We start from the raw sequence: 70,998 nt of genomic DNA, 5'->3' as shown, positions 1-70,998 counted from the left end.
CGAGCTCCATCCTCTTTGGAACCCCCATTCAGATAGTTGAAGGCTGCTATCAAATCCCCCCTCACTCTTCTGCAGACTAAATAAGCCCAGCTCCCTCAGACTCTCCTCATAAGTCATGTGCCCCAGCCCCCGATCATTTTCGTTGCCCTCCACTGGAGTCTCTTCAATTTGTCCACATCCTTTCTGTAGTGGGAGGCCTAAAACTGAATGCAATACTCCAGGTGTGGTTTCATCAGTGTTGAATAGAGGGGAATAATCACATCCCTCAACCTGCTGGCAATGCTCCTATTAATACTGCCCAATATGCCATTATACTTCTTGGCAACAAGGGCACACTGCTGACTCATATCCCGCTTCCCATCCACCGTAATCCCCAAGTCCTTTTCTGCAGAACTGCTGCCTAGCCATTCGGTCCCTAGTCTGTAGCGGTGCATGGGATTCTTCCATCCTAAGTGCAGGACTCTGCACTTGTCCTTTTTGGACCTCATCAGATTTCTTTTGGCTCACATCCTCCAATCTAGGTCACTCTGGACCCTATCCCTACCCTCCAGGGTATCTACCTCTCCCCCCAGCTTAGGGGCATCTGCGAACTTGCTGAGGGTGCAATCCATCCCATCCTCCAGATCATTGATGAAGATGTTGAACCTTGGGGCACTCCGCTTGATTCTGGCTGCCAACTAGACATTGAGCCGTTGATCTCTAGACATTGAGCCCGCTGATCTAGCCAGCTTTCTATCCATTCACCCAATCCATACTTTTTTAACTTGCTGGCAAGAATACTGTGGGAGACTGTCTCAAAAGCTTTTGCTAAAGTCAAGATATAGGAGACTCTTCTTAAAGGAATTGCCCATTCCTGACCACTCCTCTACCCCACTGTCCTTCTCAGTCTAGCCTGGGTGTTAGTAACACAGTGGAAGGCTGAGGTGGGGGAGTTCACCTGCACATTAGTCCCAGGAGTGCGAGGTCATTGGGGATGTCTCACGCGTTCTCTTGCAGCTGTTCTCCTTGCACTACTCCTTTGCTATAGCCCACAGCAGGGTAAACCCACAGCAGAGCTTTGCTCTCACCTGGTCAGGCTTGCTGCACAGAAATGCTGTCTTGTTCACAACTGTGGAAGCAGCAATGAATGGCCAGAGGCAGGTCGGACGTCCCTCGCTGGTCAGCCAGACACTGCACTGACATTCACACTTTCCCCTTGTGAACAGGCTGCTGTTTCAAACTTTTTAATACACGTACCCCAAGATGCTTCAGATACTAATGTGTCTCTCCTGCTGCAGGTCATCTAGCGTTTCCTTGCCCTTGGCTGTTCCTGCAATTAAACAGGACCCCTCGCTATAAAAGCACACCCCTCTCTCCTGCCCAAAGCTTCCTGCCTCTTGCCCTAGGAGTCCCTTGCATTTATAGGGCCTGCCACCAACCACCAGTTTCTTCATTCTGCTGTTTGGAAAATGGAGAGTGGGACAACGCCGGTCTCCTGAAGAGAAACTGGTTTCTCTGGGTTTCAGCCAAGCCATTGCCCCCAAGTGCTTCCACCTGACAGCAGGATCATTAACGACCCAGCAACATACAGCTACAGCCCTGGGCCTCTACAGTGCCACAATTTCATATTCAGAATTCCATCCGGAGTTAAATGGTACAGAGAGGTTAAGGCCAGAAGGGGCCTCCAGCTCATCCCTAGCTTCTCAATGCATGAATAGAACATTCATGTTCCAGGCCAAGCACTCCAAAAAACAGTTAGGAGCTGCCAGAATTAAAGGCTGCTCACGTCAGTGCCCAGCCCAGCCTCACCAGCTCCTCATGCCAGCGATTTTCAGACAGCAACAGGCAAATTTCAAGGCCCTGCTCCACAGTGTGGTGTCACTCAAACCTCTCAACTAAATGGTGCTGAGAATTGTTTTAACACGAACAAGAGCCTACTTGTCTTCCGGCTTCATGTGAACAAACACCTGGACTGTTTCTGCGAAGTTTTCCCAAGACCTTCAACCTGAGGAAGACACCCACATGGACACACTTTTGACAGGTCACAGTAATACACATGGGGAACCCACCATAAAATTCACAGGGTTCCAAAACACAGCAGGGAGGAATGAGACCCAGCAACCCGCCCCACGAAAGACATTGCCCAGCTATCAGATGCTAATACACTGTAGTCTATCAGACCAGGCCCTATGTGAGCTGGAAGCTCATGCCTCCATATCGCATTCCTGGGGCTCTGAGATGCAGAGGGGTCTTCTGCGGGAATGAAGTGTTTGATGAACTTGGGGAGAAAAAAATAAATCTCTTGTCCTGCACATTCTCACTCAATCCAGCTGCTGCATACCTCCCTTTGGACCCAGCATGGACCTGGCTCAGCTAGAGCTGTAAACCCATAACTGCTTTTGGGATCAAAGCACCTGCAGCCAAGCAGAACAGATGAGCCTCAAAAAAAAAGCTGAGGGGGAACTGAACATTTTACAGCACTGACCGGCTGAAGTCCTCTTTGCGATGTAAACAGGGATTGTGCTGGGATTTAAAAACAACTTGTTGACAAGTAGATTAAGGCAGCAGATCTGGCATTGATTAGCGCAAGGGCAAGTGTGCCAGCTTCCTTTGGGAGCACTCAGGTGCGAGTCATCAAATTCTTACAGGCTGACATTGACCAATAACCCTGGAGAGACTCATACTTAAACACACAGCGGAGTAAATCTCCATGAGCATGCTCAGCTGCTACAGTGTAAGGTGGGGAGAAGCAATCAGGGAGGGGAAAGGCAGGTGCTGGGTGAGGTGAAAGGGACGCCTAGCTGGATTAGACCTTGAGATTAATAGCCTCTGGGGGGTCTGTTACTGATCTGACCCCAAGCCCACAAGGAGAGCAGATCGAAAGGATACCCAGCAACTTCTGATTTGTACAAAAGGTCATAGAATCATAGAATATCAGGGTTGGAAGGGACCCCAGAAGGTCATCTAGTCCAACCCCCTGCTCGAAGCAGGACCAATTCCCAGTTAAATCATCCCAGCCAGGGCTTTGTCAAGCCTGACCTTAAAAACCTCTAAGGAAGGAGATTCTACCACCTCCCTAGGTAACGCATTCCAGTGTTTCACCACCCTCCTAGTGAAAAAGTTTTTCCTAATATCCAATCTAAACCTCCCCCACTGCAACTTGAGACCATTACTCCTCGTTCTGTCATCTGCTACCATTGAGAACAGTCTAGAGCCATCCTCTTTGGAACCCCCTTTCAGGTAGTTGAAAGCAGCTATCAAATCCCCCCTCATTCTTCTCTTCTGCAGGCTAAACAATCCCAGCTCTCTCAGCCTCTCCTCATAAGTCAGCTGCTAGGTTCCTTACACTTTAGTGAGTTTCCTAAGCCTGCTCTTCACAAAGCAGCCAAGCAGGATCGCATTAGAGGCTGAATGCAGAGCGTGTACGTGCACACAAGCATAAACACAGTATACACGGAGAATCCGTGTGCACGCCTGCCTAGGGCATACGGACTGCGTGCACATGCGCACACATCTATTCATATCCCCACACATGGCAGATGTTGGGTAGATATGCACACACCCTCTAACGCACAGTATACACTAACCAGCTATGCTCACACAAAGGGCATGCATCCACATACTCTGTGTGTACGCGCACACCACCAGATCCTCAGCTGGTGTAACTGCGTGCTGCTCCATTGAAGGCCGTTTATACCAGCTGAGGATCTGGACAGAAATTCTATACAGAGCAAACCTGTACAAACAGTACGCACAGAACTGGTATTCTCAGCCGCCCTCACACTTAATACCAAATAGCATAACTTCCCTTCCTCAGTATCAAACATTATTACAACCCCTATAACCCTGACTCAGCCGTATTGTGAGATTACTGTGCTCCAGGGCAGCCAACCTGTGCAAATGAAGCTGGAAGAGGAAATGGTCCTACAGCTGTTTCTGATAACAACCTGCAGTATCAACCTCCCCCCACGCCCCAGCTCCATGTTCTTAAAAAAAAAACAAAAAAAAACAGACACCTGGCTTAAAAGGCGATTGAATTTGGGATTCTTTTCACTAAAGGTTTGAGCCTTTAGGGTGCATTTGGGTCAATCTTTGCTCTGCAATTTTTTATTTTTTTTTTAAACTGAAAGCTGAGCATCTCATCTAATCACGTATCAGAGCGGGAGCCATGTTAGTCTGGAGCTGTAAAAGTGGCAAAGAGTCCTGTGGCACCTTATAAACTAACAGACATATCGGAGCATAAGCTTTCACCCACGAAAGCTTATGCTCCAATACGTCTGTTAGTCTTTAAGGTGCCACAGGACTCTTTGCCGCTCATATCATAGAATCATAGAATATCAGGGTTGGAAGGGACCCCAGAAGGTCATCTAGTCCAACCCCCTGCTCAAAGCAGGACCAATTCCCAGTTAAATCATCCCAGCCAGGGCTTTGTCAAGCTTGACCTTAAAAACCTCTAAGGAAGGAGATTCTACCACCTCCCTAGGTAACGCATTCCAGTGTTTCACCACCCTCCTAGTGAAAAAGTTTTTCCTAATATCCAACCTAAACCTCCCCCACTGCAACTCGAGACCATTACTCCTTGTCCTGTCATCTGCTACCATTGAGAACAGTCTAGAGCCATCCTCTTTGGAACCCCCTTTCAGGTAGTTGAAAGCAGCTATCAAATCCCCCCTCATTCTTCTCTTCTGCAGGCTAAACAATCCCAGCTCCCTCAGCCTCTCCTCATAACTCATGTGTTCCAGTCCCCTAATCATTTTTGTTGCCCTTCGCTGGACTCTCTCCAATTTATCCACATCCTTCTTGAAGTGTGGGGCCCAAAACTGGACACAGTACTCCAGATGAGGCCTCACCAATGTCGAATAGAGGGGAACGATCACGTCCCTCGATCTGCTCGCTATGCCCCTACTTATACATCCCAAAATGCCATTGGCCTTCTTGGCAACAAGGGCACACTGCTGACTCATATCCAGCTTCTCGTCCACTGTCACCCCTAGGTCCTTTTCCGCAGAACTGCTGCCTAGCCATTCGGTCCCTAGTCTGTAGCTGTGCATTGGGTTCTTCCGTCCTAAGTGCAGGACCCTGCACTTATCCTTATTGAACCTCATCAGATTCCTTTTGGCCCAATCTTCCAATTGGTCTAGGTCCTTCTGTATCCTATCCCTCCCCTCCAGCGTATCTACCACTCCTCCCAGTTTAGTATCACAGGACTCCAGGAACTGGGGCTTTAAGGCAGACACCAAAGAGCATGACACTCTGACTGGCTGGTGACGCTGCAGCTCAAAGGAGGAAGGGGCAGTCCCCTCGACACTGGCAGATCGTATTGGGACTATGAAGGCATCACAGGCATGTCCTGGCACTGGATCGGGTGTGACAGCAGCCGGAGGGCTTCATGAGCAGAGAACGTGGTGGTAGCAGGCATTAAACAACAAGCAGGTCTTGCAGTCTGCAGCCTCTGCTAGCCGCAGGCATGACCCAGGCTTACTGCAGGGCCTACAGGGCATCTACAGCATTTCACAGTTGTCAGTCGGCTCAACAGGCCTCTTTTGCCATAAAATGTTGGCATGTCCGCAACGTGGCTCAGCAGGGAAAGACAAGAGGCCTGGCTCGCTACTGCCTTTGCACCTTGTGGATTCATTTACACGTGTGCAAATGGAGAGCAAAGCTTGTTATAATGCTACTGGGTCAGAATGGCAGTGTGCTACACCCACTCTGCATTTGTGTGCATGATGACTCCAAAAAGCGGGGGGTGGGGGTGGGGAGGGGGAGAAGCAAGCTTTTGAAAAACCAAAACCACTGCAGGTTTTGTCCAAAAATTTGTAGAGTTTAGCTCCTTTTCCAAAAGGTAACCTGCCCCGACACTGAGGAACTCTCTCTCTTTAGTGGCTAGACCCTTTATGAATGACCTCAAAGCTTTACACTAGCACTGGGCTAATTGACACGGGGCCTCCACTCAGGCAATAGAGGTTGCTGCTGTTAATCCAGCGGCCGAGGTTCATCCACAGAAAACAAACCAGCCAATGGTGTCATTGCACAGAGCTTAGTGTAACACCAACAGAGCTGGCGAGTGGGATTGAACCTGGGACCTCCGGAGCTAAATGCATGAGCCTCTACAGCATGAGCCAAAAGCCACGTGGCTGTTAGCTAAGGCTGTAGCAGACGCATTAATCTCTCTCTCCAAGTGATCTCAGTGCCACTAGATGGGACAGAACACCACACCCAGGAGGTATGTGGGTTACATTAGCTGAACACATTCTTAGCCTATTTGGTTTGCATGTCTCGTTGCTTTCTTCTTTGAGGAAACCCTCTTGTTCCATCACAGGATACAAGTACTTCAGCTGTGGCATAGGAGTGATTTAGTTGGGGATTGGTCCTGCTTTGAGCAGGGAGTTGGACTCGATGACCTCCTGAGGTCCCTTCCGACCCTGAGATTCTATGATTCTTATGGGCTTCAAGCACGAGAACTGGGCCCAGGTTTCAGCAGGGCTGGAAAGAGCGTAAGACGAGATGACACCAGGAACATTTACATTAGGGGAGAGAAGCAGGGCAGTGAAGTCCCTTGCTCAGTATCACACAGCAGGGGAAACAGCAAAGCCAGGACTAGAACCCATGTTACTAATGCCACAGCAGTGCTCCAACCAACCACACCTAAACGGCACCTGGTCATCTGATACTTGCTTTGTGGGAAGGGTCAGGCCAGTTTGCCTTTTCCTAGCAACGATTCCCCAACTCAAAAGTTATGAAGATGCAACCTCCTGCAGGCCTGGGGTGGCCAGCAGCCAGAGGGCTAAAGACAAAGCCAAGATGAACAGACTAGTTGTTTACATTACTCAAAGTGATGACTCCATGATGCGATAAACCTGCATGGGTGTGGCTATGTACCTAAAACTCGTCCAGCACAAGCTCTTGGATAGAATGCCAACATTCCTTCTGGGGTGAGCCATCATGAGAAAATGAGTCCAGAGAGCACTCAGATGCCTGCTATACAGCAGAGACAAGGCTGCAAAGTGAGTCAGAACCCCACCTTCCTCTATCTGAGCAGGAGGCAAACATGCTCATGAGAAAAAGGGAGGGCGACACACACACACACACGGCCAGATTCTCAGCTGCCGTACATCAGCATAGCTCCACAGACTTCTGTGAGGATGCACCAGTTTACATCAATTAAAGCTCTGGGACAAGGAGCTCACCATATGTGTAACTGGGCAAATACATCAATTTCATTGGCGTGGAAATTGATAGGCCAATGGGGGTGTGGTTAGGGGACAGTCAGTTTCCTACAATGATGCTAACCAGTGGCACCCCAGGAATGTAACAATCTTTGTATGGCAGAGTTTTGGAGCAGTGGGAAGGAGAAACGTTCTCCAATGTTGCAGCAGGGATTTGTGCATCAGATTCCTAGACACACCTATCCTGAGTTTCAGCCAGCGCTTTCTAGTTTGCAAGAAGTTTCAGCATTTCAAAATTTGGCTTCATTCTGATTCAGAGTGAAACCAAATTTTCAGTTTCTCATGCACCAGAAATTCTGAAAGTATTATGTTTTGGAAACATCAACACATGGTGTTTTCAAGAGGAAATTTTCTCTCTGGGATCAGACCAGTGATCTTGACGTTCGTGTCAGTTTCACCTCTGCGATTGCTGTGTTTTGTCAGAACATAAGAACGGCCAGACTTGATCAGACTAATGGCCCATCTAGCCCAGTATCCTGTCTGCCGACAGTGGCCAGTGCCAGGTGCCCCAGAGGGAATGAACAGGACAGGCCATCATCAAGTGATCCATCCCCTGTCGCCCATTCCCATTCCGAAGAGTTCTGACCATCTCCATGTACAACAGTACTTAACAGTGTTAAGCTCGCTCTCACCTCATGCTTTGCTGCCCTAGGCCTCCTACTGCTGAGTGCATCATCATGGCAGTTGAACAGGAAACAGCACAAGTCGGTTGTGCTACCAGGAGCAAAGCCCCTCTGGAAAGTAACAGCTGCAAATCTCCCAGAACTTTACGCACGTGGGAGATCATTTCCACCTTTGTTTAATGGGGGTGGAGGGGAGGCACCAAGAGGCGGCCAATACTATTCAGCAAGCTGGGAATGACACCCAAAGTCTGACTCCCAGTCTAGGGCCCCCATCTATGCCTTCACTGGGGTGCTGCATTTTTACAGATCCCACTGCACAATAAGCAATTACAGTTCTGGTCTGGTGCCCATTGAACTTAATGGAAATCCTGTCACTGCTTTCAATAGGTCAGTCTTTTTGAGTGCCGGGGTTCAAACAGGGGCATTCCACTCTGTGCAAGACAGACACGTGCCAACACCCCCTGCAACGGTGGGAGCTGGGGGATGCTGCACTGTTGGGGATGCCATCACTCAGTGTTAGGCAAGACATTAAGCCCAGGGACTGACCATCATTCTCTGTCTGATTGAGCACGTTCGGAAGCAGTAGATGAGCTGTTGCTGAATGCATATATCAATGTATTCGATCGGGAAAGCTACCAACAGGCTCCCATCCCAGGCCCTGCTATGCGGCCCATTTGCCTTCTCATACAAATGTTCAATTGACTCTGCTCGTATTCAGTTCACGGCAGAAGAATATTTTCACCCAGATAAAACTCAACCTTTCTGAAGCCATTAGTTCTCTCCTACCATTCAGAATGAAAACGGTGCATCCCTGGCTGAGAACCAGTTGCACAGGAAAATTTCCCTAATCCAGAGGCTTCTCTGCTGGGAGGGATGGGGTTGTCCCAGAGCCTGCACGTTCCAGCTCCAGGAGCTCAGCAGGGTCCCTCTAAAGCAGGAAGTGAGGCTACGCTATTTTTAACTGCGAGTTTCAGCTCCCTGGCCCTTGTTTTATTGCTTTGATTCGGGTTATGCTCCTAATGAGTTGGAACTCGCAGCGCAGCTTGGTGCTGAGACTGGCTCTCCACGTTCTTCAGCTAAAGGGAGGAAAACGCCCTGCCCAGAAGAGCAAAGGGCTGGATGTAAACACATTGGCTGTTACAAGGCGAAGTGCGATCCATTGCTTCATCCCGTCAGCTCCCTGCGTGAAACTTCCCATATAGGGTCAGATTTTCAGAAAAAGCCCAGCTCCTGTTTAGACACACGCTGGATTTTTAGAATAGCTCAGCCCCCACCATAAAAATTTTAAAAAATATGGCCACGTCACAGTGGGAGCCGCTGGGTGCTGGGCATTTGGCAATCTGGCCCATGATGTCAGAGGCCACAATTTTCAAACACAGCTATCTAAAGTCAAGCTCCTGAAACCATGTTTCGGCACCTAAATAAAAATACAGCACAGCAACAACTCCCACTGACTTCAGGGGGAGCTCAGACGTCTGAAAAATCAGGCCATTGGTTTAAGTGCTTAACTTTTAGGCTGCTGGGCCAAGTGAGTCGTTGTTTTGGGTGCTTCAGTGCCCAACATGAGACGCCGTAAAGGGACCCCTTTGTCAGAAAATGCTGGAGCACCCCACCCACTGGGAATCAGAGTCTTTCAAAGCAACTCACATTGAGTCCCCAAAGTCCACACTGACTTTTGAAAATCTTGGCCTTAGGTTTAAAATGTTTCCTAGACTATTATAAAGAGGATGCTCCCAGAGCCCCAGAGAACTCCGTGTTTCCTATACACTCCTCATCCTAGAGACGTGAGGGACAGGGCTCTGAGCTGCCGCCAAACTGAAAGGAGATCAGAGGGGTTTTTACTGCCGCCAATGGAGTCAGCCGGTTTCGGATCACACCTGCCACAAACCGCCTTTTACCCATCATGCAATTTAATGTGCTCCTGAAGAGCGTAACAATGGTTGTCAGTCCCACGCATTTGCAGAGCCCAGACTAGACCTGGATTTTCAGTTGCCACTATCACCTGAGCAAAATGAACACATTTTCAGCGGATACAGCTGGCTGGTCCCTAACGCCCATGGGAGTTAAGCACAGCTGAAAATCCCACTAGGCAACTCTCTGCATCTTTAAGCACCTAACTACCTTTAAAAAAAAAAAATCTGGCCCCTGATGTGCTAGTCCGTAAAATGAGGGTAATGTTTTACTATACCACACAGGGGGGCTACGAGCGTAAATCAAGACGTGTTTGTGAGGTGCTCATGTACTCCAGTGCCAGGAACAGACTTGTCACAGGTTCATACATACAGGTGCTGGGGCCCAGAGGCGTTACTGCAATACGAATAAATATGATGTGAATACCTAGATAGTTTATTGTGTAAGCTCTTTGGTGTAGGGCCTCCAGGGACTCCTATGGGAGTAAGATGCCTTAATACCTTTGAGGATCTCAGCCCGTGTCTATGAAGTGCCGAGCATATATATTAATAAAACCCAGCCCTCCAATTATGCACACAGGGAACAAACTTCTGCCACGGGACATCTCTGGGACCTGATTTTCCTTTGATAACCTCACCCTTGTACATGTGAGGAAAGACCAATGGAATTCTAAAGAGGCCTTTTCCCGCAGCTCAGTGGAATCCTGACATCCGAGTAGAACAAGTTGGGGACCAAAGAACTGGGTGAAGCCAGCTTGGGAAGATCTGATGGTCCTGTAACACGGTAGTGTTACCAATTCTTGTACTTTTATTGAAAGTCCTGGGGTATTTGGTGTTTCTCTTTTAAAAAGTGTGAGCACCTGGAGTCATGTGATTAGAAAAATAGCCAAGATTCTGAATATAAAGTACATTTCTATCCCTCCTGGCTGCAGAGAGAAGCTTAAAATGTGAAGTTCAAAAGTTAAGAAGGCAGCAGGCAAATAAAAATATCCCCCAATTTATCATTTTTAAAAATCTGATGTTTTTTGGAGGACTTGACAACACTGCATTGTGAATAGGCAGACTCCAAAAGCTGGGCCCATAACCTGGTTCATTTTGCCCCTAGGATGACCAGGCCTGGCTGTTACTAGGGTTACCTTGAGCTATGGGTGAGGAGGTGGGCTGGAAACAGTACCATGATCACAGAAACCCGTGTGAGCAATGGAGATTACTTCATGGGACTTCTCATCCCTGGGACAGGACTGATCATGGGGGTGTCACCGTAAAAAGCTGCTACAAAGGCCCAGGAAAGAGTGCTCCTTGACCCAGTGTTGATTCTGTTAACAGCTCTGTCATGTCTGTCCATGGATAACACAGCCCCCTCCAAGGGCTGAGAGAAACACTGGATCCTGCTGGATCCACCACTCTACACAGGGTGGATTGGCTCTTCAAGCCAATAGGACCATGATTCTGAAGTGAGTGGCTTCCAGAACCATCTGTGTATGCACACACATGAATGCACTAGAAAAACCTCCAGATCACAGCATCCTCCTCAAAATCTGGAGAGCAGAGAGCCCCAAGTGTTTAAATGTGAGCACCTTGGGGACAGATTCAAGTGCACAAGAGGCAGTGAGGAAACCGGTTCCCACTGGAGGAAAAAATGGGTGTTAGACACTTCTCCCATTTGTACTTGGATGGGTTGTGGGGGGGGGACCACACCCTGCAGACATACAAGAGTGAGTACAACCCACTGCTCTCTGTCTTGTGTTCCTGTCAGCCCGATCCACGGAGAATAGGCGTCTCCAAGCAATCCATGCCAAAAAAAGTCTTTTAGTTTAACCTGCATAGGCTCAGGCTTTATATCTAGAAGTGGCAGCCGCCAGTTCAATCCCCAGTGGCAACCAAGATGGCGGTTGTTGCCTGAGCAACAAGCATCTTCCTCTCAAAATGAATGGCTAAGCAAAGTTATATTCCTAGTAACTCAATAATGTTGACTAGAAATATCTGTAATCCTACAGATCAACAGCTGAAATGCCTTCAAGCAGGTTGCAATGGCTCAGAGCAAGATCTCAAGTGTTTCCTAGCTATACAGCAACTGATCTAGATAAGGAAATTTTAACAAGTAAATTACACAGTGATGGGCCCACTAAAAATGCATGATAGATAAATAGCCAGTCCTTTCCGTCTCACCATTGGTCTGATGAATGTCTCACTAAAAGTGATATTTTTGGATTTTTCTTAGAAGCTTTAGACACGTCAGACACCCAAGAACCATCCCTTCCCTACAATGGCGAACAGCATGTCATATATAACTTTTCAAGTAACAGGCTATTTAATTTCACACATACCTGAGAGCTGCTAGATTCTCACTGTTGAACCTGAGAATCTGACCCCTAGGACTCAATTCTCTGATTCACTCCAGGGTAAATCAAAAGAGTCACTGCATTAAAGTAAACGACCTTGATTCTTATTTATGCTAAGGCCCCTTTACAGTGCTCCATCAGGGTAAATGGAAGTCACAGTGGTGACAAATCACATGAGCATTCATTTTAAGTCCCCTTTACTCTGCCACAGTGGTGCTTAGTGTAAATGAGGTCCAGGCCTAATGAATTTACAGTAGACCAGTGGTGTAAGTGTGAATATAATTGGGCACATTTATGTTTTGTTTAGCTTACAGAGCATCCCAAAATCAAGTCTGGCCCATAATACCCTGTGCTATAGGGAACTATCTAGAATGAGTTAATGATCCTTCACATTCCCAGTGCACCTTCAAAGCACTCTACAAACACAAGCTAATTAATTGTCCAAAGAAGAAAAGAGCTGAGAAACCGCATGATTCAGTCTGCCTGCAACAGGTCTTTAGAGATATTTCGTAGAAAGGCCTGGTCACGCCAACTGGAGACCTTATTCCAGGGCTTTGAAAAGGAGGACCAGCTTCAGTGCTGGAGTAACTGACTTACAGGGAGCCACATGCAGAATGGAATTGTCCAAAACTCATTCATTTTTGACTGAATTCTGTGCTGGAGAAAAGTGCTGAATTTAACAGCCCTGCACAAAGAGTCCTGTCTTCTCTGTGGAAGAAGTACAACCAGCAGCCAGTTCCCCTCACGGGACAGGGATATTTTCACCCAGCCTTGCTCCCAATATCATGAGCTGAGCCTTTGCTTTCTCTTTGCCAAAGGGCATTCTTCAGGCACAGTGCCCTGTGTCCAGAACTGTGCCATTCCCACACCTGCTGCTGTCTGATTATTCCGACCTCGATGGGCTCGGGGTTGTGCCCCTGGCCTAGGGAGGTGGGATCAATCCTCAGGTTCACAGATTCACTGTGCAATTTTGGACAAGTCACTCAGGGTCCAGCTACACTCCACATCAAGGGATAATTGTAGCACAGGTAGGCCCAGCTGTGCCTGCTTTAATCTAGCTAGCATGGGTAACCATAGAAATACAGATGGGATAGCAAAGGCCTCTGCAGAGGCCAGCAACCCAAGTGCCTACCCAGGCTCCCCTGTTAGCCTGTACTCTGGTTGTCAGTCCATGCTGCCAGTTCTACATTACCACTGTGACCCATGCTACCTTGATTAAAGCTAGTGCAGGCCGGCATACCCATTGTAGAGTCGCCTTCGCTAGCCGTGTAGACGCCCTCAAGTTTTCAGAAGTGCTCAACTCCCATTGTGGCGCGGAGTTATTTGGGAAACTGGCCCCTCATCTATGGGCTTCCGCTTCTTTGCGATTGTAAGATGGGGATAATAGTTCTTCCCCTGGCTAGGTCTATCTAATTTGTGTATTCTTTGAGTCAGGGGATGTCCCTTATTACAGGACAAATTTTCAAGGGAGCTCAGAGCCAGATTTCCAAGAGCTCAGTGAGCAACCTGCTGGGCTCTCCTGAAAATCTAGCCACATATTCAGGTGCCAGAGTGGGAGCTGGGCCCTCGTGAAAAGTCTGGCCTGTGTGTTTGTACAGTGCCTAGCCCAGTGGAGCCCCGATCTCAGCTGTGACCTCAAGCAGCTGGTAATTTGTACTAGTGTTACGCCAGGGTGCCTCCAAGGGGGAATCCGTTGCTCATGTTTGGGGCTTGTGTGGCAGCCCCAGAAAGACAATGCTATTTGAGCCTCACTTACGAAGCTGTTTCTTTGTCATTACAAGGTTTGGGTGAATTCAGGAGCACTGTTCACTGAAAGCAAATTGCACGAATTGCAGCCGTATGGCGTGCAGGCCAGGTCCCGAAGAAGATTTGCTGCCGTGCCTCAATCGCAATCTGCAAGCAGCTGCTGTTATTCCAGCCACGAGCCCCCTCAGCCCAGCACTTCCAATGCACCACAATGCCACCCAGCTGTTCTACGAGCCATGCATACACACACCCCTTCACAGCTCTGCTGAGACGCCCTAAACCTGGCCCACAATACAACACAGACTTGTTTGTACAGAATCGGTCACATCAGCTGTGCCCCACATGAAGCAGATAAAAAAAACCCTTAAGAACAAGAAGCAAGAAGGAGTGAGGCAGAAACGGGAGGGTTTCAGCAGCAATAAGAAAATGGACAAATAGGTAGCAAGGCATGAGGAGACAGGGAGGCTGTTGCAGATGGCAGAAGATAGAGGTGAAGGCTCTTGCATGCAGAGTGTTGTGAACACGTGAAGGGTCATAGAGCAGGCAGGTGCTAGGGAAGGGGAGTAGAGAGAAAGATCCAAGAGCAAGTTAATGGAGTCAGGGTCATTTGCAATTGGCTCTTGAAATGAATTGGCTCCAAGTGGTTATCTGGAAATGGAGTAACACGATCATTTCTCTTTGTCCTGTACATGTGCGGATGGCAGACCAGCACCAGCTGGAGGCTCGGGAGCTTGGACCTGCAGGTGACAAGGAAGGACATGGATGAGAAGCTCAGAGTTTGCAAATCTCTTTTATGTATATTGGACCAGCTCTGGTCACAACAATGGAGACACATCCCTCACCTGCCACGGAGGCAACCTGGGCACCCTCTGAAGATGCCACAGTCTCTCTCTTCAGCCCGAAAGCAGCGTTGCTCTGTGATGAGAAGGTCCAGCTCACATAGGCAATGCCACACACTCTGCTCTCAACACCTGACTGGGAGGAGAGATGGAGGCTCAGAGCTGCGATATCCCCCAAGGCCACAGGAGCGAACAAGCCTCCAAAGCTGGAGCCGACTGTCTCACCCCAATAAAGAAGAGATGCTTAGACACCACCACAATGGGTGCACCATAAGGAAAGAGTGTGCAAGAGAGACGTGGCAGGAAGGGATCCCAAGAGGGAAAAGGAGTAATGGTCTCAAGTTGCAGTGGGGGAGGTTTAGGTTGGATATTAGAAAAAACTTTTTCACTAGGAGGGTGGTGAAACACTGGAATGGGTTACCTAGGGAGGTGGTGGAATCTCCTTCCTTAGAAGTTTTTAAGGTCAGGCTTGACAAAGCCCTGGCTGGGATGATTTAATTGGCTATGGGTCCTGCTTTTGAGCAGGGGGTTGGACTAGATGACCTCCTGAGGTCCCTTCCAACCCTGATATTCTATGATTCTATGAGGGAGTAGAGCTCTGATGTGCGGGGAATGGAGAGCAGTCACTGGTCCCAGGCCATTGAGGACTTAGAAAGTATGGACCAAGTGAGGCCACATGTCCAGCTGATGTAAATGGTGCAGCTGCCTTTGACATCAGTGGAGCCAAACTGATTTTACACTGATGAGACTCTGGTCCCACAGACTTTAAGCCAGGGCTTGCATGAGAGTTCCAGGTTTTACCCTCTTCGCCAGACAAGATGCGAGGTGTGGGAAGAGACCTGCCCTCCCATCCAGACCTCAAAGGAGAATGAAAACAGACCGACAAACACTGATCTCGATGTTTCAGACCCCAGAATAGGGTCAGTCTGAATTCTGGGCGACGATCTGGGACAGTGTCCACTGGATCTGAAACATGTGGCAGGTCCCCGAGTCCTGAGCCTCTCGCCGCACATGGCACAAGGCCCCACCAATGAACTGTGGGGCACAACTCCTCTGTTGGGTACGCTGCTTGAAGACAGTCTCCGACACAAGACCGATCTTCAGGGAGGTAATGTCAGGCCCAGAGCGCTTCAACTACCAACAGGAGCCCTCCACTAGTGTCCGGGCTTTCCACATTTAAAACGTAGCAGGATCTGCCTGCCAGGCCTCGAGCCGCACGGCTTGGCTTGCCTGCTGACTCTGCAGAAGGGGAACGCTTGAGTCTGCGGCTGCTCTGCCAGAAGACTGACTACAGCCTCCTTTTTACTCCCTCTCGGCCCTCAAAACTGCTTGCTTTGCTGGGAGGAGATCTCTGATCCTGCTCTCTTTGCCAGTGTCATAGGGCAAGCTGCCTTGTGAGCAGCCCCTCTTGGCTAGGAGCGGCTCTGCAGCACGCTGCCTTAAGTTTCCCCTCCTTAAACTCCATACACAAGCTTTCCATCTGACACCGCCCCTCCGAGGGGTCTAGTTCTATTAACAAAAGCAATTCAAAATAAAAAGTTCTCAAGTTCATCCATTTACCCTTTGCTCCCAGGCCTTTCCTGCCTGAAGCCTCACTCCCAACATCCTCTGTATTCCACCCTGAGCACCCCGCACCCCTCTGCTGATCTTTATAGGGAATCAGCTGATCCCTGCTCAGCTGTGCCTCCTGAGTAACCAGAGAGCTGGACCCAAGGCCTCTAGCCCTTAAAGGGGCGGGACACCCGGTTACACAGACATTTGGCTTCTGAGTCCAAGGCTCACAGCAGTGGGGAAAGGGTCCATGGCATGGAAGGTGTACACTGAAGACATGGAGGAATGGCTAAAACCCCTGGGGTACTGTGATGCCCAGTTGTAGCCCATACAGGAAGAGCTGCTCAGGTCATACAGTTGGGGAAATAAAAGAATCCCTAGTGAAACAAGACTCGAGTTCTGGTGTTCAAGGACCACACAATACAGTCTGTATGGCTACCAATTCCCAAGTGCTAGGAACACAAATTTTCGAGTAGGGCTGCATCACTTGGCCTCTAGCCTGGGAAAAGGATAGGACGTGTGTCAGAGGTGACTAACTCTGATAAAGTTATATCAAGTGGTGGAAATCAGCTCCCTGTATATACTTAGTTCTGTATCAGCACAGGGACTGGACAATCCCTTGAGGTCCCTTCCAGTCCCATATTTCTATGATTCTATGAAACCGGCCAAACATTCCGACAGGACAAGAGTTAGAGAAGCAATTTCATGACACCTTGATGGCTGGTTTTTGGAGGCTAGCTAGCCTAGCGCGCACAAGAGGCAAGGCTATGCTTGGCTAATGCTTGAGTGACAGACAGTAGTTGGCTCAAGCAGTTGAGCCACTAAGTAACAGTGACCACAATGTAGTTACGTTTGACCGCCTCAGAGGATAAAAGCTAGTGCAGTGGCAATAAACTTGAAAACGGGAAGTTTCAGAAAATTTAATACTGAAAAAAAGTTCTTACACAGTGAATCCTTCACCTGTGGAACTCATTGCCACAAGACACCATGGGCACTAAGGGCAAGATGGCTTTTCCCCCAAAAGGAGCTGTAGGTGCCGACTACACCAGCTCATGCCAGGTGACATACTGGTGGAGCAAGAGAGAAGGGGTCAGAGAGGACAGAATCAGACCCAAATTACTCAGTAGAAGTTAAGGGTCACGCAGTGCTCCAGGCCTGGTCATCAGCAGCTGGGACTGAACTGGTGACCTCTGGATCAAAAATCCCCATGAGCTTCTACTATTTGCACTACAAAGCCTACGTCTGTCAGCCCCGACAGCAGCTCTTTCGTCAGTTGTGCGTGGACAACCACAGAAGAGGACAGAGCGCTCCACCGAGTAAGCATGGGTTACAAAAGAAAGTAACATGCATGGATAACGAAGCCATCCACACTTATACGAGAGAAGAAATACATGTTTATATGGGATATAAATCCTCATGCTACAAGGCATGAGCCAGCAACTCTCTGCCTGGGGTCAGGAAGAAACTTCCCCTTTGGGCAATTTATTCCATAATTGCCCACTGGGGAATCTACCAATCCTACTAGGTCTTGCATTGTCAAGCCCAGGGTTTTTTTTTTTTAATATCTTAAGTGGAAGTTTTCATCGTCAAAAGCACTTTACAAACATGACCCGCTTAGCTAATTGCCACAGCACCCTGGGCAAGAGACTTATTCCCATTACGGGCAGGAGGAGACTGAAGCAGAAAGGTTAAGGCAGGCTATTGAAAAGCAGCCTCTAATTTTGGGTGGCTGGCTTTAGACACCCCAGTTTGTAAGTAAGCCATTCTTGGAAATGCTCACCTTAGTGCCTTAGTCAAGTTCACACTTGGAGTACAAGCTGGGGTTGGGATGAGAATGCGGGAACCTCAGCGAATGGCGTCTCCCCTTTTTCCTATTCAATAGCATCGTGTTAAGTTGTTTGTTATACACAAGAAGTCAGGAGTGATGAAGGGCATTAGGAAAGCCCCATAATGGAGTAAATTCTAGTTTTACCACAACTCAGAACTAGGGTTGCCAACTTTCTAATCGCACAAAACCAAAGACCCCTGCCCTGCCGCTACTCTGAAGCCCCACCCCCACTTGCTCCATCCCCCCTCCCTCCGTCGCTTGCTCTCCCCCACCCTCACTCTCTTTCACCAGGCTGGGGCAGAGGGTTGGGGTGTGGGAGGGGGGTGAGGGCTCCGGTTGGGGGTGCAGGCTCTAGGATAGGGCCAGGGATGAGGGGTTCAGGGAGCAGGAGGGGACTCCGGGCTGGGGCAGGGGGTGTGGGCTCCAGCTGGGGGTATGGACTCTGGGGTGGGGCCAGGGATGAGAGGTTTGGGGTGAAGGAAGGGGCTCTGGGCTGGGGCAGGGAGTTGAGGTGTGGGGGGGAGGGCTCCAGCTGGGGGTGTGGGATCTGTGGTGGGGCTAGGGATGAGGGGGTTGAGATGTAGGGCCCAGCGACACTTACCGCAGCTCCCAGGAAGTGGCCATCAGGTCCCTGCAGCCCCTAGACACACAGGCAGCCAGGGAGGCTCTGCACGCTGCCCTCACACCTGTAGGCCCCTGCAATGGGGGTTCCTGGCCAATGGGAGCTGTGGAGCCGGCCCTCAGGACGGGGGCAGTGCATGGAGCCTCCCTGGCCACCCCTGCATCTAGGGGCTGTGGGGGCCTGGCGGCCACTTCCAAGAGCCACACAAAGCTAGGGTAGGCAGAGAGCCTGCCTTAGCCCCGGGCCCCCACTGCACCCCCGACCGGACTTTTGATGGCCCGGTTGGTGGTGCTGATTGGAGCCGCCAGGGTCACTTTCAACCAGATGGCTGCCCAGAATATTCCGCATTATGGGTTCAATCCAAATCCCGTGCGGTCTGTCTACACTGTATTTAAAACCTGCAGCAGTGAGTCCCAGAGCCTGGGTCCACAGAGCCAAGCTCACCCTACAGCATTAACAGACAAGCTGGCCGGACATTTGGGCTCGGGCCCCGAAACCCCGAGGAAGGCGCGGATTTTGGAACCGGCCCTTCAGCCTGAGCTGCAGTGATTACGCTGCTGTTCTTAGCACCGTAGCACAAGCCCGTAGGTCTGGGCTCTTAACAGGCACAGCAAGAAGTCTCAAACGCAGTGTGGACAGAGCCACAGAGGCCTCCTCGCTGAATTTAATGGGGGTTGGATTGGGTCCAGTGACCCAAGTCAGCAAAGCCCTTAAGCACACGCTGAACTCGAAGCAGGTATTTGAGACCCTTTGACTACAATGGGCCCCAAAACAGCTTAACTGAGACGTAAAGGGTGCCTGAGCCTCACGGGAGGGGGGATTTCATGCCCTAAAAATCCCTGGGGGGCAGGGTGCTGTTAAGTTGATGGGAGTTTTGTGATCAACTTCAGTGAAAGCAGGATTCCAGCTAGTGAGTTTTGCTTGACGTGACCAAACCCAGCGTGTTTGCAGGTCACAGAGCTGGGCACTGGAAGACAGAAGGAAAACAACTAAATGGACAAATTAAAAAGAACGTATTAAAAAAAGGTCGAGTCGCCTCCCCTGCGCTCTGCTCAGGCTACGTCTCACGCCGCTTGCCCCCCCCCCCATCCTGCGGAAACGCGTCGGAAAGATTAGAGACCACGGCTTGTCACAGCCTCTCGTTTCTTATCACCAAGGGCGCACGCACTCCTCTCACGCAGCAACACCCCTCTTTTGCTTCTCCATCCCGTGTCTCTGGTCCCTGGCTCGTACAGCCCACGTTCAGCAAGACACGAACAGCCTGGGCAACAGTGGGTCGAAGGGCCGATTACGGTGGTGCCCTCCAGACAATGCCCTCACGTGCAGCAAGGCCTCTGAGCTGCTGCCAGAGCTTCTGAAGCAACAACAGATGCACATGATGATGTGCAAGAAGCATCGCTCTGCAAGTTGGCATGGGTGGGGTTCAGAGGAAACCACCCTGCAGTCTCAATCAGCCAGCTCCCTCCCCCTCCCTGGGCCTGGCGTGTCAGCCCCTCCTTCGCATCACACAAGAAAACCTGCCCAATAAAGTTTCAGTTCAGCATTGCTGTTGGGCCCTGTGGGAAGGGTAATTAGCACCACACCCATGGGAAGGGATGGAGGGGTTATAGGAGGGGCCAGTGCGGGCTCCTATTAATTCTATAAGAGCTACTAAATCAACTGGGGCTGTCACAAGCCGTGGGGACTTGAGTAGCTTGCCCCATCTCCAGCCTGGCACTTCAGCCCCTTTGAGCCCATTACCTCTGGTGGCTGGCAGATCCGGCGCCATGCCAGGGCCAGCTGTGTGGGGGAATGTACAGGTGTGTACGGGAGCGTACAGAGTGCACGTCCCTGTCTTTGTGTGGGGTTTGAACACGCCGCATGCCCACCCCGCACGTGCAATGAGGACCTGATATTTCTGAGCAGTTGAGAGACTGGGGAACTCTCCTTTGCAGGGCAGCAGAGGTCAGCAAGCCTGGACTTGTAGGGTTAAGGAGTGTTCCCAGGAGGAAGGCAGCGTTTCAAAAAGGAACCTAATGATAACAACAAACCCCAGAGCCCTGGAGGCGTTTGCACAGGGCTGGCCCCACAAGAGACATTCCCAGGCTTCTGGAGGAGCCTGTGCCTGGAGTTCGCACCACACCTTCCTCAGCAACAAGGGACTGGGAGAGCCCTAATGAAAGGCAGATGCTAATCTCCGGGGATCTGCGTCATCAGCGATCCAGGCTTGTGGGAGGGGCAGTGACTAAACCCAAGCCCAGCAAAAACCCCACACACCTTCTCCAGCCGTGTTCGCCCTCTGCGCGGGGCTTGTGGGCCAGCTTGGTGCTATGCCAGATCCGTTCAGGTTCAGCCAGGAGCCCAGCAAACCCCTTCACTCACACTCACCCCATTAACAAGGGCTTCAAACTCCTGGTGTCTCATTTACTACGCTCTCCGAGCAACACCCCTGAGGCCCAGAGACACAAGGTGAGAGGGGGTCCAATAAGAGATATTACAACTTCACCAGAAGAGCAGCTCTGTGTAAGCGCATCTCTCACCATCAGAACTTGATCCAACAAAAGATACTACCTCACCCACCTGGTCTCCAGGATCATAGAATCATAGAATATCAGGGTTGGAAGGGACCCCAGAAGGTCATCTAGTCCAACCCCCTGCTCAAAGCAGGACCAATTCCCAGTTAAATCATCCTGGGGCTGAGGCAGCCAGAACACTGCATACAAACTGCCTGATCTCCAGACGCAGGCTGGACACCACTGGCTTTGGCCGGGTTATATCAGGCCCCATTCACTGTGTCGGTGTTTGGGGGTGGGGGAGACGCATGCTTGTTTCCTTGGGACTTAAACATGCATCTTGGGGCAATCCCTTCTCTCCCAAGTACCTTTAGGGAGGAGCCCTTTGCCCCATGCTATCTGAGACTCCCCTTTGCTGAAGGCTGGCATGAAGCCTATGCACATCTACGGGCCTTGCGTTTACTCTCCACACAGGGTGAATTTCACCCCCGAATGAGGAGTCAGATCTCCTCTCCCCCAGGATAGCAACGAGGGGGGTGTCTTGGCTGGATCCTCTTCTCAGATCAGTTCTTTGTACCCAGCAGTTGCATTTGTGCCCATCAAAACACATACCCAGTCTCCTCTGGGTAAGGCCTGATTCTGAGAGGCTGCCAAGCATCAGCTACTCCCCTGGGTTCTAACAGGAGCTACAGCTGATCAGCGTTTCTCCAGAGCCAAACCTCACATCAACCAAGGATCTGGCCCTAAACTGGCACAGCTCTCGTAGGGTCAGGGACTCTGCACTGGTTTACATGAGCCCTGAGTGTGGCCAAAGGGGTGCGCAGTTAAGCCCTGCTCTGGATCTGAAATCCAGGAAATAGGTGTGAAACTCCAGGCTGCCAATAACTCCTGGCACTGCACTCAGCACCTCTCATTGACTTCTGCACTGAACAAAGAGAAGAGCACAGCTTCCAGCTGATACATGTATGCAAACACTGGGCATGAGACCACATGCAAAAGCCAAAACTCAAGAGCTCAGCTGGAAGCCAGCTCGCCTTCATATACAATGCAGCTTACAGACAACAGCTAGAGCCCCTTCCTTTTCAGTCCAGCCACTCACAGCCTGCTTTAGCAGAATCCAGTCTTAGACCTAAAGAGAACATACAACCTGAATTTAGCAGAAGCCTGAGCAAACAGATGTATCCTGCATTGTAACCAAACCAGCTGCACAGGATGGTCTTGTGGGTGAGGATTGGCTGGGTTGGGGACTATGGTACCAGGGTTCAATCCCCAGCTCTGACCCCCAGGGGAAGTCTGGAGAGGTCTACATTGCAATGGGGCGCGAGGGGTGATTGCAGCATGTGGACATCCCGAACCAGCTTTGATCTAGCTAGCCCAGGTACCAGCGAAGCCATGGCAATGTGGAATTCATCTGCCTGAGTAATTACCAAGGATTAGGCTGGGTTTGTACACCCTGTGCAGCTTCAACACACTCATTACCCAAAGTAGCGAGCTCATGGGTCTTGCCCACATGCTCAGGGTTCGGCCAATTGCCATATTTGGGGTCAGGAAAGAATTTTCCCCAGGTCAGATTTCCCCGAAAAGTTGCGGGGAGGGGAGTTGCATTCCTCTGCAGCAAGGGGCATGGGTCATTTGCTGGTTTAAACTAGAGTAAAGGGTGGATTCTCTGTAACCTGAAGTCTTTAAAAAGAAAGAAAACAAACAAACAAGCCAGAGGTTACAGATCTGTTGCAGGAGCAGGTGCGGGAGGTTCTGTGGCTTGCAACGTGCAGGAGATCAGACGAGATGATCACAGTGGTCCCTTCTGGCCTTAAAGTCTATCAGTCGTGCACAGAAAGGAAGCAAGTTCCAGAAATACGACTTTCAACTCAGAATGCCCTGCTACAAGGCCCAGATCCTCAGGCAGTATTTAGCTGCCTAACTCCCATTGATAACGATGGGAGTTAGGTGTTTAAATACCTTTGAGGATCTGGGCTCTAATCTGTTCCCTCCCCTAATTCAAATCCAAGGAATCACTCTCTGAACCGAATAGGAGGCCAATGCAGTTATGAAGACCAGGCATCATATGGCTCGCAGGTGACTCTGCTAAGCAAACAAGCTGCAGGTTTCTGCACAAGCTGATGTGCTATGCTTGGAGACCATTCAAATGCATTGCCTGCCCAGAGGTGGGTGGCTGTGAAGGGCCATCTCACTGCAACAAGGTCTGGACCAGGATGCAGCCCCCTAGCCCAACACATGGCAAGATACAGTCCCAGCGCTGCTGACAATAAGGAGCCAAGGAGCTATGGTCTGAGCAATGGCTGGTCAGGGATTTTCCCCTTGGAATGTGGGTTTTCCCAGCAGAAAGTTGGGTTTTTGATTAAAGGAATGTTTTCCACAGAGTATCTGCTTTCTTCAAAAGAAGAAGTTGAACCCCCCAGTTTTGAGGTGTTTCAGTTGAAAACATTTGGGTTTCCAGCCATTTTCAGCCCCTAGTTTTTTGCTTTTCAGTTTATTGGGGGGGGTGGGGGCAGAAAGCCAAAGTTTTCCATGGGAAAACCCATTTCCTGAGCAGCTCTCTCGTAAGCCCCACTGAGGCAAGGTGAGCACGTTTCTCACTAGTGCTAGATGGGTTAGGCTGGGAAAGAGGAAGTGGATCTGGACAACACCACCCCTTCCCCCAACGTAGCCCTGTTCCAGGGGACACACAGGGCAGACAGTCTCCAATGAGTTCCATGATGGGTTGCGACACTTCCCACTCACATGCCCACACACTTCACGCCAACTCACTCACCCGCCCTAAACTCATGTTGAGCCTGCCTGGAGGAAGCTGCTGCTCTACAAGGCCTTAGGAATCATCCCACTAAGTCTTGGTTATACGGACAAGGCTGGCATACACTTATGTGCACATGCCCCCATCTATCCACAATTAAGTCACCCGTGGAGATAACATTGGCTAGGGGCCTTGCCCTGAACTGTAGATCTGAAAGGTATTTAGGCTCCTAACTCCCATTGACTCCATTGGGAGTTAGGTGCTTAAATGCCTTTGAGAATCTGGACCCAAGTGCTTTCTTTGCAAAGGCGGGTAGGTAGTGCTATTATCCCCCCTTGACCAGTGGGGAAGCAGGCACAGGGAGAGAGGAAGTGGCTCGTTTGAGGTCACACACGTGTGTCACTGGCCATACCAGGAGTAGGACACAGGGCCACCCATTCCCCCATCTGTGCACCAGAGACGGGATCATGCGGCCTTGTTCTGGCACAGCCACGTCACCTTGTTGTGCCAGGAGAAGCCACCTCCCCTGGTGGAAACGAAGCGCTTTGCTCAGATCACACCCAGGAATAAATACAAAAATACCAGGTCCCGCACATACATCCAGTGTGGTGGGCGGGCACATTCACAGATTCATAGATACTAAGGTCAGAAGGGACCATTATGATCATCTAGTTCGACCTCCTGCACAACGCAGGCCACAGAATCTCACCCACCCACTCCTGCGAAAAGCCTCTCACCTGTGTCTGAGCTATTGAAGACCTCAAATTGTGGTTTGAAGACTTCAAGGAGCAGAGAATCCTTCAGCAAGTGACCCGTGCCCCATGCTACAGAGGAAGGTGAAAAACCTCCAGGGCCTCTTCCAATCGGCCCTGGAGGAAAATTCCTTCCCAACCCCAAATATGGCGATCAGCTGAACCCTGAGCATATGGGCAAGATTCACCAGCCAGATACCCAGGAAAGAATTTTCTGTAGTAACTCAGATCCCACCCCATCTAACATCCCATCACAGGCCATTGGGCCTATTTACCATGAATATGTAAAGATCAAATAATTGCCAAAATCATGTTATCCCATCATACCATCTCCTCCGTAAACTCCATAAATTCTGGCTCACTTCGACACGCTCTAGGCCCACAGTAGCTACCTCACTCTGGTTTGCACTGCATGGCTCTCATGATCGCTACCTGGTATTGCTCTACAACTGTTTGCCCGCCTTCAGGCATATGAAGTCCTGAAAGGTTCATTCCTGTCGCCTCTTGGTTTACATCTGGGGAGGCTAAAGGTGTTCATAAGGGTGCTGTGGGCTATAAGGCTACAGCTACGCTGATACCACCCAACCGTACAGCTCCACATTCAGGCTCTGGTACAGCCAGACAAAACAGAAGCATGTGCTTTGTTGAGCAGGGACGGTGTTATGGGGAAACGTCATCACAGGCACCCTCCGGAGGCCAGCCATGGCAGTTCAGGCACAACCCCACCTCAGTTTCCCTTTCATCCATCCATCCATCCATCCATCCAAAGGAACATCAAAACAAAACAAGGACAACACCACAGCTCTTCAACACCTTTCAAAGGGAACCGTCACCAGCTGACCCACCGGAGAGTCAGGAACCAGTCAGCCCCTCTTCCTGGCCTCCACTCACTAGACCTTCTGCCTGAGAGTTCCAAGATTCCTTCCCAGGCCTCCTTGCCGGACAGTCCTACCCCTGCTCAGGGGAACCTCCCTCCCCCCAGCACCTTCTTTCTGGGCTCCTCAGGCCTGCTGCAAGGGGGGCTTCCTACAGCAGCCCCCTCCCCAGGTCTCCTTGTTGAGCCCTACTCCGCCCTCTCCTGAGAGCTTCCCTGCAGAGTCATTCGAGCTCTGCTTGCAGTGACCAAGCTGGTTCATCCCCACCTACCTTTACACAAGCCCTCCTGCCACTCAGCCCAGCTCCCCAGTGCTAGCCAGTCCTCATCATTCATCACGGGTAACTCACAGGTACAGCGCTCCTTCCACTCCTTTCCCCCAGCTGCCATTTCTCCCTCTGTTTTCAGGCAGTTGTCACCTGCCCCTTCCTAACAGTCTCCCTTTCTACAGAGCCCAAGTGCATTCTCTTAAACCTGAGTGGCAGCTGACCAGTCAGAGGTGCACAGGTCCTGTCTCCCTCTTAAAGGGCCAGCCACCCTGCGACAGATGGGATTATTCACATGCTTAAAAGTAAGCACGTTTCAAGGCTTTGCCAAATCAAGGCCTGATTTTCAAGAAAGCTCAGTGTCCATGTAGGCACCAAAATATATGGGCAGATTTTTCCATTGCGCTCGGCAAATTGTGTGCATGGTGTGTGTATGTTGGATTACATTGGGTGTACTTTGGGTGGATGTTGGAAGTATGCTGAATAATGTTGAGTGTACATCGGGTGTACCGTGGGTGTGCATTGAGTTCATGTTGGGTGTACACTGGGTGTATGTTGGAAGTATGCGGAGTACATGTGGAGTGTACATTGGATGTAGGTTGGTTGAATATTGGGTGCACACTGGGTGCCAGGCTCCATGTGGAACGTGTGGTCACAGCTGACTCAGGCTCAACACAGGCCAAAAAGCAGGACCACTGGTTGGCACTTTGAACAACTGCCAGAGTCACCCTCTCAGCAGAATGTGCCTGACCCTGGTGGTCTTGCTGGGGCACAGTTTGTGGTCCTGCCAGCCTTATCTCCCCCCCTTGACTCCCAGAGAGCAGTGAGTGCCAAAAATGCCTCTTTCTATCTACAGCAGGCGGAGGAGACCGTACCACCCACCGTCAGATGAAGACCTAGCAAGGGGCAGCTCCCAGCATCACCCCGCTGGTCAGTCACTCACAAGCACAACGTTTTACGGTGCCTTTGCGATCACCAGGGCTGGGGACCTGTTCCCTTTCCACATGCACGGCTTTCTGCAGGGCTAAGGGATTCCCCGGCATGCAGCATGGTCCTGAGCCAGCTGATGGCTTCTGCACCCTACCTCTGCTCTGACCTGCTTGCTACAGTGGGGCTGTGCAGAAGGCTGCTACTGGATGGCTGGCATCTCCGGAGGACCTGGTGCTGCAGCCTGACCCCAGCAACGGGCACGTGGAGGCTGGGTTCTGACCACGCTAACATCCCCCATCGCTCTTACTGTCCTGCATTCCTCTGCTGCTTGGTCAGAGAAACCGCCCTCCGCCACTAGGTCCTCGGCCGGGTCTCTGGCCCTTCTGAAGCCAGCAGGCAGCTGACTACTTGGAGAGGCCTTTGAGGCAGGAGGGAGGGTGGAGAGGGACGGGGGCTGTGGCTGGGGAAGGCCCAGCTGAGAGCTGGCTCTCCCCACCTGCTGACTCAGCTGCTCTCTCGTAGCTCAGCTATCGAACACCACGCATGGGGTGGGACGGTGCCTGAGCGTTGCCCTGGGAGAGCGCCCAGGTGTGGCCGCATCATCCTGGCCTGGCCGGGGGCCAGCACTGCTTTAAACAGGCGGCTGTGTGGGAAGCAAGGTGGCACCCTGGGGTGTGGCCAGCCGCACACCCGGCCTTCAGGGAGCGCGTGCATGGTGCCACCTCGTGGCGAGCCCATGTGGGTGCATGTCAGAGTCCCGTTCTCTGCATGGCTGCCAGGGTCCCAGTTCCTGGCATGGACAGGCGTGTCAGGCTGTTTCTCTAAACTAGAGCAAAGCCCCCAGTGCCCCCTGCTCATGGTCTCTGTGGCAGACGACAGCTGGGAAACGATCCCACCCACCCAGGCTGAGGCCCCTGCTGCCATCAGACGGTCCCTACGGTCTGGCCTTTTGTGAGTTCTGCCAGATCAGTTTCACCTAGGACGCCCCAGCTCAACCACACGGGCCGTTCGCCGGCGGCAGGGGGGGGGCAGGCAGGGAACACTCCTCTCTGCCCCCCGCCCAGGGAAGGTCAAGTGGGCCCCCTCCGTTCTCGTTGGCCTTTCATGGTGTGGATGGTCACTCCCACTCAGAGAGGCTCGTTGCAGGGAGGCTGAGGCCTGGTGTGCCCCCAATTCCTGGGGGGGATCCTTGGAGGGGGCAGGATGGTGCCACCCACCTTCAGGGGGCAGTAGGGAGATGCCAGTCGGCTGACCCCACTGCCAGCCAGCTCAGTTACTGAGCACAGGGCTGGGATGCCCCGGGAGCACTAGTGTGGTGGATGCAGACGGGGGAGGCAGCCAGACAGACAGCACTGCAAGACGAAGGACCCCATGAGGTCACCCATCTCACCCATTTGTGGGCAGATAGAGCCTGTTGTAGACCCTCCTCCCATGGTCCATACTGAGCAGCTACTCAGAGCCAGGCCCTAGTCCACTACAGGAGTCTGCTGAGAAACAGCCAGGTACTCACTGTCCTAGGAGCTAGGCCAGTCGGGGATGGCAAGGCCCAACGCCCAAACAGGCTCTCCCCTGACACACGTGTGCAGAATCATACACCAGCCCCATTGCCAAGAGATTATATCCACCTCTATCTGCAGTGGACCTGCTCTGTACACAGCAGCAAATATTACAGCTGCTGCTCTGCTGACTAGTCACAGCAATACTCCAGGCTCGCCCGCTAAGAGAGCTGAGTTGATGGACCCACGGGTATGGATTTACAGAGCGCGCTGGCTCACATCTTCAGTGGATGGTGTCAGAAGCAAACAAAGGCTCCTAGAAAAGGAGTACTTGTGGCACCTTAGAGACTAACCAATTTATTTGAGCATGAGCTTTCGTGAGCTACAGCTCACTTCATCGGATGCATCCGATGAAGTGAGCTGTAGCTCACGAAAGCTCATGCTCAAATAAATTGGTTAGTCTCTAAGGTGCCACAAGTCCTCCTTTTCTTTTTGCGAATACAGACTAACACGGCTGTTACTCTGAACCCTGTCAAAGGCTCCTAGGTCTACCAATCTGGAAGGCAAGGCAGGGAGCTGGTGGGAGTTGGCAGCAGGGCCTCCAACTATTCATGGGAGCAAGAGGTGTTGCAGAGACAACCCACCGCCTGCTCCATGGGGCAGGCCCAGAGGCACTTGGGATTACAATGCCTGCCCATGGGAGCATAGGAGGCCACTTAGAGATATCCAAGGGCCCTGTGCACCATGCGAGACCGGGGACGTGAGAAAAGCACACGTTCCTTCCATTGCACCAGGTGGGAGCATTCAGCGTTAAGAGCTATGTCATGAAACTAAACCAAGTGGATTTGAAATGAGAGAAGGAGTTGTTTGTGACTTGAAGCAGGACAGAGATCGGTTTTTCACCCTTGCTCCTGTCTCAGACTCACAGGGACACAAACAAGACAACCCCACAGCTCTAACTCTATGACAGAGATTGAGCACTGGAATAGTGTGGGAGAGGGGCCATAGTCTCATGGTATTTCTGACCCATCCAACAGCCTCACAAGCGTGATTAAGGGCTTATCTGCAGGAGACATTACTGTACAGCTGGCCAGGATATAAATCTACAGCCCGCTACACTGCTGCGTGGCAACGTCCCACACAGATACTGCAACAGTGCCGCGAAAGTCCCAGAGTCCGCTGTAGCGGCTGCTACTTGCAAAGTGCAGGAAGGCTTGGACTGTACTAGAATTTGTAGCAGCCTAGCTAGGTCTCTCAGGGTGTGAAAAACCACACCCCGAGTGCCGGAGCTACACCAGCAGACCCCCCAGTGTAGACGCAGCTGTGCAAACAGCAGAGCGCTAATGTCATTGGGGGAGTTGGTGTTCCTGAACTGGCAGAACTCCCCCTTTCGGGCCGTGGCTCTGTAGGGTAGACATAGCTTAAGTCAAAGCTCTCTCAGAGCTTTCCGTGCACTGGGGCGGTGTCCACATGGCAAGCTAGCACCCTGTACATTCACATCCTGGCTTACTGCACCCAAACAGCCCGTGTAGACAAGCCCCTCATGGGTTTTCAAGAGTCTCCCAGCCCAGCTTCTCAAAATCAAGTGGGCTGTTTGGAATTCAACCAACAGTTTTGGGACCTTTCTGAAACTAAGGTTCATCCAGCACTAGCAGGGAGCAGACACTCAGCGGCTGGAGCTCAACCTAGCTCCACTGCACTCCGCGAGCTTGATCCTCTGGTAGCGTTTATTCGCGTGGTTCAATGGTGCCACAGTGACATACACCAGCTGAGGGTCAGCTCCACAGCCTGAATCTTCTGGGCACAGGGCAGTAGGTCAAGTTTAGCAAGCAGGCCAGATGGAATATGGCTGGGCAGGAAAGGCACATCTCCCTTTCTGATGCTCTTTATTTACAGACACAGTAGCATCCCGGGGTTCGGTGAAGAGAGCAAGCAGCACTGACCTAGCAAAGCATTTGCTCCACACACACACAGTGCTGCCCCTGCAGTGAGAGCTGTGCAAGCACAATGGGTTTGTGTCCTTTGGGGTGGCGGGTGGGTTCGTGCAGGATCTGTGGTAAAACGGAATCCAGCTGGCTGACCAAACAGGAATGCACCGCTCCGTGCTTGGGCCTCTCCTCTCTGCCTCGTGCCCATCCGACGGGTGCTACTTCCATCGGCCGCCAACCACGGTCTTCCCACGGGCAGCCTTCGAGCTGGAAGGGAAGCAGAGAAGCACCTGCTGAAAGGTGTTCCTTTGAGGGGGTGTGAAAAGAGCTGAGAGCAGGGAGCGGTCTGGGTTCCTCAGGAGCTATGCTCTCTTCCCAGCTGGAGAGGGAAGGGAAGACTGAAGCTCACTGCAAACAAAGGGAGGAAATCTCTGGGGCAGCCTTCCCTAGGGTCAAATCCTGGTCAAGGGGCCTTTACCATTGGCTTTCATGGAGCTAGGATTTGGCTCTTAGCAAACACATTTCACGGACAAAGGTTGGACCCAACTAGATTGGCCAAAACTCTTTGCCAAGGCAGGTATGTCAGTCAGCGACACCCCCTCTCTCATCCCAAAGAGTCTTTAGGAAAACAATGAAGAAGTCAATCCTGAGGACTTGGCCGGGGTAGAAACAGCTATACAATGTCCCCCTCCACCAAGCGGCAGTGATGGTGAGTGGGTATTATTCGAGTGCATTGGGCCCAATTCTTTTCTCGTCTACACTGGCCCTCCTTATTTGCACCAGGTGCCAATGAGAAAAGAATCAGGCCCGGGGGGAGGGCCGGTGAAATTGTCTAAGAGCATTCCAGTCCACGTGTTTTATATGTGCTCTGCTCACTTGGCCCTTCTGCCTGGTCAGACAGGGAAGGGCCCAGACAGTGGTGCAGAGGTGAATACAAGCCAAGATGGTGTGTCTGTGGTCATTAGGACTGGCCAGTGTGTCAAAGTGTCTGGGCCAAACCCTTAGTTGGTGTAAACTGGCACAACTCCATTGCAGTCAAGAGAGCAACCCTGCCTTACACCAGGAGGGATCTGGCCCCAAGTCAGTGAGGAGAAAAGTGACCTTTATTTCCCAGAGTTCAGAACAAACTCCCAACTCTGTCCTGGCAGCCAGTCAATGGGGCTTGGGCCTTCCCTTCTGCCTCCCCCAGAGAGGAGCCCTCTATTGCTAACTCTTTTGGGGGACCATGGCTCTTCCCGGGGCAGAGAGGTCAGGCTGAGATTGCCAGGTCCCACAAGCCCTGTAGCTTGTATACCTCCAGCTGCTTGCAGTGCCTGACAAGTTCAATGCCTCAGAAATTCCTTCTGTTTATAAGGGTTAGTGTATCCAATCAGGGAAGAGAAACCACCCCATGTGACTAAATGACCAATCACAGAGCTCAAGATCCAAATATAACAATGCTCTAAGGAGTTAGATTTTTTTACTGTAATCACTGAACCCTTCCAATAAGATGAGCCCAAAGGAGCCAGGTTTCCTTCTTGCTCTGGTCTGTTCATAGCTCCCCTGCCCAAGCCCCAGGACACTATGAAAAGTGGCCCTGGCAAACATACCATGGTGACAAGAAGTTGCTTAGACCACTCCCAGCTTTCCCTCCCCAGATTCAGCTTCACTTCAAACCGGTTTCCCCATGCAGCATGCATGTAGTGTAAACCGGATCAGCCCCACGCAGCACAAGGACGGCCATGCTACTCACCCTTTGCTGTAGGGCCGGGTCACGTCAGAGGGGAAGAGAGAAGAGAGATTTGGCATAAACAGCGCAGAATGCTCCTAGCTGCCACATGACTGGGCATCAGATTCTCAGAGAGCAGGGTTTAAAAGGTGCTCTACTCATCTGTATGGGTTGTAGATTGGCTGATGCCTCAAGGCAAAGGCTAAATGACTTGCTAGCTACTGGGCTTCCCCTGTCTCTTTCTGCCCCTTGCTCTTGGTCACTAGAGAGACATCCACACGGGAACACGAGCCCGATGCCTTACCAAGTTCTGCTGCTCTGACAGCTTATTCCCATTCCCCTCCCAAGTACAAAACGACCCTCCGGCCAAACTGCCCCCAGCCATGTGTCCAAATGTAGCCGCAGAGGGGTTTGATTCAGGCGTGGGACAGATGCAAAAAGGGATGGGCCTGGAGATGTAACACATGGAGCGGGCTGAAAGGTTCTGAAATTCAAAATCATGATTTAAAAAAGGGACAAAATTTTTGAGAAGATTTTCCACTCAAATTATGCCCCCCCCCCCTTTTTTTTTTTTTTTTAAGGAAGCTCTAGTGATGGACCTGAGTCCACTCTCACTCACTCCGGTATAAATCAGAAGTAACCCCCTGAGGCCAGATTCCCCTCTCATTCACACTAGTGAAAATGGCATTGAAAACAGTTACACCAGTGAAAGAGAGCAGACTCAAACCCACCGATCCTCAGATAAGAATTAGAGGGAAGAAAAAGCAGGCAAGAGAGAACTGTATCCAAACAGGCTGGTGCCCTGCCCTCACCTGGTGGAAATGGGAATTCCCAACGTTCAGTGGAACCCCTCTCGTTTACCAGGGGATCTGGCCCAGAATGGGCCAGGTAGGACCCATGGCAATGGAGGGCCTGATCCTGTCACCCTTACGCCATGTGATAGGACGACTGAGGCCAGGATACTGGTTTAGATGGACTGTCGGTCTGAGACATTCAGGATTGGGTCCCTCTCTGTGCCACTTGGGCTGGCTGGAGAGAGGACATGGTTTCCAGATACAGCAGCCCAGGCTGCTGTAAGGTATCACGCTGCCTGCATTTGCCTCACATAGAGGGCAGCCCATCCCCGCTCCTCTGAAAGAGAGTGGATATTGGGGGTGGGGGAGGGAGGGCCTCCCGTGGGGGTGGGGCCTGTGGATTCTGAGATCCACTGGAGGCAAGGATCTTCCATACGCAGGCCCTCCCACTATCCTCCTATGGGGCCAGGGCCCCAGAACCCACTGCAGATGGCTCTCAAAACCAAGAGCAGCTCAAAGAACTGCAACAAGGGGAGAAGGAAATATCAGAGCCAAGGGGGCTGGGAGGGGACGGCAGCAGTGAGGCGGGGGGGGGAGAGGAGAGGAAAAAGGAGCTGATTGGAAGAGGGGGGAATAGGGAAAGGGGGGACGAGAAGAGACATTGGGAGAGGGTAAAGTGAAAGAAAGGAGGAGAGAAGGGACCGCAAGCGATGAAGGCTCAGCAGGGCCCAGGAGAGTGAGTAGGGTAAGAGAGGAGGGGAACTGTGGAGGAGGAACAAAGACAAGGGGGAACAGGGAGCCTGAGAACCGAGGAGGCAAGACAAGAGATGGAAGAGAGCCTGCTAAGATGAGAAGAAAGGAGCTGGGTGTGAGTACTGGAATGCTGAACTGTATTATCCCGTTTAGTCACCAGGTGATGCTATGTACGTGTCAAATACCATGTTTAAGCTAAACTCAGCCATACCTGGCAGTCCGTTAAAGGATCATATGATGAACACATCTGGTGTGTATCATGCTCAGAAATAAACTCTGGAACCGATCTATATCTGATCCAGGAGCATGACATGGGGTCACAAGTGGGATGGAGAAAAAAGATAAACAACTCTAGCTGTGGCAAAGAAAGAATTCACTGCCCAGATCACATATGATGGTGGCAAAACATCAACACCCCCACTGTCCATACACACACTGGATGGCTTCTTTCCCCAAGTGAAAGGAGCAACAGTATTCTCCAAGGTGGATGCCTCGAATGGAGTCTGGCAAATTCCTTTAGCCAAAGACAGTGCTAAACTGACTACATTTATCGCACCTTTGGGAGATTTTGTTTTTGAAGATTACTTTTTGGAATCACCAGTGCACCTGAAAGTTCACAAAGAAAGACGGAAGAACTGTTAACAAACACAAACGGAGTTGTACTTTTCATGGATGATATTCTGATACATCGTTCTTTGATGGAAGAAAAACAAAACCCTCAGTGAAGTCCTGAGCCTACATTGGTCAGTCAGCCTGAAGCTAAAGCTATACCAGGCAAAGTGCATTTTCTGCCTGCCCCAAATTGTGTTTTTGGGATAGACAAAGATGGAACCAGTCCTAGGTCTGAGAAAGTAAAAGCCATTCAAAAACTTAATACCTTCATTGGTGGAATACATTCACCAGAACTGAGACATGTACTAGGGATAGTAAGTTACCTTGCTCGATATCAACAAGGCCTCTCTGCAGTAACAAAACCACTGATTGAACTGAAATTCCAACACATCTGAGCTACAGTAAAAGAAATGATCGCCATAGTTCCAATTCTCAAGCACTATGATATGCAGAAATCCACCATTATCAGTGCAGATACAAGTAGCTATGGACTAGGTGTGTATCGTTGCACTAACAGGGCTCTGAGTAGAAGCCAGCTGCATTTTGCTCTTGCTCATTCACAGAAGCAGAAAAACGATATGCACCGATTGAAAAGGAGAGACGGGCAAGCGCATGGGCAGGAGAGACCTTTTACAGATATCGGCGCAGACTGGATTTGTTTCCACTCAGACCACCTGCAACCTTCATCAACAGAAAAGACCTGGATCAAGTACCACTGAGATGCCAATGTCTATTGCTACGGTTGATTCAATTTAACCCAATTGCTAAATATGTTCCTGGGAAACGCTGGTAGTACCAGACACGGTCACAGAGCCCAGCATCACACTCAGCTACCCATGAGCTTGAAGATGATGTAGAGGTGTTCGTGGACACATACAGACCAGTGTCAGAAAAAAACAAAACAAAAACAAAACAAAAAAACTACTCCGTCTACAAAAAGCAACCTTGACAGACACGCAACTTCAGGAAGTTCTAAGTTACATTATGGGTGGCTGACCCAAGTATCTAAAAGGACACTAAGTAAGTGACAAAAAGACTACATTGTACTGTGTGGAGAATTAAGCGAGTCAAAGGACTTATGATTAAAAGGCAACTGCATTGTAATTCCAAACAAAATGAGAGGAGAAATCCTAAACCTCATCCGTGAAGGACATCAAGGATTAACTAAATGCTGTGAACAGGTCAACCAGTTGGTGTGGTGACCAGGCATCAGCAAAGACGTAAAGAATAAAGTATCTGCATGTGAACATTGCAGAACTAACAGACCAGTGCAATACAAAGAACCTTTAATAACTACACCCCTACCAGAGAGACCTTGGACGAGACTAGCTGCAGATATATGTGAATTCAGAGGACATCACTGTGTTCTATTTTTCCCAAGTACATAGAAACACTATACTTGAAAGACAACATGTCACAGTGTTATCGAAACACTGAAGTGCTCTTTTGCTTATCTTTAGTATTCCAGAACTAGTGACGGACAATGGACCACAATTCACTGCAGCAGAATTTAAGTCATTCTGAAAGAAACAGGACTTAGATCATATTACTAGCAGCCCACATTACTCACAAGCGAATAGAAAGGCTGAGGTAGCTGTACTGGCAGCCAAGAAAATCCTTCAGCTGGAAGATCCGTTCCTTGCTCTTCTGAGCTACAGATCAACACCAGCTCTTGGATGTTGTCCTGCACAACTCCTGGTGGGAAGATAACTCATGTTCTTTTCCAAAACTGGAACAATAGTTCTAACTCCAAAGTGGCCAGACACAAAGACGGTAGCCAAATTGGATAAAAAGGCTCACACTTTTACAACAGACTTCACTCAGAGCACCGCTGGGTTTAGAACCAGGTGACTAAGTTCATGTCAAATCAGATGGACAAGATGGATGGACAACTCCAACTGTTGTCAAGAAAAAAAATGTAGTAACCAGATCATGTGATCGAGACAGACATTGGAGAGTTGAACAGAAACTGTCAACACTTACAGTTTGTTCCTCAGAAAGAGCAATCAACGGAGCAAACTCTACAGGTGGTAGATGCAGAACGCGATGACGACTCAAAGATTCCAAACCAACCACAGCTAGTCATTGCAACTAACGGACAGCCAGATGAGCGAGGCGTTATGCATTCAGGCCATGTAATTAGAAAACCAGTACGATTTCAGAGACACTTAGACTGATCAGTACTGAACTCCAAAGACAGCATGTAACTATTGCAAATGGTAGGAATGTAGCACTTAAAGGGGGAGATGTAATGGAATGCTAAATTATATTATACAGTTCAGTCACCACGTGGTGGTGTGTGTAAGATACCTTATTTAAGCAAACCTCAGCCATACCTGGCATAGCATAAACTGACCTTATATTGAACACACCTGGTGTGTACCTCACTCAGATGTAAGCTCTGTAGCCAATCAATATATGATACAGGATCATGACAAGGGAGGCCAGTAGCACAGGCTTATGACCACATCATCAGGGTTTGAACCCAGCACTCCTGACACTTGAGCTAAAGGATTCTCAGCTGGCAGCAAGAGTAGGTTGTCATCTTCGCTGTGGGCCAGCCACTAGAGGTGGATGTGACTCGCCCTATGCCAGATTAAGGGAGAAGTGGTGCAAAGGGGAAATGACATGGAGACAGGGAGGTTAGAGGAAAAAAAGGAGTGGGGGGGGGGGTTGGATGGGGAAATGTGTAAGCAGGAGCAGGAGGAGAAGAAGGATGAAGGCACCAGCAGGATAAAAACAAAGATCACGGGATCTTCTCTGTGTGCCTGTCAATGTGCAGTAGCAACGGGGTGAGCAGGGGAGGCAGAGGACAGGTGAAGGAACAAAATACGGACAAGGAAGAGATGGGGAAGGGAGAGGAAGCAGCAAGGGAAGGGGAGAGCTGAGAGCCATGGGGGCAACAAGAGGGGAAAGGAGGGGCCAAGGGGAAAGGCAGAGAGTAGAGCAGGCAAGTGCTGAAAGAGGGTGGCAGGAAGGGAGAGGGGAGGCGGAAGGCAGCCCTGGTACTTACACCTTCTGGTGATCGCTAATGCGGTTTCGGAGAACATTAATCTGCAAGAGAAATACAGAGGGACAGTGAGTCCTGGGGCTGACACTTGCATTGGGCAGGGGGCTGCCAGAAGGCAGCAGAAGACAGAGAAGGAAATAGTCTCCCCAGTTGACCCTCCAGAGCGGCCTGGCCACATCATGCAGTCCACAGCTCCTGCTTAGTCCAGGCCCAGACACAGGGAGACTCTGGAAGTGATGGTGGGTAGCACAGGCTGTTATGTCAGGCTAGGAGCTAGAGAGCCACAGGGCAGGTCTGTGACCCGCAGCTCCAACAGAGAATCCCCTTCTCGTCTGGTCTTCTCATCACGGACCAGACCTGGCTCTCATCTGCTGCACTTCCGACCGGTGCATGGGAATGCAGAGAGCAGCCCACATGGCTGTTCTCAGTGGCGTCAGGTGAGAGACTGATGGGAACACTGAGCCTTGGGATGGCTCTGGGGGATTAGATTGTTGCTTTGGTGGGTGTGCATGAAAACTCTGTGGGCATGGGGGAGGCAGTTATACCTTGTGTAAAATTAATTTGGCTAATATGATGTTATGGAGGTTAAACTATATGGAAGGAATTTGCATTTTCCCAGGACGTGTGCGGTGTATATTGGAGAAGGGTAAAAGAAATGCAAATAAAACATGGTACTTCATTAAAATCCTAATAGGGCTCCAAAAGGAGCCACAATAGGTTGTGCTTTCTTTTTCAGATCTGTGTGTTTTGGAGCAGGAGATGAAAGTGGAAAGTAATCAGAACTCTAGTGGAATGTTTCCCTTTTAAAAAAAGAAAAGGAGGACTTGTGGCACCTTAGAGACTAACCAATTTATTAGAGCATGAGCTTTCGTGAGCTACAGCTCACTTCATCAGATGCATATCGTGGAAACTGCAGCAGACTTTATATATACACAGAGAATATGAAACAATACCTCCTCCCACCCCACTGTCCTGCTGGTAATAGCTTATCTAAAGTGATCATCAGGTGGGCCATTTCCAGCACAAATCCAGGTTTTCTCACCCTCCACCCCCCCACACAAATTCACTCTCCTGCTGGTGATAGCCCATCCAAAGTGACAACTCTTTACACAATGTGCATGACAATCAAGTTGGGCCATTTCCTGCACAAATCCAGAAAACCAGGAAATAGCCCAACTTGATTGTCATGCACATTGTGTAAAGAGTTGTCACTTTGGATGGGCTATCACCAGCAGGAGAGTGAATTTGTGTGGGGGGGTGGAGGGTGAGAAAACCTGGATTTGTGCTGGAAATGGCCCACCTGATGATCACTTTAGATAAGCTATTACCAGCAGGACAGTGGGGTGGGAGGAGGTATTGGTTCATATTCTCTGTGTATATATAAAGTCTGCTGCAGTTTCCACGATATGCATCTGATGAAGTGAGCTGTAGCTCACGAAAGCTTATGCTCTAATAAATTGGTTAGTCTCTAAGGTGCCACAAGTACTCCTTTTCTTTTTGCGAATACAGACTAACACGGCTGTTACTCTGAAACCTTTCCCTTTTAAGACACTGTCTAAACTGCTAACAGCTTTGGATCCAAAAGCAAGCTAGTAAGCCTCTGTGTGTAAATGCAAATTACCTAGCTGATGGGCACAAAGGAGCTGCAAATAACGAATACATCTGGTCAGCAAACAAGCTACTAGAAGACTCAGATTATGGCCCTCCAGGAAAGGGAGGTGAAAAAAACAAGTCAAGCCTGAAAATAAGGGGGACAGGTTAACCTTAAGGGGTGGCTGTGGGGGTGGGAGATGAGAACAGGGAATAGGGGTAAGGAAATTGGAATCATGTTTTGCTAAAAGGGGAAATGGGAACAGGGAATGGGGCTGGGAAAATTGGAATCATGTTTGGCTAAGGGCAGGAATGGGAACAGGGACACAGGTAAGGCTCTGTGGTGTCAGAGCTGGGAAGGAGGATATTAAGGAAGGAAACTGGAATCATGCTTGCTGGAAGTTCACCCCAATAAACATCGAATTGTTTGCACCTTTGGACTTCGGGTATTGTTGCTCTCTGTTCATGCGAGAAGGACCAGGGAAGTGAGTAGGTGAAGGAATAAGCCCCCTAACAGAGACACTCACTGCCTGCCTTCCATAGAGGAACTGAAAGAGATTCTTTCACAAGGCCAAGCCTCTGCAGGTGTTCTTCACAATGCTTCTCTCCTGTATGACCAGCCTCTCCAGGCCAGCCACAGAACAATGCCTGCTGCACGGAGATGAATGGTAGAGCCCGACCTCCATGGTGGTATGGAGCAAGCAAAAGCTGTTCTCGGCTGTGCCTAGATGGGCACATCCTGCCAGGGCTCCCATGAATGACGGGACGTGGGCTCCGTGTGTACAGTACCTGGGCTACATGGATCTGAGGTCTCCAGTGCAAACTTGCTGCAGCCCTGTGCATCTCCAGCCTCACACATAGGCCCTACGCATCCTGCTTGTAGGGACCAAGTGAGCCATGTGTACAGGAGGAAAGGAAGGGGGATGGGTGGTGTGGGCTGTCACCAGCTGGAAAGCAAATCCACAGATGGCTGGCTAGGAACATTGGCGGTTTGGTTAGATCCAAAACTGCTGACTCAGTTTGTACTCCGAGCACAGGGACAGGAAGGACAGGACAGTTATTGCTCATCAACAGTCTAGAAAGGGCTCGTGTACTTACCCAGACATGTCCCATGGCAAGGGATGCGTGGCTTCCCTACTGAGTGAGTCGAGGTCCTAGGTAGCATTGCAAGCCAGGCAAGGTTCAAACACACTTCACGGAGGGGCATGGAGAGAGCAGACAGCATCTGGGCCCTTTCGGACCCAAGGAAGGCAACAGCCCAAATCAGTCCTTACTCTGCCAACTACCTCCCCACACACCTAAACACACTACTACACAATTATATCCACTCACACCCCCACCTCCTGATTCACCCTGACACACATCAGAGAGGATGAAGCCAACATCTTCCGAAGTGGTTACTTGTTTCAGCAAAATGGAAACACCCAACGTCAGTGGCCACTTTTGGTCATTTGGTTTTAAGAGCAAAAACAAGGATGTGACCTTTATATAGATAACTATAATGGGAACATCTAGAGTTATATTAGATTCAGAGATTTTAAGGCCGGAAGGGATTTCCCAGGTATTGCATGATTTATTCAAAATTAACATCAACGGGCCAGAGATCTCCTCAGCCAACTCTTTCAGGACTTTTGGGTGCAAGTTATACAGGCCTGCCGATTTAAAATTAGCAGATACTGTTTATCATCCTCATCTGATGAGTACATCAACCTGCTTCTTTCCAAATACAGATCAGAAATATTTATTGAACACTTCTGCTTTTGCTGCCTCATTAACAATTTTACCATCACCACTACTAACGGGCTTAAACTATTGTTAGGATTTCTTTTGTTCATGCTTAAAAAACGCCTCTTTATTGTCCTTAGACCTGCGAGCTATGAAATTTAACTTGAGGTCTTTAACTTCTCTTATTAATTTTCTACACTTCATAACCACTCATTTATATTGCTTGTGATCTATTTCTCCTTCCCCCCAACCCATTTGATTTTTATTTATTTCTAAATTGATGTCTTCAATTCTCCACTGAACCAGGATGGACTTTTATGCAAAGTTGTCCTATTTCTTAATTATACAGTGATGACAATCGAATCAACTCTTGTTTAAGAAATCCCAATTTTCATTCATGTTTTACTATCTAAACCCCCCCCCCCTTCAATTTCACTCATAAAACTTTCGTCAGCTTTGGGAAATTAGCCCTGTTGAAGCACAAAGTATATATATTAGCGGTTTGGATCATAGAATCATAGACTATCCAGGTTGGAAGAGACCTCAGGAGGTCATCTAGTCCAACTCCCTGCTCGAAGCAGAACCAATCCCCAACTACATCATCCCAGCCAGGGCTGTGTCAAGCCTGACCTTAAAAACTTCTAAGGAAAGAGATTCCACCACCTCCCTAGGGAACCCATTCCAGGGTTTCACCACCCTCCTAGTGAAAAAGTTTTTTCCAAATATCCAGCCTAAACCTCCCCCACTGCAACTTGAGACCATTACTCCTTGTTCTGTCATCTGCTACCACTGAGAACAGTCTAGAGCCATCCTCTTTGGAACCCCCTTTCAGGTAGTTGAAAGCAGCTATCAAATCCCCCCTCATTCTTCTCTTCCGCAGACTAAACAATCCCAGTTCCCTCAGCCTCTCCTCATAAGTCATGTGTTCCAGTCCCCTAATCATTTTTGTTGCCCTCCACTGGATGCTTTCTAATTTTTCCACATCCTTCCTGTAGTGTGGGGCCCAAAACTGGACACAGTACTCCAGATGAGGCCTCACCAATGCTGAATAGAGGGGAACTATCATGTCCCTCGATCTGCTGGCAATGCCCCTACTTATACATCCCAAAATGCCATTGGCCTTCTTGGCAACAAGGACACACTGTTGACTCCTATCCAGCTTCTCGTCCACTGTCACCCCTAGGTCCTTTTCCGCAGAACTGCTGCCTAGCCATTCGGTCCCTAGTCTGTAGCAGTGCATGGGATTCTTCCGTCCTAAGTGCAGGACCCTGCACTTATCCTTATTGAACCTCATCAGATTTCTTTTGGCCCAATCCTCCAATTTGTCTAGGTCCCTCTGTATCCTATCCCTACCCTCCAGCATATCTACCACTCCTCCTAGTTTAGTGTCATCCGCAAATTTGCTGAGAGTGCTATCCACACCATCCTCCAGATCATTTATGAAGATATTGAACAAAACCGGCCCCAGGACCGACCCCTGGGGCACTCCACTTGACACCGGCTGCCAACTAGACATGGAGCCATTGATCACTACCCGTTGAGCCCAACGATCTAGCCAGGTTTCTTTCCACCTTATAGTCCATCTGTGTCTCTATACTGACAAATTAAGGTTGGAAAGAAGGTGTAGATTTATACTGGAGACAGTAATTAACCATTGAAACAATTTACCAAGGGTTGTGGTGGATTCTCCATCACTGACAATTTTTAAATCAAGCTTGGATGTTTTTCTAAAAGGTCTGCTGTAGGAACTATTTTGAAGCAGTTCTCTGGCCTTTTACTGGAGGTCCGACTAGATGATCAAAATGGTCCCCTCCAGCCTTGGAATTTATGAATCAATTAACATAATTAGGGCATGATTCTCGGTCCCTAGGCAACCACCAACTTCCCATCCACTGAATCATTAATCTTCAAAATGATGGCCAAAATGGGTCTGCCTTGCGCCGGGTGCACTGTCTGTTAGAAAATCCATCGCCTATAAGTTTTAGAAATTCTAATGGTTTTCTATTGGCTGCAGGAGACCATGAGTGAGTGTCTCTCAAACAGAAGTCCCCATAATACTACAATGTTTCCTTTCCACACATTACAGCCAGGTAATTAAGGAGTAACTGACTCGGTCATTTGGTGGTCTATAAAAGACCGCCCCCCACCAGTACCCAGTCCTGGGCTTTGTTTGCTAGCAGATTGATTCATAGGCATTCAAGATCCTGCACTTCTGAATTACCAATAGCTCTAAAACCAGGTAATGGGGTCTTTAATGTAGAGCACTCCCCGTTTCTTTCACCCCTCTGTCCCTTCACAAACAGGTTTCAAAAAAGGGTCACGCTTCAGGGCACGAGCTGATAAGGGTCAGGAGGAATCTCCCTCGAGGGGCAGGATGTTCGATTGCGACATTACTTGCACCTTTCTCTGTTGCAGCAGGTTCTGGCCACTGTTAGGAGACTGTACTAGATAGGGGAATGGGGGCTGATCTGGGCTGGCAATTCTTAGGTTCTCACTCATTCACCTTCCCATCTATCCATTTGTTACCTAGCCCCTAAGTAGACCTCCATCTTAATACATCCCACCTGGATCTATGGCTCACGGACACAGATCTCTGCTTGGGCTCTTCCCTATGCCAGCAGGACTGTCTGCTCCCTCTCAGCCAGCCAGCGTGTCAAGCACAAACCCAGGCAGGAAGCTGCGGCCGTGAGCTGGGTGGTACTTACTACTTGCTTAGCTCATCGCAGCGAGCAGTGAGCGTGACAATCTGGTGGAGTTAGAGAGAAGAGAACATTAAAAGGCAGACACAAGCAAGCACTCAGAGGGGAGGTTAACAGAGAGAGGGCCTGATGCTGTGACGGGCACTCATCTTCACCGCAAGTCATGGGCACTCGGGCTCAGACCCTCAAAGGGAGTTAGGCACCTAAATGTGTTTGAGGATCTGGGCCTAAGCACTTCACAGGACTGAACCCAGAGCAAAGGCGTATAGAAAAAAGATCTGGAGCTACAGGCTGCAGATGCCCTACTCGGGCTGCCATGGTTGGAAGCCACATTCAACCGAGGCTTCTTTGGGACAACTTCTCAACCATGAGCCAGAGCCAAATTTGGCGAGACACCAGCCATGCCCTGACAGGGTTTAGCACACAACCACAAAGACTTTGCTTGTGCTGAGGGAGGGTGTGGATGGTGAAACAATGTTAGTGAACCCTGGGTGTGGTGATGGATGCACTGGAAATGTGATAGATAGTTCAGCTATCCGTTCGCTGTGCTAGGAGAGAGCATAAAATAATCCAGCCATTAGGCGACTTGTGAGTGTACAGAACGGGAGGGCCTGACAGACAGCCAGGTGTTTGCTGCTTAGGGAGATTCCAGCTGGCTAGATGATCCACAGGTGTCCACGTCCAGCAGGCTGTTTTGCAGTGTTGATAGCTGGGAGTCTACAATGTTCACATGGCATTCACTAAAGCTCTGGGGCCACCACTTCAGCTGGCACAAACTGGTGTAACTCTGCTGGGGTCATTAGCACTTTGCTGATTTACACCAGCTCAGGGTCTGGCTCAACTCACCTGAGCGCACTGGCCTTGCACTTTTGGAGAGTTGGGTTCAAATCCAGGTTAGGGAATGGGACTGGGGATCTCATCACAACCTCCATCCTCAGGAGAATGAGGGAGCTTTCCTCAGGTTTCCCCGTGATACAGTTGGCAGGCTGGGTACAATAGACTCAGCCGGCTCCCCACAGCAGAGATGGGGCCACAGGGGGAAGCTGAGGTCAGAACAACCCTCACCTCGTATTTCTGCCGCTTGAACTTTTCCTGCAGCTCGAATTTCTCAGCCTCCAGGTCGTGGATGCTCTGCCACAGCTCCTTGGCCTTGTCCCTGGGGGGAAAGCCATGGGGAGCCAGTGAGGAGATGCAGGGGGGCACGGAAGGTTATCCATGTGATTCACCGAACCACACACAGTTCTGATCCCCACCAGCCTCCAGTCCCACTTGTGATGAGGTTCTTTAGGCTTTGCCCCCCAACAGGGTAGATACAGGGGACTGGAGCAATGCCTGAGTTCACGCCATGTCGGCACCTGCTGCCTACTGGTGCTTAGCCCACCTAGGACCATGCAGTGCCCTTGGTCCACGATGGGGACATAACACAGGCATAGGGTGTGTGATCACAGCTCCCCCAGCGGCCAGCCCCTGTGACTATACCAGCCTGCTACTTACTCACAGCCCTGGAGTTTCCCTCTTGGCTCCCATGCTGGGGGCTTGCGCTTCTGCTGCTCATGAGTTCCATCCCAGCCGGCAGCCACAGCTGCCATCCCCTTGGCCACAGCGGGAGTAATGGGGATGGAGGGCTGAGGCAGCCCAGAGCTGCTGGGTCACAGATGATCTGCTGCTGCTTTCTCACTCCAGCGCGGCACACCCACTGCCTTTCGGCACTCCCCCCTGCATCTGCACGCCCGCATCGACGGCGTCCCACAGCTCAACCCGGCAGCCTGGCCACTGCAGTGCGTAGCGCTGCCCTCACAGTCTGGTACAGGAGGGGGGGCAGCTGGCCTCGCTTGGGGTGAAGGAAGAGGTGGGAGGGGGCAGGTTGATTTGCTGCCCCTCTGGGTTAGTGATGCAAAGGGTTCTGGGACTCAGGCTCCAGCCTGTGAGCTCGTCTCCAGCCTGGTAGGTTTGTGGGGAGTGGGGGGTGGGGGAGGGTACTGCCCCAGTCCCTCCCTTACGCTCACCTCAACTTGTCTTCGTTCAGGTGGTCGATATTCAGAGGCTTCCGCCGCTCGCTGAGGATCTTCTTCTTCTTCTCCCGCTCCGTTTGTTTCTTCCCACTTTTCTTCTCTGTCTGAAGACATCAGCTGGCCCGAGTCAGAGGGAATTTAATTCCCCCTCCTCTCCCTGCACTGAACTGGAGTGACCCCTACACCTCAATGGCATGGAGAGGTTCCAAAGGGGAAGCCCAGCGGAGCTGAGCGAGATGCCCACCCCGGCCAGCCTTTTCAGGAAGTCCACTTGCCATGAGGCTAGTCCAGTGGAGGGGGCACTAGGCTGAGACTCAGCAGACCTGGATTCTATTTCCAGCTCTGCCATTGACCTGCTGGGATATTCAAATAAGACACTTGACTGCTCTGTGACTCAGTTTCCCTTGCCTAACTTTTGTCTTATATAGTTAGCTTGTGAGCTCTTTAGGGCAGGGACTCTCTCTCACTGTGGGCGCACAGCACCTGATCTCAGCTGGGCCCCTAGGCGGAGCTGTAATACTTCCAAAAATGGTACTTCTCCCCAGAAGGGCATGGACAGCACCAAAACTACCAGCCACGGAACAAACAGCCTGGAAGACAGGCAGCCTGTCATGCCAGTAAAGTCTGCGCGGCAGAGTCCTGAGGGCTGAGTGCCCTGCACAGAGAAGGAAGCAAGAAGGCTGCCCTAGGTGACTGCCGTGGTTCAGTCTAGTGGGTAGGGAGATCGGCTAAAGTCTGATGCTCTGGCGATGACCTTATCGCACAGGAAATAACACCTCCAAAGGATGCAGGAAGCTTCAGTGAGACTCACCCCTCTCCTGCAGCAGGAGAATCGGGCCCTGGAGTTTTCTGATTTAAGCACAATCTCCTCGCAAAAGCAAAGGAGGACAGAATAGTGGAACTGCACCAACGGCCCCTTCCTCCACAACCTCTGCCCTCGGTTCAGGCTTCTTCTCCCTCACCCCCTTAAGGGTCTTCCTTTCATGGGAATTTTCCCAGCATGCTCCCCTACAGCTGGCCCCTTTAACTGTGGGATGGAGCCCCCAACTACAGCCTTAAGACAGACATTTGCCTCTAGCTGCTGCAGGCTGCTCCTCCCGCGGTGCTAGCCAGCCTTTGGCTGCCTTAGTGTTGTTTCTTCCTAGCTCTTCACTCCCTCTGGGGCACCTGGCATTGGCCACTGTCGGAAGACAGGATATTGGGCTGGATGGACCTTTGGTCTGACCCCGTATGGCCGTTCTTATGTCTCTGTGCCCTGAGGGTGGTCCATACGCACTCTCTGCGCCTAGAGTCGATCCACCACCCCTGCCACCAGCCACTCAGTTATGCCAGCTCCAAGGACTGAAGCAGCCTGATTGCAAAGGGACCTCTGGTTTTCAGGAACAGAATCAGGAGTGGGAGGAGCAGGCAGTTGTAAAGTTAGAATCGCCTCGGCCAGAGGCCAGCTTAGCACGGCCCGGGGTCATTGGGATGCCATGGGGACTTGGCATGCTGTAGAGAGAGATGCTGCCATGAGGGTCCCCAGTTGGCATCTGGCCCCCAGTAAACAGCAGAACGAACACACACGCTGAGTCCTGCTACTGGGTGGGGACTCTGGCTACCACCACCACGGCCAGTTCCCAAGCATCCCAAGCTGGAATCGTACCTTCTGCAGGTAGCCCCCAAAATGCAGCATGTTGGAGAAAGCCTTCTTCTTCCTGGCATCCTCTTCCGCCTTCTTCCTGGCCTCCTCTTCCTCTCTGCGGGCTCTCTCTTCCTGTCGGGGTAAAGCCAGAGCAAGAGGGGTCTCGAGGGAAGCCAGGGGAACTCACTGCTGCTAGAGAGACAGACTCAGCAGAGTGAGAGCCTCTGGGAACACACAGACAGCTACAGACCAGACCACGGGCTGCACAGTCACATGCCATGATAGCTGCTTATGTACCGATGGGCTTTGCTGTCCCTTGCAGGCACCTCCCCATGCAACAGAAGCAACCACCTGTAGGCTGCAGTGGCCAGTGTGCACCAGCCATGAATAACTCCCCCAAGTAGAAGGGCAAGTGGGGCTCAGGGCAGCAGTCACCAGTACTGGACATCAGCCTGGACACCAGGCTTTGTCACCATGTTAACGCAGTCACTTAACAATACTGCAAGTGGTGCAGGCCCCTGTCTGAGCCCCTCTGGAGCTGGGTGCTGGCTCTGGAGGAAGAACACCCTGTGATGAAGCAAACACCACTTCCTCCATTGCCTGGAGGTTCATTCAAGCTCTCCCCAGCAGAGCGCTAATCCATCCCAGCCCTGTATCGCTTGGGAGAGCTGTGAGCAGCCCAGCCCAAGGCTGCAGCTCAACCAAGGGGCCCTGGTGGAATATGTGGCCACCAGCTCCCTGGGCCAAGCAGGGCCTAGGAGTCTCAGTCCCAGGTGGGTCTGGAGCGTCCCTGCCGGCTGATCTAGAAGCTGCACTAAAGGGGAGTCCCCCACAGCTAGAAGGAAGGTCCCTGCAGTACGAGAAGGGGTAACAGCAGCTGCTCCCAGCTGGACGACAGGGGAGAAGGCTAGACCCGGCTCCATCGCTGGGGGTTTTGTTGGCCCTCTCCTGCTCCGGGAGGCGGGACACTCACAGCCATGCGGGCCTGGCGCTCCTTCTCCCGCTCGCTGCGGATCCGCTGCTGCTCCGCCCTCTCCGCTCGCCGATGCTCCTGCAGGGGAAGAGCAAGGCTTGGGCTTCGAGGCTGGGGACGACCCCCGCCCCCACATGAGGGACCCAGGGAGAGCTCTCTCTGGATCCCAAGTGACTAGGGGCCCAGCCCAAGGGGAAGCATTTGCTCTGTTGGTATGGTCAGGAGTGCCCGTTTCCCTGCCACGTGACCTCTGCTTCCTCCAGACATGGCTGACCACCAGGATGATGGGTGGCGGGGCACCACATGACCTGGTATCAAATAATGAAAGATGGCACTTCCCAAGTCCTGGGTCCAGGCTCCTCAGTCTGGATCGGACCTTGGTCCCCTCTCTCTCCCCTGAGTCCGCATCTTGCTTTTCTAGGGCTTGACCCTGCTCCCCCATGTCTTCAGCAGGGACAGAACATGGCCCTTAACTTGGAGACTCGCGGTGGGGAGGAGTAATGGGACAATCTGGGACCTCCAGACGTACTATTCGGTCCTTGAGTGAGATCAGCTCCTCTTCCTCTTTCTTTCTGTTCTCGAAATGGGCATCGATCAGGCCCTGCAACTCGTTCAGATCCTTCTCCATGCGCTTGCGGTGAATGTCCTGTATGGAACATGACCCTGAGCCAGCCATCGCTACTGCCCTCCCAGATCAATAGCCACTAGGGCACCGTGGGAGCCAGGGGCCATTTAAGGATGAGAGCAGGGGCTGGCAGGCATGGTACCAGGTCCCCTGGGTACATATCCAGAGGGGCTGGCAGACTTGGTACTGTCTGGGCATGCTGGGTACATGCCTGGAGGGACTAGGAGATGCTTGCATGAGTGAATTTAGTGCCAGCCTGACAGCCCCGGTGACTGAAGCCCATGGCTTACCCACAGAGCAGGCCCACAGTCCATTGGGCACCCAATACTCACATCAAAGTCCACTTTCTCCCCATCTGGGATCTTGGGAGGCACCAAGTTTGGCATGAAGAGCCTGCAATCAGAAGCAGAAAGGAATTTCTCTCCGTTCGGCTGGAAAACGGATTATGGCCTCATTTAACTCCAGGTAGGAGAAGCTTCTTCGTAGGTTAATTTAGTGTTCATACAGACCTGTTAGACAGCACACTGCTGTGAAAGGTGGCAGGAGAAAGTAGCGTGTGTGTGTGAATACAACTGTGAGAGTCAATCTACTATTAGGTTTCTATGAGCTTTAGGGGCCCAGAGGTATAACTGCCTAGATAATTGGGTTTATAGAGTTGTGTTGTCATTTTTTGGCATGTATAGACTGTAGGCCCCGTTCTACCATGGAAAGGGGATCAGGCCCTCACAGAGGCAAAAATACAATAAATAATTGTCCAAACTTTTTACCAATGAAACCCTGGCAAATAAGCTTGCAAAAGAAGTCATTCGCGCACACACCCAGCATACGTAAAGATGGGGGGAACAAGTCAGTTTTCAGCACAGGGCAATGTAATACTAACTTGAGACTGCCAGCCAGGGTGGAATAGCGGTTGGGGGGTTGTTTTTATAGTGAAGACACCTGTCCCTGGGCACCCCCCAGCTCCGTTTCACATGGATCACTACTGAACAGCTTTGGATCATGGCCAGTTCAAGTTAGCCTGGAGCAGTGAGCCTAGACATGACTGGCTTGGGGTCTCGTTGCTATTTCCCAGAGCTGTCCAGGCCCCAGTGTTTGTGAAAAACAGACAGAGTGTAAGGTGACAGCCCACTATGGATGAAATGCACAAGCACAAAGCACCGCCCCAATCTCATGTAAGTCCTGGTCTCAAGCAGTTCCTAGGCCTCCTGCTGGCCCTCTGCATGGGGTGCATTTCACCCCATCTGCAGTCTGGCATTTGCAGTGGCAGCTACCAGACAAGTCCCCTAGCCACCTTCGCCAGGAAAGCACCCCAAAGGTTTAGAAAATGGTCACACTTTCAAGCAAGGAACCAGAATTGAGCGATGTGGCAGCCAACCCCAAGCTGCTGACGGGTATCTACCCGGTGCTTTTCCCTTGATAGGCTTGAAAGTTTTATCAAAAAGACCAACAGAAGGTTTGGGGGAAGTGAGCCATCCAGCAGCTCTGGGGCAGACACTTCTGGGCCCAAGTTTCAATTACGGGAACCTTAATAGCGCCATTGAATGCAGCATTGGGGTGCTTAAGTATGTCAGTGAAACAGCCTCATCATCCACAATAGACAGTACATAGAAATAATGGCAATGGCCCAGATCCTCCAAGACATTTAGGCACCTAACTGAAACCAATGAGAGTTAAGCACCCAAATACCTTGGAGGATCTGGGCCAAAGTGCTTATTGGAGTATCCAGATGCAAATGCCCTGCTGACAAAACGGTACCACCCACAGATCTCAAAGGAGAGGCAGTATCCTCAGCCCTATCCTACAGGTGGGTAAATTGAGGCGAGGGTTTGGGGAGGGACCTGTCCACACTAAATCAGTGGCCAGACTAAATATAGGACCCAGGCATCCTGGTTCCGTCCAGTCTCATCTGCCGGGCCATCTGAAGGCATCTACTGGTAGAAGTAAGCCTGGGGTGCAGATTTTGATTCTCAATCCGGCTTCAAATTTGAAAAAGTTTTGCTTCAGGCTTATCACTCTTAAGAGCCCTGCTCAGCTGGAGAGATGATCATGGACTGAGCTCGCTGACCGGTATTGCTGATGCTTCCCTCCAAACCCCTTTTGTTCCTTTGAACCTCATTGAGACGAGGACATTGCTAGTCCAGCTCTTCCTTGTACCTGTCAGCAAAAGCAACGTGTGTGTCCACCCAGACCAGCTAGGTGCACAGCCCGTTGTTAGGCAGCAGCATTATTGCAGAGGCTTAGACAGCTGAGCCTACCTGGCGACACTCGGAAGGGTGGAACTGAGGAGTAGGGAGAGAGGAAGGAAGAGAAGGTTTAGCAGGGTGTATCCTTCCCGGGGCCTAGAGCACTCGGTGCTCCCTTGCTTTATCCATCTAACAGGGAACTGGGGCTCCCAGGGATTCATGAGAACGTTCCCATTCACCTGCAGGAGATTCCTCCACCTGAGCAGGTGGTTGTCTCAGGGAATGCTCGGATGGCTTCCAAGAAGGTCCCTTCAAGGAATGCACAGGGGGCTTTGCTGCACTGGAGAATGCACCACTAAGCTCCTATATCACAAGCCAGAGTGCGAGGTTCTGATTGTGCCAGTGAATGCACAAGCTGCTCCCGACTCACCAGCTCTGATCGCACTCTCCCTGTGCCACACTCCCCACCTCCCTCGCCCCCCTTGTTCTCCGTCGTCCCTTCCCCCCACTTGCTTTTCTGCTCTCTCTTTCTCCTCCCCCACCCTCTCCCTATTTCGCTTCCCTTCTCCTGTTCTGGGGCTGTTTAGCCCCGACTCCACCCCTTCCCTTTGGTATTTACTGCACTGTATACAGCCCCTGCCCAGCCATACGGCAGAGCGATTCCGCACACACGCACAATCCAAACTTCCCATCCCCCTACACAAAATGCATTTCTACTTACTTGGGCTTTGGCTTTGACTCCCCTGCGGGTCCGTGAGAACCAAAGAGAAACACAGAGTTAATGGCACAGAGAGGTTCGCCTTTTCACTGCAATGTAAATATCAGTGATGGGCCGGGCACCCCCAGACTCCCTTTGCTCCATGTAGGGTGACCAGATGTCCTGATTGTATAGGGACAGTCAGGATTTTGGGGTCTTTTTCTTATATATGCTCCTATTACGCCTCACCCCCGTCCCAATTTTTCACATTTCCTGTCTGGTCACCCTAGCTCCATGCCATACTGCAGGTAAACCTACAGCCTGGAGTCAGGTATGGAGGAGCCAGGCAGTTCACTAGGGCTAGAGATGGGCCCAGACTGTCAAATCTGGCCAGATTTCAACCACCCCATCCACTTAAAGAGTATTTCAGCTCCCAGCAATTGGTCCAGTCTCCTTTCCTATTGCCTGTCCAGACAGCGCTAGGCGGCTGAGGAACTCCATTGCATAGGGTAGACCCTGTTTTTGCCCTGACACTGAGGTACATGCCCCACAACTGCTTCAGACATTCATAACGTGGCTGCCTGCGGGCTCCCCACCCCATGCAGGCAGGCAGGGGTTCCCCTAGTGGCTGGGAACAGGGGACACATTGCCCCAAGAAGCTGCCCAAACTGTTAGTGCAGGGGCGGGCAGTGTCCCCACCATACAGGCCCACCTCAGCCACAGCAAGCCAGCGGCGTGCCCGCACCAGCAGGGAACATAACAGCTCTCCTGGCTAGTATGTGGGTGCCCGGTACAGGGCATCTGGTCCAAAGCTCACACCCCTATTCAGCCCCACAGCCTAACAAAGTGAAGTCACCTGAATGGATGTGGCACCCTGTGCCCCAACTCCCCACGCCCCCTGGTCCTGCTGCTGTCTAGTGACGGGTGCTCATGCTCATCATGGGGCAGGGGAGAGGGCAGCGGGGTGGTCAGGAGGGTTTGCTGTCCGCTCCCCCCAGGAAGGGATGGGTGTATGTGAATCGGGACTCGTTCCTTCCCTCCAGCGCAACTCCCTGTGGGGCACAGGGAGAGGACAGGTACGTTACCTTCCCCAGACTCCTGCTCGTGCTCCCCCTCACCACCTGTGGGAGAGACAGAGCTTTAGCCCCCAACCACGCACCCGATCTGCGCCTGCATGGCCAATCGGTGCCACTGTACACGCCCTGCACTCCAGGAGGCAGCAGGGATGGGCTGGGGGTGAAGGGGACGCGGACTGAGCCTTTCCCCCACTTTATCCCCAGGTGGCATGTCCCACCAAGACCGGGCCATGGATTTTTAGTACCACCGTTCTGGGGACTTGAGACGCATGGGCCTCAGTTGAGCAAAACACATTGACCGAGTGACCACCAGGTGGCATCTTAGAATCATAGAATCATAGAAGATCAAGGTTGGAAGACACCTCAGGAGGTCATCTCGTCCAACCCCCTGCTCAAAGCAGGACCGATCCCCAACTAAATCATCCCAGCCAGGGCTTTGTCAAGCTGGGCCTTAAAAACCTCTAAGGAGGGAGATTCCACCACCTCCCTAGGTAACGCATTCCAGGGCTTCACCACCCTCCTGGTGAAATAATGTTTCCTAATATCAAACCTAGACCTCCCCCTCTGCAACTTGAGACCATGGCTCCTTGTTCTGTCATCCACCACCACTGAGAACAGCCGAGCTCCATCCTCTTTGGAACCACCTCTCAGGTAGTTGAAAGCAGCTATCAAATCCCCCCTCATTCTTCTCTTCTGCAGACTAAACAATCCCAGTTCCCTCAGCCTCTCCTCATAAGTCATGTGTTCCAGTTCCCTAATCATTTTTGTTGCCCTCTGCTGGACTCTTCGCAATTTTTCCACATCCTTTCTATAGTGGGGGCCCCAAAACTGGACGCAATGCTCCAGATGTGGCCTACCAGTACTGAACAGAGGGGAACGATCACGTCCCTCGATCTGCTGGCAATGCCCCTACTAATGCAGCCCAATGTGCCGTTTGTCTTCTTGGCAACAAGGGCACACTGTTGACTCCTATCCAGCTTCTCGTCCACTGTAACCCCTAGGTCCTTTTCTGCAGAACTGCTGCTTAGCCAGTCAGTCCCTAGTCTGTAGCGGTGCATGGGATTCTTCCTTCCTAAGTGCAGGACTCTGCACTTGTCCTTGTTAAACCTTGCCTAGCATCTCCTATCCTGCCAGCCCCAGCACTGGAAACCCTGTCATGGCAGGGTCAGTCTGGACACCTCCAGCTGCCTTGTGGGAAGTGGCAGGAAGGTGAAGGTCAGAGCTCCAACACAGACATCCACCAGTGGAGTGAGGACAGCTCCCCAACGTCGCCTTCTCATGGAGGGGGCAGACGCAGAGCCAGGTGAAGCACAACGGCTTGGCTTTGCGGCGGCACACGCAAACGCGTTCTTCAGGCCTAGCTCAGGCAGCCTGATGCTGCAAGGTGCTGAGCACCCTTATTGCCATTGATGTGCAGGAGTTGAGAGCTCTCTGCACGCTGTAGGGGGTATGCAGCAGTGTGCAGGGCTGGGCTGGTAAGGCCAGGTTTTAGGTGCTTTTGCAAATCCCACTAGGTGCCTCTTTGCATCATTAGGCACCTAAATACCTGTAAAAATCTGGCCTTTAGTCCTCCATGGTGCTGAGCACCGGGCTGATACATGGTCCAAGGGGAAAACACAGCTGAAAACTGGCTTCAGGTGGAAACGTGAGCTCTATGGGGTTTCAATGGGAGACACCCCAGATTCCCTCCAAACCAAGCCCTAGCTCACTCAAAAGGCCTGAGAGTCCCAGACAAGCTTTTCCATTTACCCCACTGAGCTTAGACTCTGAAAGCAGAAGAACGTCCCCTTCTTACCACAGGGTGTGTGAAATTCTCCCCTGTGCAGCACAAGGCTAGATCACAGCAATCTCACATGGTGCGTGGGGGCCTCATGGGCCCTCTGCACTGGGCAGGCAGGGACAGCGTCCCTCCTGGCGGCCAGCTTTTACACAGCAGGAGTCAGAAACCCCATTATTAGTAGCAGATGAGTTCAACGGAACAGGGGGGACCCAGGGCTCAGAACAAGTGGGATCAGGCCTGCACTGACCCGCATGTGAACAGACCCCTCTCCCCAGTCTTGCTCTTACCTTCTTTTTCTTTAGCTTCATCTTTGTGTTCTATTTTAAAAGCAGAAAGGACAATTCGATCAGAGACGGGTCATGGAGGCAGACACATTCATCCCCCATGAATGCCGTGGGGAATTCCTCGCATTCTTCACACAGGCTGGGTCTCCACCGCTGGCATTTTGGTATTGGATGATCACAGCTGAGACAGCTCTGGCCAATTTTTACACCATAAGGGGCAGATTCTGATATCAGTCACGCCCATGTCGCTTGGGAGTGGGTTCAATGAAACCTGCAGAGCCAGGCTGGATTTTCAGCAGTGTAACAGAGACCAGAATCTGGCTTTAAGCCTGTGTAATACCAACAGACCCCGGTCCCCAGCTGTCGGCAGGCGGGATCAAACCTGGGACATCTAGAACTTAATGCATGAGCCTCTACTGCATGAGCTAAAAGCCAACTGGCCCTTAGCTAAGGCTGTAGAGCAAAATCATTAATCTCTCTCTCTCTCTTTTTCCCCTCCCCCTCTCTCTCCTGCCCCTTGGTGCTACTCGATGGGACAGAACACCCCACCCAGGAGTAGGGTGATCAGATGTCCCATTTTTAAAGGGACAGTCCCATTTTGTGGACTTTTTCTTATATAGGCACCTACCTAGTACCCCCGACCTCCTGTTCTGTTTTTTCACAGTTGCTATCTGGTCACCCTACCCAGGAGGTGTGTGGGTTACACCTGGAAATTAACAGGCTGAGGAAAGATACAGACCTCTCCAACAGCAGAAGGATGCCAGCTCCTAGCTGTGTTATTTCTCTTTATTTACATGATTTTATTAATATTTCAGGGCTGATGGGGTGCTCTGTGCTGTACACCACACAGAAGATGGTAGTGAGTCTAAAGACAGGGGAACAGGGAGAGGGGAGAGTTACCCCCCGAGGGCTACTCTTGGATCCAGTCCCTGCAGAGCTACAGCTTCTCCGCTCCTGTGCAAGTTTGACCCACTGGTCAGTCTGTTATGAGCCCCCGTCCGTGCTGAGCGAGGGAGGACAGGAGGCTGTTTATAGTCCCCAGCTAGGGAACCTGGCTCTTGAGCTCAGGCTGTACTGATTCAAGCTTTTTACTCTGGAGGGCCCTGGTTCAACCCCCAGCGTTAACAAAGATAGCGGCCGTCACACAAACCAATGGGCCTGGAGAGGGTCAGGAGTAATTGGAGCCCTGGCTCTGCCCACTACAGGCCAGTCTGCAGAGCCAGCTGGAGAGGAGGAGGAGGAGGAGGAGTTTGCTGCAGCTTGCAAAAGGGCTGACTCTGCATATTACCCCTCACCCCCATAGAAAAGGGCAGCTCAGGGAGGCATGGAGTCTCAGGGAGTGTCTTTGATGCACAGATTCTCCCGGGGTTCTTTGTGGAGCGGTGAAGTTGGGAATTGATGGGCAGGAGCATGACTTGGACATGAGGCCTGCAGAGGGGAGCAAGACCTCCTCTGTTTGGGTGGAGGTGTGGCTCCATTTTCCCTAGTGTGATGACTGGGGCAGTGGGGCTGGTGTAGTGGGGTATCCTGCTTACAGGCAAAATTCTCCTCTTGGATCTCAACTCCGATATCCTGCACATTCTAGACAAAGTTCTGCAAAACACCGACAACCCCATGGACAGAGCTCCTGGTGCCTTCATGTTGGGAGCCGAGAGCACTCGGCACCTGGCAGGATCAGCCCAGATCTATCTTTGGCACCAGCATACTGGGAACTGCACCCTGAGGGAGAGTGCCCCCTTTGCGGAGCTGGGAAGAGGCATGGGTCCCTTGTCCAGCTATAGCTTGAGTTAATGACATGATTTTAAGCATCCCTGAGTTTTTGCAGCTTAGCTGTGCAATCCAACCCAGAGATTAGGCAGCCCACTGAAATGCATGAGAAGGCCAGAGCAAGCTGGGCAGAGGGAGATGTCTCCTAGAGGTTCAACCACCTACCTTCTGCTGGTGTTTCCTCAGCCTCTTCTAGTTCTTCTACGTGCTCTTTGTGGTCTGTGGAACAACATGCAAGATGAGAGGAGCAACTCAGGCTGGCTGGCTGATAAAAGTACATGTTATAGTGAGCCAGCCACAGGGGTATCTGAGGGGGAAAGGCAGTGTGGCCACGGAATGGAGACAGGTAACGGTTCGGTTTGCATAAAATGGGAATTCACCTGAACCTTCACCCCAAACTCAACTGACCTTTATTATTGATGCTTTGAGGGGGGAATTCCCCCCTCATTTCCATGTGATTCTGCCCTGCCATGTTCCCAATATGACTAGAAGGGGAAGGGGCCAAATGCCATCAGAGGCTGCTCTCATGGTATCTCCAAGGGTCTGGCAGGGCCACATGGTGACATCCAGGTCAAGGTCCACCACTCTCCATGGCAACAAGGGATGCAACATGCTTAGTCCCAGTGCGGGGCAGGGATGGGGCGATTTTCATTGTTCTCCTGAACCACCTCCAGGCAACAGAAGTGGCCCTGGTGGGTGCCCGAGGGAACTGCCTTTAGTCATTCCCCCTCTTCTCCTATCACGCGCTCTATTAGTACCACTGGCACATCTGAGCGCCTCCTTCCACCAGAGGGAGCGTTGCTGCAAACAGAGTCCTCTGTGGAAGAGAGAGAGGAGAAGCTGGTAGGCAACTGGGGCTCTAAGGAGGGATTTAAAAGACTGGCACTGCCTGGAGGAGAGAGAGGAATACAAGGAAGGAACCAAACAATGGGTGAGTTTGGCAAATTGATGAAAGTTAGAAATGCAAGGATGCATCATGGATTCAGATGTGATCTTAGGGCAGAAACGGGGAGGAAGATACAACAAGCAACACCAAGAGGCAATGGGCAGAAGAAAGAGGTCACACTCCATCGCATAGATAGAGCATGTACATATATACAACAAATCACAGACATTGCATATGCAGAATGTTGGCAAGCATTAGGGAAGGGAAAGAAGAAGAAGAAATGTTTTACTACCATCTTCCTCCTCTAGCCATTCTTCTTCTTCGTCAAGGTGGAAAGTGGCAACAGTGAAAGGAAGAAGCGGAAAAGGTTAGTCAGGTATCGTAAAGCTGTGGCATCTAGCTAGAGCGTCCGCTGGCATGTTATCGATCTCTACTTTCCCAGCTACGTCCTACAGCTTTCCTGGTGTTTATCCGGCTCTGCTATGCAGGTGTTGCCCAGGTGTTGTTAAAGCTGTCGAATATTAAGGCTTTTCTTCACCAATATCCAGCAAACATTACAAATATTCTCACTCACACACAGCAAAGAAGGCTGCAAAGCTGCTAGATGCATAAACTCCTCAGCTTCCAGTCCTTATACTGAAAACGCAGCAAGCCCAGGCTGAACTGTCACTCACACAAGTCAGTTGAGACTCTAGCTTCCTTTCAGTTATCACATCATCATCATCGCAGACAGGCCGGAGCTGCGAAAGTTTTCAATCCTGAATTCTCCCCGTGCTCAGATCTGAGGATTTAGTTGAGGCCCGTCTCCAATTATCCTCGCTACTAAAGCGAATGCCAAATAAACTCTTAGGGTGAAATTCACCCCTGTGCAGAGGACTGGAATGAGGTCTACATGCCTCTGAAGTTGCTCATTAACCCTGTGGGTTGCGTCAGTCCCCTGGACAAGGGTGAATTTCACCCTAACTGAACATCAGCTGAAGCAAAATTTGTTTTAAAATTGGAAGGAACATTCCCAGGACCTTTTTATACAGTATTTGCATGACTCTGCCCACCTGCAGCCATGCCATGCTAAACCATTCCAAGCAAAAAAGGAAACAAAGTATCTAAATAAACCAGTAGCAACCACCCCATGCCCTCTTGTCCCTCCCATACAACAGGGAAAAACCTACCTTCTTCAATATACTCCTCTGCAGGAAAGGGGAAGAGAAAGGGAGGGAGAGAACAAGCAGGTTATTGAGGTTATACTGATAGTCTTAGAAGCCTCAGTCTGTCCTGATGTGCAGAAAGATGCTGCTCTTCCTCTTACCTTCCTGTTCCCTGCAAAGCCAAAGGAGAAACGGTTGGGTTAGAACATCGGTTGCACGTTTCTCCCAGTGGCTGGTCCCGGGAAGGGGGGAGGGATGGGGGCGGATCAGAACTTTCCAGCGAGTTGTATTTTCATTGAAAAATGCGGATTTGTCAAAACAAAACTGTTCTCAAAACAGCGTCCATTTCGACAAATCTCCGACTCAGAAAAGAAGTTGGGGAAAAAGTGTTTTGTTTTGACATTCGCTAAAGGAAAATTTCTGGTTCAAAATAAATGTTCATTTAAAAATCTAAGCTAATTAGACTGGGGAAAAAAGGCCAAAAAAAGGGGGGGGGCTCAAAATCCTAACAAAATGGTTCAAAATTCAGACATTTTGACTGATCTGAATTTTTTGCAAAAAGAAAAGGAGGACTTGTGGCACCTTAGAGACTAACCAATTTATTTGAGCATGAGCTTTCGTGAGCTACAGCTCACTTCATCGGATGCATACTGTGGATCAATATCATACACATTGTAAGGAGAGTGATCACTTTAGATAAGCTATGACCAGCAAGAGAGTGGGGTGGGGGGAGAGAATACCTTTTGTAGTGACAAACACCCATTTTTTCATGGTCTGTGTGTATAAAAACATCTTCTGTACTTTCCACAGTATGCATCCAATGAAGTGAGCTGTAGCTCACGAAAGCTCATGCTCAAATAAATTGGTTAGTCTCTAAGGTGCCACAAGTACGCCTTTTCTTTTTGCGAATACAGACTAACACGGCTGTTACTCTGAAACCTGAATTTTTTGGTGTTTCTGACTCACGAACATTTGAGATTTTTTATTTTTCATCCGAATTCAGAATTGGGAAAGTTTTTAGACTCTCAAAAATATTTGCAGGATGGGAAAGCATGTTTCCAGTGCAGCTTTATGGGACAGGGGGAGTTCAGAGAGCCCTCCGTGGCCAGTTTACACTATGTTGTGTTATGCATTTCTACAGGCTGTGTTTTGTCTCCCCTCGTTACATGGCAGCAGAGATGCGACCGTGCTGGAAGGTTTTTGTCCCAGTTTTCCCGAAGTCTGGAAGTGTTTGGATCTCGGGGCTTGGGTCATCCCCACCAGTGGGGTCAGAGGGTTGGTAAAGAGAAACAAATTAATTTATATATAAACACTTAATCACAGTTCTCATTTATGGGAAGGAAGGATGGTTTTATGGCCTGCAATTCTGAGATCTACTGATGAAAAGTGCTGTCTAAGAACTAGCGGGTACTGTTGTTAGTACTAATAAAAACGTGAATCATTCCCACAGCTCCAGACAGGGCTGAGTAAGAATGAGAATGAATGACTCTCGATGGGACTTGATGCAGCTACACCAAAATTGCAATGGCAGCCACAGAGCAAGCTGCCTGCTTTACCCCTGCATGAAGAGGGCTGGCCGTAGGAGGGAAGATTTTAAATCACCGCACTTACTCTTCATATTCTTCGATGATTTCTTCGACGTCTGACATTTTCAGTTAGCTAGCAGAAAAATAAAAATTAGAGAGAGTGTTAAAAGCTACAATAAAACCACAGCAGTGCACTCAGTCCTTCATTCTTAGACATATTGGAGCATGATTTCTGTGTCCATCTGGGATGAACTCCGTGCAGCCCCATGGCCCACAATTTCCCACATGGCCACTGATTCTGGGTGCCCACTTGAGACACGTTTGGACTGATTGTCAGCTGTGCTGAGCACCCTCTAAAAGCTGCACTCTCCACGTCTGAAAATCAGGCTGCGGAGGTGGCATCCAGAAATCCAGGCACCCAAAATCAGGGGCCATGTCTGAAGATTCAGATGATTTGCAAGATATTTACAGTAACTCACCAACAGCCGGAGAAACCTAAATGATCTGCCCAAAGTATTTGTTTAGACTAGGAATTTTCATTTTGATTCACTTGGGTCTTACATCACACTCCCATCACCTCCTCCCCTTTCCTCTGAGCAGCAGGCAGATGAGGGAGAGGAAGCCCTGCGTAAAAAGCTCATTGCATACAGATCCAGCCCCTCCTCAAATTCCCCACACCTGTGCGTAGCTACCATGCTGACAGGTGCCTTAGAAAGGCATGGAGATGCTGAAGTATCGAGCTGGATTAGATGTCACGCAATGCAGCTCATTTGTGGGTGTGAATAAATCCCTGTGTCTCGCTGGCTTTTAGATTAAAACTCTTGTCATTTGGGATTTTTTTTTGCTTTTCCACTCACACCGTGAGCTAGATGCTGAGCTGCAGTGGAGTGGTGGGAGTGCACAATGGTTGCATTAAGCCACATCTTTCCTTCCCCAATCCTAGGGCCACCTGGGGCACCACTTTCTCCCAGCCATGCCTTCTGAGCTGGTAGCTAGCAGCAGAATGGCTAAGGAGCCACCTGAAGATTCCCTCTATGTACCTGTTGCAGTTACACAGGGAGAATTCTTCCTTCTGTGGCCAGTGAGGCTGGATTTGAGGCAGCTTTGAATGACTCAGCTGCATTAAGACTCAGCAGGGCCATGACAGCCATATCACTTTTGTAGTGATAAAGCAAAAATGGCCACTTGTGTCCTGGCCGAAGTCCTAGGGAGAAACTGGGGAGTCATTGCCACTTCTGAGCCAAAGGAAACCCTTTCCAGGACTCATCTTTTGTGAGCAGCCAGACCTTATTCCAACCAGCTGCATTTGTAAGTTCCCTGTTGCTGCAGTGTCGATGTGGCAGGGATGGTAAATTGGCCGAGAGGGAAGAGCTCGTTCCTGAGAGGATCTGTGCTTGTCACAAACAGGTAGGAACTTCCATAATTATCTCACAAAGAAAGGGGAAAATAACCACCCCAACGCTGAGCTGGAATCTAACAATGGCGTCTTGGCTGAGATAACCCTTCCTGAGGCCACTCCACTCCCCCGCCCCCCCATGGCTCAGCAACATAGTTCTCCTTAAATAGGAAGCAAGAGCTTAGGAACATCATCAGTCAGCACTGATAACTCTGAGCTCCCAGCCAGGCCCAGGGTACATTGCAACCTCTCTGCACAGCGATGATCTAAGAGAGAGTTATGTTGAGTGGGAAGTGCAGGGGAGGAGAATAAACCCAGGCAACGCCGATTTTGCGCCTCAGTAGTTCTTAGCATTAAGGACTGGTCTCTCACACCTAGCTGCCATTTTCCCTTCTGCCGCATTGGACACATGCCGTAGGACTGGCTTTTCCTCAGCAAAATCAGCCACTTTCCCCTGGCCAATCAGGAAGGCAGGGAGACTAGCACTGCAATTCCTGCCTTGAATCTCAGAGCTGCTTGTTAGCTCCTCTGACATGTTGTTTATCCTGGGTCCCAATCTCTTCTCTGGGGCTGAGTAAGATTCACCAGCGACTCAAGTGTCCTGTGATCTTAAACCACAGCCATACAAAGAAAAATGACATGAAGCCTCATTAATAACTCGCTTGCTAGCTTTCCAAATCCTGTCAGCCTCCAGCAGCCCTGTCAAGGAGAGGGACATCTCTGTGCTCATACATCCCAGTGAGCGGGGAGCACTGGGAACTGGAGTCAAGGCTCCTGGGTTCTATTCCTGGCTCTGCAGCTGACCTGCTGTGTTACACTGGGGAAGTCACTTAGGGTATGTCTACAGCGCAAAGAAAAATTGACAGCAGAGACTCTCAGAGCCTGGGTCCATTGGCTCGAGCTGCAGAGCTAAAAATAGCCAGGTCGACATTTGGGCTTGCACCCCAGCTCTGATACCCTCTTCCCCTCGCCGGGTTTCACAGCCTGAGCTCCAGCCAAAACAGGGCCATTTACACTGCTATTTTTAGCACTGCAGCCCGAGTCCAGTCAGTTGACCCTGGTTCTGAGACTCACTGCTGTGGGTTTTACTTTGCAGTGTAGACGTACCCCTAGGTCATGATCCTCCAAGGTTTTTAGGCTCATAATTCCCATTGAAATCCATGGACCTTCTATGCCCCAATTTCCCCCTCTGTAAACTGGAGACAACAATGTCCATCTTTGTAAGGTGCTTTCAGTTCTTCCGATGAGAAGTCAGATACAAATCAGTATTTCCATTGGAGCCCTATGCGTCTTAAAAGTTTCTCCTGAATTCTGTCTAATCTCTCTGTAGACGATCTAGGTACCATTGGACAGTGTCCAAAGTCCACAAAGAAACAGCACAAGGAAACACCCAGGAAAAGGAGCTGGGGAAGTGGCCTTAAAGCTGAACTGGTGATGTTCAAACTGCTAACAGACGATTCACCAGCAAGGCAAACACAGCTGCGATGCCACCAAAGCCGGTTAGGAAGGCAGCTTAAAATACGTTCTCAGCAATTATTTTATTGCCCGTTGATTACACTGGGCAGTACAGCTCTGTCTGGAAAGTTAGTGGGGTTCCAAATGTCCATTTGAATGCTTTTCACTCCAAGTTTCGTGTTCAAATAAATGCCAAAGTGAATCTCTGCTCAAGCCATCCCTTTTTGTTTGGTTCCCGGCTTGCCTAAACACCATGCCCCGAGTCTTGTCTGACTCGCAGGCTTTCAGCTCACTGAAACATTCCTGAAGCCCAGTGGAACCTTCTGCTAACTCTGGCCAGCAGCTCAGGTTTGTCCCAGATCCCCACAATAGATGAAACTTTCCTACCAAACCCCAGGTTTCTATGAATAACTCCAATGTGTCAAACCACCTGTTCAGCAAATCAGCTCTGCTGTACAACAACCCCCTTTTCCAATGTTGTGTAAGAGCTGGTCCCAGCTCCATCTTTTCAGTTTTTATAAGAGGCTAACTTAAAGAACTTTGCTGCCTGAATCCAGAATCAGAAACATTACTGATAGGAAAGACCTACTACATCCTGAAGTCCAGCACAGGATTGGTCTCAAGATAACAGTACATCTTCCAGGGCTTGGTTCATTCCAGCTGTAAGCCTTTTAAGTGATAAGTCTTCCAGCATTTCCTTTGGAACTCAGTTTGATTGCCAGTGCTGACAGCCTTGCTGTCAGCTCAGTCCCTGGGCCACTATTAGTATTTAGACTGTTCCATAATCTTATGCCATATTCTAATAGATCTGACCACTAGGAAGTTTTTCCATGTTAAAAGTTCATTTTTTAAACTCCTTCCATTACTCCTAGTTCCCTCTTGAGCCACCATAATTCCTGACCCTTCCTGGTGCCCATGTCCCTCGCATACTTCTAGACAGCGCTCATGCCCTCATCATTTAGCCAAAAATCTACCTAAATATTCATCAAGCCGTTCCCCATGATCCTCTTTTGCAAAGTGCTCTGTCACAGACAGATAGGCAAATATATGAATGTTTGTGAATAAATGTAAGTGACCTCTCTCCAGCTTCATTCACTTCCCACAAGGGGCCAACAAACCACATTAGCTGAGACCGCAATCTTTAGGTAGCTATTGACAAATATTCAAGGAAAGCAATTTTGGAATATTTGTGCCAGAAACTTGATTTTAAGAGTTATCTACATCCAGGCAGTGCCTAGAAACACCTTGTACTCTGCATGTCCAGCAAAGGTAGCTCAAATTGCCAGTATCAAACAGTGAATGAGCAACACACTGGTAAGTATGTTTGCACAGAATTTTTAATTAATTGATTTTGAGCTACAAAAAAAAAAATCCAGGAAGTCTGTGGACAATTCACAAAGAGCTGAATAAATTATTTGCTGCAAACAATCCCTGTTTTAATTGTGGATTGAATGGTCCAAAAAAACCTCTCTCTAAAATATGCACTCCAGGAATTATTTGGGGGAAAGTTCCTTGGCCTATGTTATACAGGAGGTCAGGCTAGATGATCACAGTCATCCCTTCTGGCTTTGGAATCTATGAATCCTTCTAAATTTGTCTTTTAACATGCCTCAGACATGCCGGTTAACACTGATCTAGTGCAGGGTAGGTTAGAACTAGATTATCTAAGTACCAAATCACGGTTTTACTTTAAGTCCTAGAGATGAATGGCTAGGTGTATTTCCAAATGTTTAGTTCTGCCGTGTTTATTCAAAGAACAATGAAAAAAAAAAAAATCCAAGAACCACTGTGTAGTTTCATTTGCCACTTGCAGTGATGCAGCATTCTGAACTCGATAGCACAAACATCCTGCGCCCGCCCTGTGCTTTGCCTGCCAGCGAGGGACTTGGTAACATAACAGTCTCTTAGGTTTCTAGAACCCTTCTCATCTCCCAGAGCAATGTACAGAGATGATAGGCATAAGTTCCTTATTACTCACCACAGCGTAAATTGGGAGTAACCCTGCTGGGCCCGATTCCCCCTCTTTGCCCATCCCAACGTAAACCAGGAGTAACCCCATTAAAGTCAATGGAGTTGTGCCAGTGGACAAACTGGTGTGAAGAGACTCATGCTATACCCAGAGGAATCCCTTCACCAGAGAAATGCAGTCATCTCTGGGGTGGATGATGACAACTGGGAGGGGCCAATTTCGGCCAGGTAGGTTGAGGCAGACCCCTGTTCTGTCTCTGGAGCGTTAATACCTAGGTCTAGCAAACAGACCGGTGGTCACTCAGGTCCCCTCTGAAAAGGGAATCAACTCCCTAAGCCTGGCAAGCTGTGCCCTGCGGCTGTTTCCTTACCTCTTGCCCAGGGAAGGGGTGAGGTCCCTCGCAGCCCAGTGGCAGCTGGCACAGCGTCTGTGAAATGCACTTGGGAAGAGTGAGGCTTTAACAGGGCTCCGAAGCCCACCCCCAGGCCAGACGCCTGATTGGAGGAACGCAAGTGTGGCAGGGTTTGGAATGCGAACACTTGCTTGCTATTTCAGCAGTGTGGGTCACAGCCCCTGGTGCAGCTCTTCCCCCCACCCTCCCCCCATGAGCCCATATAAGCCCAAGCTGTTGTATGGCCTCAGAGAATTGCTATTTTAAACCCGCAGGGCTGAGATAGACAAGTCCCCAAGGGGCTGACACAAGCCAGCCAGCTGTCACTTTCAAGTGGCCAGAACTCTGATAAGCAAAATGCTCTTGCCTGGAGAGGACCTGGGTTTCAGACATCGGATGCTCACCTCCGAACCCCAGTTCCGAGCCCCATGCTGCTTCCTAGCCCCATGACACCCCACACCCTCTGTGCTAGGCCCAGAAAGCCCCAGGGCCAGTCAAAGGCTTGAGTCACATAAGCACCAGCAAGCCTGGATGTTCAGCCGAATCCCATAGGGCTGCCTGGAGATCAGAGCTGGCTTTCTCAGGAGACAAGTCCTCACCTACAGCTGGACCCGAAGCCCCACCACAACTAGGTCTCTGGGAGCCCCAGAATTCCTGACCCACTGTGGGAACCAGAACGCTGCTGCTGCCAAACCTGAAGCTCTCAAGCTGGAAAATACCCACAGGACTTCATTACTCCCGCACAGCCCTCAAAGCGGGGAGTGGCCACACCCAGGCCTATATCTGCCCTATGGCTGAGGTGCCACGTCAAGTCCCACCTGACCCCCACCCCACCCCTCTCTCCAGAGGCCAGCAGCTCGTCTGCCTCATTGTCCAGAGCGATTCACAGCAAGGGCCCCCCAAAGAACAGTCCGAGACCACGAGCATCTTAAAGAAAGCACCATTTATTAAGAAATGGAGCTCTATCAAAAGCAGCAGGTTCCTTCCTAAGCCAGTGGGGAGAGAGTGGATCCAGGGGGAGCCCGGGGAAGGCCTGATCAGCACAGAGGCTCAAGCTAAAGAATCCCAGCCTAGAGCTGGCTAAAGCCACTCTCAGGTGCCTTCTGCACTAAGGTGCTTGCTCCTCACGCCGAGGCATTTGGACACTGCCACTGTAGGGGCTCTCCGCTGGGCTCCCTCCCCAGCCAGAGAGGGCCGTGCTCCTGGGAAAGGCTACAGCTAGGGCTGGGTTCCAGGCTGCAGCTGGGGAGCGCAGGGGCACGCAAGCCTGGGCTTTGGTTCAGGCCCATCACATTCTGAGCAGCTTTACGGTTCCATACAAAGAAGGCAAGGATAAGAACAGGCAGGCTTCTGCGAGGGTGGGTGAGCAGGGTCTGGGACTTCTCTGCAGCCATCCCAGGTGCAGACTGGCCTCTAGGCGGAGAACCCCTGCACTAAGGACCAGAATTGCCAAGTGGGCCTCCTTTGCTAAATGGGAGAGGGTCCTGGCAGAGGGAGGAGAGGCTAGCCTGGACACGTGATCTGCTGGGAGGAAGGGAGAGAAAGGGGTCATTGGCCTGTGACACCAAACCGGGGATGATGCAGACACTGCTCCCCCAGGACAGCCCTAGGGAGTCTCCAGGGGGAGGGACAGCGTAGCGCACGTGTGAATGGATGGGGTATGAAGCAGTGACAGGTGCTTGGCACTGCTGAGCATCTGGCCAATCAAAGCAGCCCCATGGATCTGGTCCAACGAATGCCACACCCTGCAGCAGACATCCTCCGCTGGCTGCAGGTCAGCAGCCGTTTCTGGCGTGCACCACACCCAGCCAACACACCTGAGCCCTGGCTTACAGGCAGGTCTTCTAGTGGGGCAGGGGAGGTCAGGCCTCATGGCCCCTCTGCTGAGGGATGGCTGTGTTGTGGTTTGGGTGCTGGGGCCATCTGCTGAGCTAGGAACTGGGCCGAGACAGATCTTCCCTCAACGAGCCAACACAGCTACCTACAGCTACCACTGCATGCAGCCCAGGCTGGCTTTTAACCAGGGACCTCCAGGGGCAAAGCTATAGTGGCCCCAGCCCGGCCCCTGCCAGCACCACTCTGGAGCTGGTTAAGTCTGTTCCAGGTACAGCATGTGTCCTAGCGCATTGTAACTGGAGGCACCAAAGCATTGTCCAGGGACAGGGCAGCAAAGATTTCGTACCCTCAACGTGGACAGCACTCATGGCTTTGATATGCCCTAGCTAGACCAGGTAGCAGGAAGGGACAGCAGAATACAAGTCATCTTCAAAGCTTCTTCCTTCCCATCCACCAGTCGGAAGCAAGAGGCCCCCAAAACCCCCAGTGCCATCAGAGGAAAGCAGGATGTGGGTCTCCAGGCAGGGCTGGTCTTATGGGAGGGAGATGCTCAGAGACAAAGCCATGAAGGGATGCTGGAGGATTGCATAAGGCCAGACTTTGATCATCACAGCGAGACATTATCCCCAGGGAGTCTTGTAGCGTTACAGCTGAAAGAGACAAAGGGCATCATCAGGCTGGGCCAGAGGCTGCAGCACAGAGAGAAAGGTGCTCTGAACTACCGAGATCAGTGTCTGCACTGAGCCTTAGACGCTTAGAACATGCCCAAACCACCGGCACAGTGCTCCAGTGTCATATTCAGCTGCTGCCCAGCTGTTCCCCAACCCACGACACACCCCATTTCTAGCCCACCACATCTTCTCCTTCCTCCTTGTGACCCACCCCTCTATGCAAGTTCCCCTAATACCAGCTCCTCTTTGCAAATTAGCCCCTAAAGACACTGGGCTCCCCCTCCCATCAACCAGAGCATGACGACACTCCCAACACACCCCCATCGAGGCAGGCCAGCCTGTGCACTCAGACCTCCGCACTGTAGCCATTAAGGGACAGGTCCTGGCCCTTGCTGTGGCTACTTTGTGCTGCTCTGGGGAGGAGATTCTAGGGACTCAAGCCCAACTCAGCCACTGGCACGCGGCCCAATCCAGGCAGGTCACATGAGCGAGCTCCATGCTCCCTCTGCTCTTACCCTGGTGTCACTGGAGTCGTTGTCGGGCTGCTTGGCCCAGAGATGGCGCTTTGTTGCGCGGTCGGTTCTCCCAGCGTCCTGCAGGGAGAGGAGGAACAGGCTGAGCTAAGGTTTGCTCTGGGCATGGACGACACTGCTCGGAACATTGCATCGGTCTAAACCAAAGATGGGGCCTGACCCAGAACCCTGGATCCAAACAGACCTAAGCGGGTCAGATCAGATCCGAGCCTTTGGGTGCTGGGATTTGCAAATCCAGGCCATTACCTTAGCAGCATTGGAACTGCTCCAAACTAGGCTAATGGGGGGGAAATTGGATGGTTGCAGGACAGTCACTTTACACTGGCAGTGAAACCCCTCCCAAAACACCCCCAGCATCTCCCCAGCAGATGCAGAGCCATCAGCTTGGCAGGGAGGGGTGTTTGGGCCAGGAGCAGGCATGGCTGTGACATTGGCAAACTCAGCTATTCCCTGGCACTGCAATAGGAGCCGCCCAGGTTATAAACGAGGGGATCGGCCCTTGGTGCCGTAACCTGCACCAGGGGCTGAGCTCACTGAGCCCCCGGCTCAGCTGACGGAGGCCGAGCAGAACGCAGCTGCATTGCAGCACAGACAGGAGCAGAGATCTTGGACCCAGATTCCCATCTGCAGGGAAACACCCATGTAAACTCAGAGAGGTCTCCTCTGCACCACTCCTATATGTACTAGTAGCCACCCTGATCTGCAGAGACCAGCGGTCATCCATCCAAAAGCCCGGTGCGGTTGCAGTGCCAGAGGGACCTCCTGCCAGGCTCCCCACTGCTATGGCCACATGTCTCTGGCAGAGTCCCACCGTCAGGGGATGCCCAGAGAACCACCCCAGCACAAGGGTGGTGCATGGAAGAGCTAGTGTCTGGAGAAGTCCCTGTAGGGTTTGTGGGGATAATGCATGGAGCAGCGAATCCCCACAGTCCCCCTCCCCACCCATGGCCTGTCTTGTCATGGGCAGACCCACCAACCCTGCAGACCTGCCAGCCCTGCAGAGGGATTTTCGCAAGGTCCCTGAGGAAGTGCAGCCGGTCTGGGGTCCACAAGCAGCCCCCGAGCGAGGGCTCCACTGGGTGAGAGTCTTTGTGATTAGCACATTCAGCATGGGGCCAGTTCACTGCGGACTGCCAGCACCCCCTTGTGGAGGAGGGGAGGGGCAGGGGAAGTAATTCTTTGCTGGAGTCCGTGGAGAAGTCGAGACTCTTTGCTTGGGATTTTAGTGTAACCATGAGTTCCTGGAGGAGCCTCAAAATCTCACCAGGTGGGAAACTGTAAGGCAGGTGAGGTGGCTCGAAGTGGAGGTGCTAAAGGGTGGAGGGGACTTAAATCCTGCTGGAACATGGCCAGCGCTAGTCTACAAACAGGTTCCGATCAGCATGATCTGGCCCACTTTGCAATCGCTGTCACGACCTGACTGCTCCCCTGATGCAGGGTCCCCCCACCGGGCTGTCAAAGCACCAGCACTTTAGCGCAATGCCCAGCACATCTGATACCTTGACTCTTCCGTCCTTGCTGGGCTCCTGGGTCCTGCTTATCCACAGGTTGATGCGAGACGTCACTGTGCCAGGGAGCTTCAAATTCTCCTGCCACACAACAGGATCAGAGTTAAGACTGCACGTTACCCACCACTGGAATGCAGCCATCTCTGGGGTGCAAAACAGCTTAGCATGATCAGCAATGGTGACCAAACCCCTCACTTCCTGTGCTACACAAGAGTAACTCAGAGGGCAGGGCACCACCTGCGTGGAGCATTCCTAGAATGCACCTTTGGAAGACATGTGCGGGAAGAGGCCTCAGCCAGTCTCCCCCGCAGCTGCAGGGTAGCCCTTGGCCATGCAGCCAGCATGGGGAGCTGTAAAGGAAATGCTCACCTGCCACATGGGATCCCAGCCAGCAGCCACCAGAAGGAGGATCCACCAGGGCATGCAGCCACCCAGCCTCTGCCTGGCAGGTGCCACTGAGCTGAGGGACCAGCTTTGTCAGTTCTGCCAGTCCACCTCGAATCTCCCCCACCCTCTGCCCAGTGCCCCCTACCTGAAGATGGGGGTGGGGTTTGCAAAACAGTGGGACTCACAGGGGTCCCACCTCAGCCCTCACCTTTCTGACAGGGGCCAGATCAGCTTTGTCGGGGGCACTGGCCTCGAAGATGCTGCGCTTGCTGGCCACGCCCTCCGAGGACAGGAGGAAACTTCTAGGCATGGACACAGGCGACTTCACCTCGGATCGCTAGGAGTGGAGAAAGGACCAGTCTGTGATAGAGCCCTAGGTATAGGTAGGGTGCCTGGTCTGATCCTGCCAAGGCTGACCCCCACCCATTCCTCATGGGCCTCTAAGTGCATGAACGAAGGGCAGCCCAGTTTCCTACCCCAGCTCCCTGTCATGCATTCTCCCCTCCCTGCCCACCCCTCTTACCACATCACCTGCCTGGCAGAGGGTTGTCCTCGGTCCCTTGGAAAGGGTGGCCCCACTCCCTCTGTGTGAATGGCGGAGACAGGTCCCTACTCCCCCCTGGCTAGGGCAGGCTATTCCCCAGCCCCTGCCCTCAGCTCTGTGAGACGCTCTCCCGGACTCCCTGTTGCTTCCCCTTCTCCCCAGGTCACGCGCTGCACAACCATGCAGAGCTCAGAAGCCACCCACTTCCACCTAGAGACCACAGAACTAGGGAGGCATTCACAGGCCTGCAGGCCCAGCCCTCCCCCGTGAAGGGTCCCTCCCCCCATTGCCTCGGGGGCTCCACTTACCTGTACGGCTGAGGTGTATTTCTCCAGTTTCTCCTCAATCCTGATGCTACTGGCTGGGAGTCTCACACTGGCACTGGGGAGGTGGAAGGAATGGAAAAGAGCGGAGTGAAATCCCCCAATATCCTTCATGCCATGGCAAGGTCTGCCTAGTGACAGGCAGGAGTGTGGGGAGTCTATTTGGCACTAAGGGAGCTGGGTTCTACTCCATTCAGGTTCTTATACCATGGTACCAAGTGCCTATTCCCAGCTCTTCACTGAGAGACATTGGGCAATTCCATTTCCCTCTCTGCCTCAGTTTCTCCCTTGTAAAATGGGGATAAAATATACTTTAGCTTCACTTAACTACTTAACTGGCTTCAGTGTAGTAATATTTTA

At 51.1% G+C, this 70,998-nt stretch overlaps 2 protein-coding genes across 4 annotated transcripts in view; both read right to left on the bottom strand.

Moving 5' to 3' along the window:
- Positions 1-30,225: 30,225 nt before the first annotated feature.
- TNNT2 (troponin T2, cardiac type) lies at positions 30,226-59,663 on the bottom strand (the record flags this gene model as incomplete). Its single annotated transcript, XM_084611587.1, has 16 exons — positions 30,226-30,423; positions 37,037-37,077; positions 44,113-44,203; positions 45,054-45,163; positions 46,705-46,815; positions 47,657-47,734; positions 48,186-48,302; positions 48,614-48,674; positions 51,186-51,207; positions 52,247-52,282; positions 54,305-54,334; positions 56,234-56,287; positions 57,247-57,273; positions 58,124-58,141; positions 58,261-58,271; positions 59,656-59,663. 16 exons carry the CDS (start codon positions 59,661-59,663, stop codon positions 30,375-30,377), a joined length of 864 nt encoding a protein of 287 aa, XP_084467713.1. The 3' UTR covers positions 30,226-30,374.
- A 6,101-nt stretch (positions 59,664-65,764) lies between these two features.
- LAD1 (ladinin 1) overlaps positions 65,765-70,998 on the bottom strand; it is a 20,435-nt gene continuing 15,201 nt past the window's right edge. For all 3 annotated transcript variants that reach the window (XM_084611120.1, XM_084611121.1, XM_084611119.1), the window contains exons 6-10: positions 70,624-70,696; positions 69,980-70,108; positions 69,376-69,465; positions 67,859-67,936; positions 65,765-67,322 (exon numbers count right to left, since the gene is read on the bottom strand). In XM_084611120.1, coding sequence (XP_084467246.1) covers positions 67,317-67,322; positions 67,859-67,936; positions 69,376-69,465; positions 69,980-70,108; positions 70,624-70,696 — 376 coding nt within the window. In that variant the 3' untranslated portion in view covers positions 65,765-67,316. The remainder of the gene's footprint in view (positions 67,323-67,858; positions 67,937-69,375; positions 69,466-69,979; positions 70,109-70,623; positions 70,697-70,998) is intronic.

The sequence above is a fragment of the Lepidochelys olivacea genome, assembly GCF_965140295.1.
Source record: "Lepidochelys olivacea isolate rLepOli2 genome assembly, chromosome: 21".
NCBI lineage: Eukaryota > Metazoa > Chordata > Testudines > Cheloniidae > Lepidochelys > Lepidochelys olivacea.
This window is presented reverse-complemented; position numbering and strand designations above follow the sequence as displayed.